Source organism: Acomys minous (genome assembly GCF_964271855.1).
Source record: "Acomys minous genome assembly, chromosome: 12".
NCBI classification, from domain to species: Eukaryota; Metazoa; Chordata; class Mammalia; order Rodentia; family Muridae; genus Acomys; species Acomys minous.
Genome location: NC_140493.1, coordinates 29,194,144 through 29,266,232, shown reverse-complemented (window position 1 = coordinate 29,266,232; position 72,089 = coordinate 29,194,144). Strand labels below are relative to the sequence as shown.

General features: G+C 35.5%; 1 long non-coding RNA gene across 1 annotated transcript; it reads left to right on the top strand.

Annotated features, from left to right (window-relative positions):
• The first annotated feature begins 43,086 nt into the window (after window positions 1-43,086).
• Window positions 43,087-45,928, top strand: LOC311578864. The gene is made up of 4 exons (XR_014772982.1): window positions 43,087-43,251; window positions 43,468-43,835; window positions 45,549-45,669; window positions 45,826-45,928. It is a non-coding gene; the product is annotated as an uncharacterized lncRNA (long non-coding RNA).
• The last annotated feature ends 26,161 nt before the right edge of the window (window positions 45,929-72,089 follow it).

Sequence of the window (72,089 nt, the reverse complement as noted above, 5' to 3'; positions counted from 1 at the left end):
CTCAAGTGACCTTTCAAAACCACAGAAAAGTGCCTGGTTCCCTATAGGCATGTGTATAGTCTCCAAGATCTAGCCACTTACCTGTCTATGTGCGGCACATGAGATCTGTGTCTCAGACTGAACTCTGGGCAACAAGACACCAACGTCTGGATCCCCCTGGGCGGGAACACTAGTGGGTCTGACCTCAGCTCACCCAGCTGGTCCATTGAACGTTCCCAGGTTTAACCTCAGGTCTCTCACCTGACCCACCACAAGAGCTCCCCGATCCCCACAGGTGAGGGGTCTCAACCTATAGCCACTCACCTACAAGGTGCTCTCAACATCCAGTGAAGGACACCAGAAAATCCCATCCAACACCAGAGACAGCCAGAGGGCTAAAGGGCAGTATACAAACACAAACAACAAAACCCATAATCATAGGGGACCCCAGAACACAGTTATCCCAATGCGATCAGCCCTTGAAACTCTAACATAACAGTTGATAACAGAAGAAAACAATAAAATCCATAAAGAAATAGAAGAAGATACAGCCAAACAGATTGAGGCCCTTAGAGAGTGCATGACAGAGGCCTAAAGAGAGGAAATGGACAAATCACTGGATGAAATTCAGGAAAATGAAAACAATCAGATGAAGGAAATCAATAAAATGCTTCAAGATCTGAAGAAGAAAATGGAAACAAAAATATAAGCACAAACTGAGGAAAGCCTAGAAAGAGTAATCTTACAGACGAAAACAGGAACCGCAGAGGTAAACATCATAAACAGAAAACAAAAGATAGAGGAAAGATCTCAGGTATAGAAAATACAATGAAACTATTTGAAGCAACCATCAAAGGAAATGTAAATCTAAAAACTTCCTGGCACAAAACATCCAAGAAATCAGAGACACCATGAAAAGACAAAACCTAAAAATAGCAGGAATCAACGGAAGGGAAGATGCTCAGCTCCAAGGCCCAGAAAATATTTTTTTCATTTTTATGTATATTTTATTTATCATAATTTATTTACATTACATCCTGATTGTTATCTCCTTACTCTTTTCTTTCCATTCCCACTCTCCCTCTCTCCTCTTGCCTATTCCCCTCACCTCTAATAAGGGGGCCTTCTATCCGATTGTCTGGCCACAGCCTATCAGGGCTTATCAGGATAGCATGCATCCCTTTACTCTGTGTGCCAGAAAGGGCAATTTGCCAAGGGGTAATGACCATATTTTCGGCACTAGAGTGCACATCAGAGGTTCAACAGAAGTCCTCTTTCCCCACGTGGAGAATCAGCTGTCCATTGGCTACATTTGAACAGGGTGTCTTAGATCTCTGGATGCATTGTCCTAGGTTGGCACATCAGGTTGTGCAGTCACCCCTGTGCCCACATCCACAGGCCTTCTTGTCTCCCACTGGAGCTCCTTCTCCCTCCTGGGCCTTCCGTTCCTCCAATCTTCCCTACAACTCTCAGCCCTCCTCCACTCAGGGTCCATCTTCAAGTGCCAGCATCTGTCCTGATTCTCCACTGGGTGAAGTCTCTCAGAGGAGATCTAATTTGGGCCAATATCCACTTATATGTGAATATAAGCAATGTGTGTCTTTGTGGGTGTGGATTACCTCACTCAGGATGATCAAATCTAGTTCTATTCATTTGTTTTTAATGGCTGAGTAGTATTCCATCCTGTAAATGTACCGCAATTTCTGTATCCATTTGTCTGTTGAGGGACATCGAGGTTGTATCCAGAGTCTGACTATTATGAATAAATCCATTTCTTCTTCATAGGGAGATACTGCACCCCACTTAGAGCCTTCCTTGTAACTTAGCCTCTCTGTGCCTATGGATTGTAGTATGATTATCCTTTACTTAACAGCTAATTTCCACGTATAAGTGAATACATAGCATATTTTGTCTTTCTGCATCTAGTTAACCTCACTCAGGATGATTTTTTTCTGTTTCCATCAATTCATCTGCAAATATCATGTTGTCATTTTTTTTCACAGCAGAGAAACACATATTCTTTATCTATTATTTTTCTGTTGAGAGACACCTAAGTGTCTTCAGCTTCTGGCTATTATGGATTAAGCCCCTATAGACACAGCTGAGCCAATGTCTTTGTGGTAGGATGGAGTTTCCTTTGGGTATATATTGAAAAGCTAGATTTTGAGGTGTATACATTCACAATTTCCTAAGGAACCACCATATTGACTTTCATAGTGGTTCCACAAGTTTACATTGCCACCATCAATGGAGAATTGTTCCCCTTGCTCCACGTCCTTCAAGCATGAGTTCTAGTCACACTTTTCTTCCACCAACTCCTAAAGTAATGTCAGCACAGCATTACTTATTTTTTCACTAATTATTTTCTAGATAAGTACCAAACAAGAAAGCATAGGCATGGATTCTTAGAAATGTAATTAATAGAACTTATTTCCACAGTCAAAATGTTGTCTAAACATTTATGAAAATAGAAAAAATACCAAAAAACATATATTTAAAAGTGGAAATTCACATAACTCTTATTTATATCAAATTCACCTAGTTGAAATCAGGTGAACTTATATAGAGATAGATACATTAATCTTCTGATTGAGACATATATAAAGAAACTCTATGTTTTCTGTAGATCAAAAATATTTTTTCATCCTATTCTTTCTAACATATCAATGTGAGAAATTTATTCCCATGATTATCTACTCCATAAGCAACCTTTTAAATATCACTATGAACAATATGGTGTGTTGAATTTCGTTCCAAACATATATGCCTACATTTAAAATATACATATTTTGTAAGAAAATTTCACAATTATGAAGTAATATTCTTGTATTACATGAATGTGTTGTTTTATAACACTTTGGTCTCTATTGTTGGACTGAAGTGTAAAAGTTAGAGATTTTAATCCCATGTATAAGGGTTTTTTATGTATATAATTAATTTATTTTCATGTGTGATTTATGTGTGTGTGTGTGTGTGTGTGTGTGTGTGTGTGTGTGTGTGTGTGAATTCATTTAAACCATGTTTTTCCAAGAACTGGAGAGGCCAGAAGAGCCATAGAATTCCCTACGACTGGAGTTCCAGGTGTTTGTTAGCCATCACACTGTTGATGAGAACCTGACCAATATCCTCTGCAAGAGCAGGAAGCTCTGTTAACCACTAATTCATTTCTCTACTACCATAAATGAAGTTTTTACCTTGTTTCACATTACCCCAATAATCTGAATAACATTTAAAAATACTCCTCTGCCATTTTCAGTTGAAAATTTTATCACTATCATGCAGGTAAGTCTCCTATCTCCATACACGTGTTATCTCCCTCTTATGTATTTCAGGATCGCCTATGCCGAAATTGGTCCCACCCACTGCAACTGGGTCCTCACAGACCAGGAAATACATCCAAGTGACGTTTGCTCACAGGCAGCTCCCTATGGACTGTTTCTAGCTGACTCCAACTAATATTACCAAACTTAAAAAAAAAAAGTAAGTATTCTTCCTGTTACCCCACTGATATTATTAAAGGAGAAGCATCTGTTTTCTATGTTACAATTAAGAAATGAAACACAGGTGTTTGGTTGGTGTAGCTGTCTAATACTGCCTTGGCCATGGTGTTTTGTGACGGCAACAGAGAAGTAACTAGCAGAAGGTCTGAAGAGTCATACAAACCGATGCTCTCCAAAACAGGAAGCAATGTATGTAGTTGTGTTGATTCCATCCGTTGAAAAATAAAAGAGCCTGGAGGTACCAAGTTTACTGGAAGCCAAGGCAGTTAGAAGTGGAAAAGAAATTGCACTCCCATGCAGACAGCTCACTGTAGCACAAGTCACAGTGTTCCCACCTTCTTCCTACTACATATATGATGTTTCCCACAATCACTTCTGTCTGTCTTTCTAAGTAACAGGCAGTCAACGTGCATTTTTTTTTTTTTTTGCCAATTAGTCCTCGTCACTTTGTACAAAGCACCCCTTGAACTCCCTTCACTCTTAAATTTATTCCATAACTACACCAAATTCATACTCTCAGTGTTCAGAATATAAAACATGCCATGGGTACTTTCCATTCAGGACATGTCTGCCCTTCTACTTTCATGGATATCTTTACAAATACTTCCTGAAATCTTTTGAGAGTTGGTACTTGTCATGTCTAGAATTTACTACCAGATCTCTGTTGCAACTAGCAAATTTACTTTCCAGATTTTATGCTTGCATTTTATTCGGTTTACAGAATGCTTGAAAATGCAGTGAAGGCTCACTATCTCATCATGGGTAAATTCTACACGCAAAGATACAATATAGACGTTTATGTTTAAGGACTGTATAGATTACCCACAAGTTCATCATACATAATGCTGGCTTCTCATCTGAAATTTAATCTGGAGATCTAATAGGTCCGTAAGATCAGAAACGCTGTTTAGCAGACTCGGTGAAGCCAGGCTAAGGATTGGCTGAGGGAACAGTATTATTACATGAATTTTGTACATTGAAATCCCACAATACCTTGGTGCAGGATGCATTTGAACTGTCCCTATAAGATGAAAGAAACAGTGAACAAGATGTGTTGATTTTTGTCTGTATTCATACATACATTACTAATTCAGGAGTAAACAGTACAGTTAGAGTCCTGATATTTATTTTGATCTCTTCCACATGTCTACTCAGCCCCAGCAAGAACACAGATGGTTACCCCAGAGGCCAGAAATTAGCATGGAGCTTTCAAAATTGTAGACAAGAGCAGGGTCTGTCTTTACTTTTCTGGTTTGAGGCTCATGAGATGATTAAGAAATTAACATAGCAGACTCTCATTTATGGCCTTCATCTTTTACTTAACTGTATTTAATTTTTATGTTTGTTCAGTCACACTACTATATTTTTAGTCACAAATCATAATGAAGTTATACAACTGAGATTTTCAGTTCAATGAACTTTGACAAACATTAGTATACTTCTAGTTGCAATTAAAACAAGTTATACAATATTCCTATTATTCTCAGAAATTTTGTGGGACCTCTTTCCATAGAGACAGCAGTTTTGTTTTGTTTTAATTTTTCATCATTAGAGATTGGATTTTATTAAATATTTCCAGTATACCATAGTAGCAACATTTTAGACTTTGTGATATATTTATGATTCACATTTTTACTTTTTATTTCAACAGCTTTAAACTGCTTTATTTTGTGTTATATTAAGATTAAATCGAGAAACAGAGGTCATATGGACTTACATTATCATTTGCTAGTCAATGACTTACATAACCTGGGGCTGTTTGTTAACTTTATACAAGTAGGATAATACAATACAAAATCTTTTGTTTCTGCTTTATTATCTTAGTATGTTGTTTTTCTAAGTTATGTATATTATTATTCCAAACAAGAGTTTATTTTTTTAATGTGTAACAGTGTGACTTTAAGGGTTTATATGAGAAATTTATATGGAAATATATTGAGAATTTATATAATAGGAGCCTAAATAGAATGTGAAAGACCATTCTGGACTTGATAGATATTTGGGGAGCTTTTTGTAGAAGTGTTTCTGGAATTCTTAACTTTCCATTATACATAATGGTTGCATCTCTATGTGTTCTACTAATAATCCGTTAACCTCAGTCTCTTGGCTAAGGCTTTCAGGTGAAGAACTCAGGTGAAACCATGTCCAAATCTGGTTTCCTCTTAATAATTACCCAAACCTACAGACAATCTTCTGTTAAAAAAAATCAGTTAAGTAGGTGAAAATGGACAACGAAGCATCATTAAGATTTACAGTTTCACTCTAATGCATTGTTGAAGTGTTTCTCTTCACTCATACATTTGCTACTTTATGATTTTATGACATCTGGTGCTCTTTGGCACCAGAGGCCCTAAGTAGAAGTATCAGGGTCATTGTTAACTGAATAGTTGCTGAGACACTGTAAAAAGAGCAGCATATTGTACAGGAAGTAAAAAAAAACAAAAAACAAAAACCTTGTGAACTGTGTCCAAATTTACTGCATGTAGTGTATGAAAAAGTGTGTGCATTAGCAGAGATCTTCCCAGGAATTATGATCTACTATCCAGAGGAGAGGCTGCAACTGATCTATTCTATATTTTAATCGTTTTCTTTCAGGTTCTGATTTATCTTAACTCACATTACCCAGTCTCCCTTGTATAAATACACACTTAGAAATGATCATAGACCCAGACACATGAGTGTGTTTGCCCACATATCCCCCATCACAATCTATATATTTAAGAAAACAACTTTGCCATCACATCTTGTACAATATTAATAAACTTTCTATCCCAAGAATTCATAACCAAGGTACAACATTCTTAGTCTAAAAGCTTCACTAATTATAAATATTATTTTTTCTGTTGGGTTCTGTCTCAATATTTTTAAGCTAGATTCTTCTTTTAAAATGTGTTAGTAACTAAATATTATCCCTCTGATCTATAATCTAAAAGCTACTAACACCTGAGTCTAATGCATTAGGCATATTGCAATCTATGTGTTATTTTTATCTACCAAAACTGCAGCAAACATGCTTGGGTCTACATGTTCATTATTACTTTCCAACACCAAATAATATATCACACAGAAAGTTGTCCAAGGGTCTAAGAACAAACTGTACTAATTAAGAACTGCTATAACTAATAGATACTCAGGTAAGTGCTTTCATGTTTATGTACTCCATTATAGAAAACTGTGCTGTTTCCCCCTTGCTTCATTAGGCCTCTGTTATAATACCTAACAATAAAACCCTAAACACTTGTTTTATAGTGAATTCTAACACCTACTGAGGCTTTTCATCTCAACTAATAATGGAATATCCACTACTATTCAACATTACAATCATCCCTATATAAGACTGGGCATAACACTAAACAATACAAACAGAAAGCACACCCATCAATGTACTAAGCAGTGTCTCTACTTCTTTTAACATATACCTTCTAAACATTAATAATATATAATTAAATTTTGGGGGGATATAATTCTAAAGAAAGTTTTGAAATGAGGTAAAGAAACTTTCTATAGATCAATTTTCTTTAAATATAGGTGGTATTAGTATTAAACCATTAATATAACCTCAGGGTAGGTTCTGCATCTCATTGAGTTTTGGATCAAGCATATGCTATAGGTATGTGGGTTGTGCTAACTCTCATTTCAAGGTAATGCATAAGGCTTCTAAGATAAGTGGTGATGACAGTGAACAAAATCTGGCTTAGTGTATATCCCCAGTCAAATAAGCCTTATGACACCCCAGTCACAAAATATGATGTCTCAAAGTATATTCATTCTTGATACTCAAAGTATCAATATATTCATGCAAGTAAAGATTATTTGGGCTTTAGGAAGGTAAAATTGCATGATATACTACAATTATCTCTTTTGAGTAAATTAGTATCCTCCTTTATGGATCAATCTTTTTCTTAAGGAAAAAAATATTACTGTTTAATGGAGAACCCTGATAGAAACTGAATGTCTAATGATGCATTTAGTGAGTTTTTTAAGTTTCTTTCTTGCTTCATGAAACCTGTAGTGAAATCATAAGCAATAGGAATCAACATCAACCTATCTTCTTGTGTCTGTTAATGTGTAAAATCAGGCTACAAAAAGTTGGGTTAGAATAAGCCACGAGAATAGTTGGCCCAATCCTTCATGACACATCATCTTGTTGCATCAGCATGTTGTCTTCCACAGACACGTTTAGACAATCACACAATCTTTAGAAAATCAATGGCAACTTTCCTAATGGATGTTAAGAAAAGGAAAAACACAAATGTTAAGTACACGTTTTGGCACCTGTTGGATGAGTACTTCTAGAGCATTTCATTTGCTCCCCACAGTGTCACTGAGTGACAAAGGTGAATTTCTCCAAATAAGAACATTAATTAATACATCTAAATAGCCATGTTTACTGGAAATACAGTGCATTAGTTACTTTTCCAGTCACTGTTTTTCTTCAGCTCATAGTGACAAGGACTGACAATCCGTCATGATGTAGATTACAAATAGAGTAACTTGTTCTATGCCAATGGTATATGTGGGTACAGATCCTTTTCACAGTAGAAACCATGGCACAGAAGATAACTTGAAGCAGAAATTAGCTCCCAAGTTCTACCATTACAGACGCATTTCCACCACCTTTAGTCATCAGACATAATTGGGATCAAAATTCAAACCGTGAGAATCTGAAAAGAAAATCCCAATTTAAACCATAGTAGATTGAAAGGGGTAGACAGAATAATCATCTCCAAAAAGATTCACATACAGTATTATGAAATATTGATTAGGTTATCTGGCAGAAGGAAATTTGCATATAAGATTCAGTTAAAGATCTTGAGATGTGAAACATGTCTTGATTCCTCAGAAAAGATCACTGCCAATATAAACATCCTTTCAAGGAAGGATCAGGGGTCACAGAAGAGAGACTTACCCCTAAAAGTTGGAAGTGTTGATGAAAGAAATGAGCATATACAGGGGGAGGTAATCCCCCTCAGGAACAGTCATAGGGGAGGGGAATAAGGGGAAAATGGGAGGGAGGGAAGAATGGGAGGATACAAGGGATGGGATAACCATTGATATGTAACAAAAATAAATAAATAAATAAAAGAAATTTCAGTTGGAAAAAAATCACCTAGCATTAGCTTTAACTCCACAAGATTCAGTTTGAACTATTAGAAGAGATATTTAAGACTCTGACTTCTAGAACTATAACAGAATAAAACTATGTTGTTTAAATTCATTTCATTCAGAGAAAATGGCATCCGCAATAAGAAAAATATGCTTGTTTTGAATGGTTTCCTAGTTACATGGAAAAACAATGTTCAGTTATTTGTACTGTTTGGTTTTAATTGTTATCAGGGTTTCTATTTTTTATACATTTGTATATTTGGAATTATTAATACAATTTTACCTTTACTTTTTTTGAAGCTACTGATATTAAATTATTGCACAAGTTCTTGACATTTATTCTTAGATATAATTACAAAAGTAGTTTTTTCCTTTTGAAAACCCTAAGCTTTCAAGTAAAACATAATAGAATCAATTTTGGAGCTAGTTTAGATGCGTTACCAGAGCACTACCTTTCTAAGCATCGTCCATCTGTTCATGGGCTAATTGAGTGATCTGTTTGCATTGCTGATACTCATTTCCTAGGTCCACTGAATGTTCGAGATAGCATATCTCTACTTCTGTGATTTTTTTTTTTTTGCCCTTTCTCTAAGTGATTTCACCACATACATTAAATGATCATTATGATGGTGAAAACTAAGAACGAGGCCCCACAAAACTCCTTCAGTTTCCATGACAGGACCTGCCACTGCTTTGGCATTTTGACCTGCAAACTCAAGTTGCCTTAGTCTCCAATGATATGACATTGACCTCTTAAGCAGAGTAACATCATGACCTAGCTCTGAGTTCTGTTTTGGTTTTTCCCTGTGGCTTATCCTGTACTGATATATTAAGTAAGGTTCTTTCTAATTATGAATGACTTAGTTACTGATCATTTGGCAAGCTGCATATTTGTTTAGTAGAGTTTGTGATATGCATCTGAGTAGCTGGACTATGGAGAGCTTTAAGAATTATGACTCTATTAAACTGGAAAATATGGAAAGAAAAGTAATGTGTAACTAATTTTTGTTATCTTTCTTTCTTTGTTATTTCTGGGTTTTTTTTTCACCCTTTGGTGGTAATCCCCATGGTATGTCTTTATTATATCAGTTCTCAGCCCCTTAAAAAGAATCCTAAGATCCTATTTTCACTATATATCAATACATTTATTCTAGAAATACACAAAACCAAGCCTGGTGGTTCAAGCTTGTAGTCAATCAACCTAGAATATTTTCAATTATTAAAAAAGTACACACTTTGTTAATTTTAAAATTCACTTAGTCCACTCTTGCTATTTTTCTCCATCAAATCCCTCCTCTGAGAGCTCAGGTAACCCCATAAAAGAGGAAGCAAAAAGATTATACAAGCCAGAATGTGCATTTTAATCCACAATAAAAATGGAATTTTAACTCAGCACATGGCTGCTTTGGCAAGGGATCATTTTCAAAGGTCTTCTAGGTATATGTGATCCTAATGGAATGCAGACACAGTCTAGATTTCGGTATGATCTGGCTAAAATGCAGATATGCCCATTGTACAAACCTTTAATCCCAAACAATGAAGGTAAGTTTTGTTTATAGAAGGAGACAGACATGCTTGAAAGCGAAATGTATGTAATTGAAGGGCAACAAAGTGATGAATCAGAGAAAGATCTGAAATAATGAGTCAGAGATAAGTGGAGCCCAATTCTCCCAAGAACAGGACAGGAAAAAGAGGCTACTTAAGAGCCTCTTTTGTTTTGTTCTTTTGTTTCTAAGAGTTTCCTTTTCTTTCTTTTTTTTTTAAAAATATATAGACATTTTTCTTATTTTTATTTTTTTATTGTTTTACATATACATTTATATTATCGAGAATTTCTTATCGAGACTGTGAGGTGGAGCAATTCCTTAAGAAGCAAGTTTGTATCAGTCAGCTCGGAGAGGAGTTAAGGCCCTAACAGTTTAATTCAATCAGCCAACAAGAGTTTAAAAACGGAAAGAAAGGCTTGGTAATGTCTCTCATCTAATCCCTTCATATACAAGAACCCCAAGATACACAAGAATGGACAGAGAACCTCAGGAGGATATGGCCCTCTACACCAACATGAGCCCAGCTCCTATGAATTCACAGAGACTAAAGCAGCATCCACGGGGACTACATAAGGTTGCACTGTTTCCTCTGTGCTTACATACAACTTCCATTTTAGTGTTTTATGGAATTCCTGAGTGTGTGAACAAGTGTGTCTTTGACTCTTGTGCTTTCTTTGAGGTCCATTTCCTTGTGTTGGTTTGTCTTATCCAACACTGATGTGATAGTTTCTTTTCTTTTTATATTTTATTTGTCATATTTAATAAATGAATGAATGAATCAATCAATCAAAGAAAGTATCAATGAAAACCTAGCCACTAGGTTAAAGTTTAATAACAAAACTGTCATCTATCCCTGGTAGAAGATGGAAAATTGGATCACGGCAGTGACACTGGGAATATCATCCACCGCAGGAAAGGATTCATGGTCAGGAGTAGTTGACCGATGTAAAATGGGCTCCACAGTTTTGTGTGTGCCTGTATGTGTGCTTTTGTTTGTTTACAGTGTTGTGGGAGTTTTTGTTTGTTTGTTTTGCCTTGTTTAGTTTTGTGTTTTTCTTTTAGGTGGTGTTTTATTTGGCTTTCTCTGGTTTGGGGATTTGTTGTTGTATGTAGTGTTTGGATTTTTTTTTTTTTGAGAAAGAATTTAAAGTTGACTAGGACATGGGTGAGAGGATATGAAAGAACTAGCAGAGCAGAAGAATAATATCAAAATATATTCAAATTTTAAAATAGTTTTAAATAGTACAAATATAACAAAAGAAAGAGAGAAAGAACAATAACAACAAAAATACCGTTGAGTGGAATTTACTGTTTATGATTCTGCAGTATATGCAGAGTAGGCCATTATATTATGCTGAATTATATATAAAAATCTCTTTTCAATAAGTGAAGTTGGTTGAATCTTATTGCCTATGATGTAATTCAAGAAAAAAGGTTGTTATTATAAACAGGAAAATATAAAAATGGAAACACAGAAAAATAATACACCACACAATGGTAAAGAAAACAGACTCTCAGATTTTAAAATAGTAAAGTTAATTGTTTTTAAGATCCTTTCAATAGTAAATATTGATTTTAGTTCCTTAAAATAAGAAAATACAAAAAAAAGTAATTAATTGCAAAATAAATATTGCCACTGGGAAAAAGTAAAATAAAAAAAATCCACACACACTACATGAAACTTAGTTTCACACCTACTACATTGCTCTGATATATTGATTATAAAACATACCTCCAATTCTACATCTCCTCAGCTATTTTGTTTATTATGTAAGTTTCAATATTTGTTTTTAAAGATGTACAAACTAGTACTTATAGTGTAAACTGGATTAACATTTTGCCAATATATATCCAGGTTATGAATGTCCTATATTTTCCTCCTGCTTTTCTACCATTTCTTTGTAAATAGGTCTGCATCATCATGCCAAAATATGTATGTATCAGACAACCGTGAATGCGCTGACTGCTGAGATCAATAGAATCATATTGTAAACCCAGGACATATAAGCGATATAGATATTTTGCTATATATATAACTTTGTCTATATATATATATATATATATATATGCTAATCAAAATTATCTGTATATTTCTCTCAGACTTACATTATACTGTTTTTTTAAATTTTTCGGTCTCATTTATTTATTTATTTATTTATTTATTTATTTATTTATTATTTGAGTTTACATCCTTATTGTAGCTCCATTTCTCCTCACCTCCAAGTTACATTCTCCTTCATTCTCCCCCACCCAGCCCTGACCCCTCAGAAAAGGGGAGCCCCCTCCTTCTCATTCACCCCAGATCATAAAGTCCCATCAGGCAGTCCACCTAGGAGGAAGTAGCTGAAAAGACGGCAAGACAGTTCATGTCAGAGAGAGCCCCACTCCTCTTTCTAAGGGACCCACCCATCTGCTGCATTTTTGTAGGGGACTAGTTCCTGCCGATACAGGGTCCTTGGTTGATGCTTCAGTCTCAGCAGGCTCCTCTGGGCCCTTGTTAAGTTGGGTCTGTTGGTCTTCTTTTGTAGCTCTTATCACCTCTGGGTTCTTTTCACCTTTCCCCCAATTTTCCACAAGGCTCCTTATTCATTGCCGATTCTTTGGCTGTGAGTCAGAATCTACTTTGAGGTGCTGCTGGGTGGAGCCTCTCAGAGGGCAACTCTGCTTGACACTTGCCTGAAAGCATAGCAGATTATCCTTAAGAGTATCAGGTTGTGGGTCTCTCCCATGGGGTGGATCTTGGCTTGGGTTGGTCATTGGTTGGATCATCCCTCACACTCTGCTACATCTGCTCTATCTATATCTCTACACATGTTTTACGCAGGATGAATTTTGAGTCTAAGTTTTTGTGGGTTCGTTGATGCCCCACCACTAGGAGACTAGTCTAGTTAGAGAGTGTCCTCTTTAGTCTCTACGACCGCTGCCTACTAAAAGTCTCTGCTGGAGGCCCTCTCACATTCCCCTGGGGAGCCTACCCTAACTTTGTTTTTAAAGAAGGTAGTCATTGGTCACAATCCAGACAAAGGGTATGGATAATATTTTATGAGAAATATATAAATCTGAATGGTGGAGATCAATATTATGTGCAGACAATAATAATCTATGAAAATAGATCTTTTTGTACATTATTTTATGTGGAACATCAATAATATTGTACGATATCAACATTTGTATTTTATAGAAGAATTTAGTAACATAATAGTTTGGCAAATCTACTTCATTGCGGAAACGATTGAGGATAAACACAATTTTTTTTTCTATTTAGAGATCAGTATTAACAAGGGAGAGGAGGTTCCTCTCAGTCACAGACCTAGGGGAGGGGAATAGGGTGAAAGCAGGAGGGAGGGAGTAACAGGAGAATACAAGTGAGGGGATGACAATTGAGATGTAATCTGAATAAATTAAAAAATAAAATAAAATAAAACAATTGTTCACCCCATACTCTCGACATAAATAGAAATAAAATAGATTTTAAAAACTGACATGAAAGTATCCACTAGAACCTGGTAGACTCTCCAATGGGGACACAACTAAAGGCAATGACTTCTCTTTCCTAGGAATGGTAAGGAACTAAGATAGCAATGATAATAATCTGTGTGTGTGTGTCTGTGTGTGTGTGTGTGTGTGTGTGTGTGTGTGTAAATATACATGATATTGTCAAAGAACAATTTTATTGATATAAATAAAATTCTAACATTAGAAAGTGTTAAGTAATTATTAAGAAAGAAGAATAATACTTTAAAGTCTTGGACTAAAGCTATGTCACCTGACTTCTTGTCCAATATGCTCTGTACTAGCTACCAAAACGCTAATTGAGGGCATTAGAAAGTAAAAGATATAAGCAATAGTATTGAAACCTAGGATGAAGCACACTATTACTTTGTAAACTGAAATTCTCTAACATATCAAACAGTTTTGAAACATATACCTGATAGATAAAATTATGCAGTAGTCAATAAACTAAATTTGAGCTTTTGTAATTTCAAAGATTATTGCCATTCAAAGGTATAAATATATATTTTTTGAAAACAACATTGTATTCATTCCTTTAAAAGATTTTTTATTATGTGTTCTGTAATGGTATTATAATTTTTATTTAAAATTACTTATATGAATAAAATATCTTAGTCTATTTCACAAGATGACATTCCATACAGTAAGAACTCTGATAATAGTAACTGATTCAGTTTTAAAATGAGATAAGAATGAAAATTGTTGTCTTATTTGGTTTTATAGTGATGTAACAAACAATAGCATCACCAAAGCAAACTTTTACTGGGGCTTAAGTTTCTAGAGTGTCCATGCTCATCATGACATATCAGGTAGGCAGACATTGGGCTGGAACAATGGTTAAGAGCATACACCCTTTCCCATTAGTTAGAATCAGAGAAACTGCATGAAATGGCGTGGTCATTTTTGTATGATTATATTATAATTACATAATTTATCCCTTGTGTTTTATTCCTCCAAGTCTTCATATATACCCATTCCTGCCATCCTTTAAATTCATAACCTCTTTTTTCATTAATTTTTACTGCATGTACATATATTTAAACACACACACACACACACACACACACACACACACACACCTAAATTTAATCTGTTCAATCTGTATGTAACTTGTATTTTTTTCTCCATGGCTGATAATTTGGCAATGGACAACCCATTTGTTTACTCTTCCCTGAGGAAGGCCACACTTGCTGGTCCCTGCTTCTTCATTTTCTTGTTCTTTGCATAATTTTTAGACCTTTCATGGGTTTTCCTGTTCATTTTGGCATGCCCATTGGCACGCTCCTTGTTCAGTGCACATTGTGTCATATTTGTGAGATTTTATGGGCATTAACTTCTTAAATTACTAGAAAACATTGTCTCACAAAAACTTCTTGATGGTATAGAATTTTGATGCTTCAAATCTGAACTCTAGTCAAACACCTCATCCAACAAGGCCATATCTCTTAATCACTTTTAGAGGAGCCTATCGAGTTATTTCTCATTGAAAGCACCACAGGTTTGTTGAAAAAAACCAAGTAGGTGTATTTTTTAGTACAGGGCTTATTTTGCTCTTTGTCAGTGGCAGTTGAAAATTTGTATAACAGTGTCAGGAGAAGAAGAAAGTATAAAATCTATAGAACTGAGCTCTAGTATTAGGAAGCTAATAACCTGTGTACTTGGTGTATAGCTTGGTATTGTCTCAAAAATTGTGATGAGTCTTCCAATTCTTCCTTTAGTTAAGAGTTTTACTGCCCTTGGCTATTTTTCCCTTTTCCAATTTGCTATGAAAAAAATTCTGACTTCCTTATTTCAACCTGAAGTTCTGAAAAACTTGACAGGTTTTGCTGACATTTGGGGATTCAGTCCTACTTCTTCATACCAAGTAAAATGTAAGAACTGTAAATCTATCCAAACTTAAACAGCAATGAGTTCACAAGCAATAAGCGATTCTGAGACAGAAAATTAAGTTATGAGCCTCATTAAACAATCTAAAAAGTTATAAATTAACATAAGTAAAAAGTAATGCCACTGGGCATTGTACGGCAGCAATATTTAAATCCTACAGTAAGTGACTGTTGCAATAGTTACACTGTTATTCTGTTGTGAACATATATTTTTAAAATATCAATAAGTAGAATGCAAGAGTAGTTATCTATTACTTTCTGTAATTTAACCAGATCTAAAGTGTTTATTCACTCACTAATTTTGTTAGACACATGAAAATTATGACTTGACTGCAGAAGAGCAAAGTAATTTAAGACGTGTAACTGAATGCTGCTTATTGATATTTTATTAGTAAATTGCACAGGCTGCAATGGAACAAAGAAGGCTTATAATATATGAGCATAGTATTACTCTATGCCTAAAGAACTTGTGAAGTGCAGCTTGCAACTTGAAGATTCCTTTTATATTTATTTACTGTTTCTTTAATTTTTGAGATTAAAATACAATTTTAATTTCTCCCTTCTTCCCTCCAGCACCTTCCATATAACCTCCTTGCTCTCTTTAAATCCATGACCTCTTTCTTTGATTGTTTTCAAATACATATATAGATATACATATATGTTATTAAATAAAACCTGCTAAGATTGTATGTTACTTGTATGTACATACAGTACATACAAGTACTGTTTTCAGGATTGACCCTTTGGTTGGGTAGCCAATTGGTGTGCTCCGCCCTGAGGAAGACTATTTCTCCAAATCCTAGAATTCCTTAGAGTATGGTGGATGGTTCATGGTCTTCACTTAGTCCACTTCTGCATGGTTTCTTCAGCTCATCTTTAAGCAGTCATGTTAATGACACTTTATGTGTCTAACTTCTGATATTAGTAAGAGACACAATCTAAAAACAAACCACCTGAACTTCTGACTATGACAAACTTTATTTGCAAAGAGTTTTAGAACCCATACCCAAAGAACAAGAAAGAGAGCCTTAGAGAAGTTTCAGTAATTAAATTCACCCAACTGGCATGAATGCCTTTAAGATTTATTCACCCAACTACTAGTTATTACAAATAGAGCTTCAGTGAACATAGTTGAGCAAGTGTCCTTGTTATATGGTGAAGCATCTTTTGGGTATATACCAAGAAGTCAGATCACTGGACCTTGAGGTAGAGCTATTCCCGATTTTCTGAGAAAGCAACAGATCGATATCCAAAGTAGTTGTGCATGCTTGCACTCCACCAGGGATAGGGGAGTGTTCTCCTTCCTCCAGATCCTCACCAGCATGTGCTGTCACTTGAGTTTTAGATCTTAGCCATTCTGATGGGAGTAAGGTGGAGTATCAGAGTCATTTCAATTTTCATTCCCCGATGACTATGAATCTTGAGAATTTCTTTCAGTGCTTCTTGGTCATTTGATATGTTGAGAACTCTCTATTTAACTCTGTGCCCCATTTTTAAATTGAGTTATTTTATTTGCTGACATTTAATGTTTTGAGTTCTTTATATGTTTTAGATATTTGACTTTTGCCAGATTTATGATCGGTGAAGTAGGTAGGCTACTGTTTCATTCTATTGACAGTGTCCTTGGTTTTACAAAAGCTTTTCAGTTTCAAGAAGTCTTGTTTATTAATTGTTGATCTTAGAGCATGAGCTGCTGGTGATCTGTTCAGGAAGTTAACTCCTGTGCCAATGAGTTCAAGGCTCTTCCACACTATCTTTTCTGATATATTTAGTGTATCTGGCTTTATATTGAGGTCTTACATCCATCTGCATTTGAGTTTTGTGCGTGGTGATAAAAATGGTACTATTTACATTTTTCTACATGTAGACATCCAGCTGGATCAACACCATTTGTTGAAGATGCTGTCTTTTTTTCCATCATATGGTCTAACCATTTTGTCAAAAATCAAGTGTCCATGAGTATATGACTTTCTTTCTGGGTCTTCAATTTTATTCCATTGATACACTAGTCTATTTCTATGTTAGCACTAAGGTAATGTGGTTTCTTCTCAGCATGCATGCCAGAAATACTTGCATTTTGTAGACTTTCTTGCTGGGTTCTCTCTCCTGACATCTCCTGGACATCTACCCATGACTGAATCCTGTACCTCCTCTTATAATCCCTCCTCCCATGGATGACAGGAAATCCAGCCCTATTCTCGCGCCTGCTCAGGATTTGGCTGTAAGCTGCTTTATTGGCATATCAGGAGACAATTGAGAAGCAGAGTTTTATACAATATTGAGAGAGGAGATTCTCAGAACAAGGCTTGCAACTGAAATCAGCATTTGAATTACACAATAACCTAATACCTACATCCACCATTATTAAGATTCCTCATTACGATAACCTTCATAGGTTACAGGAAGTTTCCACTGCTCTAGGTTTCCACGCTATCACCCAAAGGCTTCTCACTTACAGCTGTCTCACCCAGCACTCTCCACCCTCCACACCATCTCCTCCAAGAATTAGTCTGAGACTATGCAGAGCAATTCAGTAAGAAGCCAAGAAAAGCCCGTTTGAATCAGTCAGCTTGGAGAGGGGTTTAGGCCAGAGAAGATGAGTTGAATCAGCCAGCAAGAGTTTTTAAAAAAAGCTAGAAAGGCTTGGGAATATATTTTGCCTTATCCTCTCATATGAGAAAATGAAAAACAAGATTTACATTTGGCAAATTGTTCCAAATCAACAATCAGGCCAATTCCATGTGCACAATAAAGTGTAACGTGAGACTGTATAGAAACTCTTTTACAAAGTACAGGTGACCACAGCGTGGATTCTACAGCTAAAGGACCTAGAACCTAATGCGGTCTCAGGCCAATAACAAAGAGGTCATTAGGCCATGAAACACTTGTGACATCTCTCCTAAGGATGGGTAATGGTCTAGGGAGGGAAGTATCTGGGATAATAATTCTGGAGAATTAGAGTAAGGTCTTCCTCCAATACAGCAAAACTGACATCAGGTGATTAGCAACCTCTATTCTCAGCTATCTGGATAGAATGCAGGTATTGATTTTATATCCTCCACTGAAGAGACACTCCTGCATGATTAGCATTCCTGTTCCTCTTGGTGCCTCCTTGTGATTACCAAGACTTCTGTGCCCCTAATGCTTAAATAACATGTTTCCAAGAATTTCTGGTTCCTCACATGCCTATTAATAAGAATAAAAATTAAGCTGATCTCATACATGATATAATAACAACTGAATGTTGACTTTATCTCTATCGATATAATATCTTATCTTAATTTCTTGATTTAAATATAAAATAAAAACACTTACCTTAGGTATACTCATAACATCCTTTCAGAGCAAATTTTTATCAACTAGAACACTTCACTGAATCTACGGCTATGCATTACTAATGAGTGAATGTAGAGTAGCTTGGAATCATCCCTAATAAGTGAAAAAAGTTGATAGAATTGTGAGTACAAGTAATCAAATGAATACAAGGACACTACTATAACAGGAAGCCAGAGAATATTTTGCCACTTTGTAATTATGTTGTGAAAAGCTGTTACTGGAAGATAGGTTTAAATAGGCAGACCATTTTTTTTTTCATTAATGAAAAAGTCTAGAAAAAGTTCACTGAGGCTTTGTTTGTTCCTACCTCATTACAAATGGATTTAAATTAAGTTAGTTGAGGTATATGCAAAGTTAGTTTGGTAACTCTTAAGACAGATTAAAAATAAATGATGTGTATGAGGCTAAATAAATATGAAAACATGGTTGAAGATATTTATATTACAAACATGTTCATGTATGTGGCATATAAATTATAGGACAGAGAGGAGAGAAAGAGAGAGACAGAGAGACAGAGAGAGAGACAGAGAGAGGGACAGAGACAGAGAGAGACAGAAAGAGACAGAGAGAGAAAGAAAGAGAGCATTAGTTAGGGTTTTTATTAGGACTAATAAAATACCATGACCCCAAAGCAAGTTGAGGAGAAAGGAGTTTATTTTCTTACACTTTCTGATCATAGCTCATCACAAGCAAGAACACAAGCAGGGATGCAACCTGGAGGTAAGAGCTGATGTAGAGAGCATAGAGGGGTGCTGCTTGCTGGCTTGCTTCCCATGGTTTGTGCAGCCTGCTTTCTTTTTTCCTTATTTTAGTTTATTATAATTTCTCAGATTACCTCCATATTGGTATCCCCTAGCTTGGTTTTTCCCTTTCTCACCCTCTTCCCCTCTCTCTTCCATCCTATTCCCTAGCCTAGACAACTGACAGAGGAGAGCTCCTCACCTACCATACGACCACAGCCTATCAGGTCTCATCCAGATAGCCTGCCTCCCCTTTCTCTCTGGGCTACTGGCCTGCTCACCAAGGGGAAATAGTCAAAATCTGGAGCACCAGAGTTCATATCAGAGGCAACTTCTGCTTAGCCTGCGGAAATGAGCAGTCCATTGGCTAGATCTGAATAGGAGGTCTAAGTTTACTGCATGATGGTGCAAAAGTTTGTGCAGGTCGCCCTGTGTTCATATCCACCTGCCTTGATGTTCTCTTCGTGGGGCTCCTGAACTCTCTGGGTCCTTCCATCCCCTAATCTTTCATATTTATCACCCTGCACAAACTAAAGTCCAACTGGATTGAAGACCTCAACACAAAACCATACACTCTAAATCTGTTATAATAAAATGGAGAAGAGCCTTGCACTCATTGGCACAGGAGACAACTTCCTCAATAGAGCATCAATCACTCAGGCACTAAGATAAACACTTAATAAAGGAGACATCATGAAACTGAAAAGCTTTTGTAAAGCAAAGGACATTGTCAACAGAGCAAAATGACGGCCCATAGGCTGGGAGAAGATCTTCACCAATCCTACATCTGACAAACAAGGAGCTAATATCCAAAATATATAAAGCTATCTGCAAATTAATCACCACCAAACCAAATAATCCAAAATGGCGTATGGAGCTAAACAGAATTCTCAACAAGGAACATTGATGGCCAAGAAACACCTAAAGAAATGTTCAGTGTTCTTAGTTTTAAGGGGGATGCAAATCAAAAGAACTCTGAGATTCCATCTTACACATACCAGAATAGTTAAGATCAAAAATTCAACTGATAGCACATCCTGGCAAGGTTGTGGGGAAAGGGTCCATTGCAGGTGGACGTGCAAATTTGTACCACTTTAGAAATCATTCTGGTCTTTTCTCAGACTGCTTTCTCATAGAACCCAGGAGCACTAGTCCAGTGATAGCACCAACCACTATGAGCTGGTTCCTCCTCCATTGACCACTAGTTTTTTTAAAAAAAAAATGCCTTCTAGCAGGATGTCATGGGGCCATTTCCTTAACTTAGGCTGTTTCATCTCAGATGACTGTAACTTGTGTCAAGTTAACACACAAAATCAGCACAGTAGACTACTAAGGAATGCTAGGACTGGGAGGTATAGTTTTCCCAGAGAAGTACACACCCATTGGTTAGTGGTCATCTTGAAAACTAAATTTGAATGTGTTTAAGGAGGATTACCTGGCCGAGTTTGGAAGGTAGAAAGGGAAGAGAAGTTATGTAATTATATTAAAATCAGAAAAAAAATCAATAAAAATGACATGGAAAATAACCCACATTCAACCCAAGATTCAGAAATATTCAAAGAAATAAGTGTACTGTAGTTATATCATGTACACTTAAGTTTACAGTCTAAATATCACAAATGTTTTATATCCAAATTACATATGATATATAAACTTGCTTATTCTTTTGAAAATTTTCATATCATATTTCATAACAGAATTCCTCATAAACTTTCTGGCAAGTATCTGTCACTTAGGCTTAAGTTAAATTTTAAAAATTGTAATAAAATTGATTTTGGCCCTGAAAACTATATAGTTCCCTTCATCTTTCTCCCTCCCTCCCTCCCTCTCTCCCTCCCTCCCTCCCTCCCTCTCTCTCTCTCTCTCTCTCTTCTCTCTCTCTCTCTCTCTCTCTCTCTCTCTCTCTCTCTCTCTCTCTCTTTCTCTCTCTCTCTGTGTGAATGTGTGTGTGTTAAGGAAGGTATTAAATGAAAAGACCTCAAATCCTCATGGATTAATGAAATTAATATTTCAAAATAAATGGGGTACAAAAAACTATTGATGGAGCCACTGTAATATTGATTAAAAAAATTAATCCTACAACATTATTCACAGAAATAGAGGGCAGGGTGAAATCCTAGAATTCATAGATCCTAGATAAATAAAGCAAACCTAAGCAAAAGGAACAGTGATGGCAGGATTACCATACCAGATTTTGTTCTACGTTCCTAGAATAAATTAACCTTCCGTCTTCATTGCTGAATATACTGCATTAGGTGTCAATGGACTACAAGAGCCATCTCCTACCCTAATATATGAGCATTGTTTTTAACAACTGCCACAGAATAGAAATATATCCTTCTGAAGAAAGGAGGTATGTTATATGTCTCTAGACACTAGTGAAAATTGTAAAGCATGTGGAGCTCATAAAATTATAAAATGTACAAGAGTCTTCTATCTTCAAGTAAATAAAAGCAGTAAACAGCTTAATAAATGAGACTCTGGTAGAACTGCATGCAAGTTAGTTAAGGAGCTCCACAAGTGCAGCTTTGATGAGTTGCCATCCACAGAGGGTGGCTATTACAGCAACACACCAACCTTCCTGTCTCCCATGTTTTGTAACTTATTCAACATCGATTCACTAGTTTTCCAAGCTAGATTTAAGTGGTTTCATTTCTTTGTTCTATAGATAGTGCCCTATCTGAGATGTCTACACAGTTTTTCTATGTGTCTCGAAGAAAACTGATGCGACAAAATTATCTACCTATGTTTAGAAATATCATCATTAATAATTAAACTTTTCCTATCATTTCAAAATCAACTTCTCATTTTCTTCCTTTTAAATCATGTTGCCTATTTAGAACCTATTTCCATATGGACATGCTCCTCCCTTTAAATTTTTTCTTCACCATGGGTTCATTCCTTCTACGGTTTAAAAAGGATCACCAGGTTTGTGCTCTCAATAAGTGGCACTAAGAAGTCAGTAATAACCAACAGTTCTCTCATTGGACTTAATTCCACTCAAGAAGAGATAAATCATACCCAGCTGATAATCTACCCAGCTTCCCAGTGCCATCCAGTTAATAGATGTTACAAAAGAACAGCTACTGCCACTTTGCAAGACTAACTTAATTTCTTACTATATTCTAAACCTTATCATCACACTTACAAGTAAGTGATGCTGCCACTCTTCATCAAAGAAGGCTCTCTGTCCAGGAAATGAGTTTCATTCCAGAGGCCACAAGTGGACATAGAGCATCCCAATGGATACATCTATATTATAGCTCCGGCGTCTATGACTCAGGAAACACAGCAAAAGGGGAGATAAAAAGATTTTAATAGTCAGAAAATAACAAGTCTACCATGAAATAGACTCTTCTGGAAAAGGCTGCATGAATAGAACAGAAGAATAACAATACCAAAGGATGTGTTAACATATAAAGGAAAAGACTTCATGAAGTCATGCCTTTAAACAAAAAATTTTAGGCAACTGATGAGGGAAGAAGCTTGAAGAATGCTCAGCACTTGAACTATATACACACACAAACGATAAGAACAGACTTATCACATTGTTTTTATATATTGGTGCCCACACATTGGTACATGTACATATCTGTAAATATAATAATCAAATATGATATCAACTTGAGAGTAGAGTAGTACAGAAGGGGCTGGATGGAGGGTACCTGGGAAGACCTGGACAGAGGAAACGGTAGGAGAAATAATGTAGCTCTATTTTGATTTAAAACATTTAAAAAAAAACAAAAAACAAAATTAGTTTGTTGAGGACTTAAAAAATACAGATTACCTATGTTGTAGCTGTAATCCTCTGGGTAGACTTTTTCACTTTCATCCCTTCTCAAGTCTCCCTAACTGAGCTCTGAATTAATGGCTTCTCCCAGGAAGATCATCACTATGTGTTTTCTCATTAAAGTCATCAATAGCAAGCCAAAAGATATTAAGAAAATAAGTGTATTTGACCACATCCAACTTCTATCACTTTATACACCATGATCTCCCCGCTTGGTGAACAAATCTCAGTATCTATGGCAACAAGCTGATATGTCTTCTCAAAGCCCAAGTGATTTACCATAACTATTGGCTAGACTTTCTAATTAGGGCTTAGATTATGGAGGCAGCTTCATGAATCAAACGCAGTGCTGAACAATTGGCCTTTGCTCATGATTAAATAGTAAACAAGAAACCATGCACTCAGGAACAGAGTATTTGGAAAACAGTCAACATAAGTGCTAAGTTTGAGAAAACACCTTCTCTTATTTTTTTTTTCTCTAAGAGCTTGTTGGATTGGGAAATCTGGTAAGTTCCTGCTTTCAGGCCAAGTCACTCAAAGGACATCTATTTAGAGTCAAACCTTTAAAAAATAAGCTGATCATAACCTTGGCTTCTAAACCTCAACAGGAAATTGGATTCTCAGCTGTGTCACTGAACTTCGTTCCTGACAAGGACTTACAGCGTGTTCCTTCTTTGTGGTTCAGAAAAAGGACCATATATATGAAAAAGAAAATCAGAAATGTCAATCATCAAATGAAAGTCATAAACAAAAGTATAATAAATTAAATTGAAGAGACATTATCTTATTTTCTTAAATATTAATGTGCTTTACTCCTTTCTCAGCAAGATTATGCTGAAACTTTATGATATTTTCAATATTTACAAGTGTAATTGTAACTTTTTCTTAAGTGCCTTATAACATAATTTTTTATTTGTCTAATTATGTTTGATATCAATCCCAAATGGATGCTAATTTATATAAGCATTTCAATCACATATTCTTTTATTAATTCTTTTATTTTGATATCCTATGAGCATATACAGGGCGAGGTAATCCTCCTCAGTCACAGTCATAGGGGAGGGGAATAAGGGGAAAATGGGAGGGAGGGAAGAATGGGAGGATACAAGGGATGGGATAACCATCGAGATGTAACAAGAATAAATTAATTTAAAAAAAGGAAAAAAACTCATAATAGGGAAGTAGCCTCTAAGTCCCTCTGTTTATTTAATTCAATATTATTAACAGTACTGGAATAAATAAACATAGCTCTGTCTTCAAAGGAAAAAAAAAGTTGCAATGTCCAAACTCAAGTCTCCAGGTTTGTCCAGTTAGTTTTTTATTCTGTGAGTCATTTATCTGACTGAAGATATTAGATTTTCTTAAAAAATTTCTCTATTCTGCACCATTTTTATTTAATTAAAAAATTTAATCTCAGCAGCTATTATTTTACATTATTTAGCTTTCATATGAGTTATTTTCATGCTCCTTGGTACCTAAAACTAATGACAAGTCATTTCCCACTTTGAAAAATATAAAAACATATTCTGCATTTATTTTAAGAGTCAAAATAGGATTTGATTATTTTTTTCAATTCCTAATTGAGAAATTATTACATTTAAAAACTAGGAATTAAGCTGTTTAATATCTGAAATGTGTATCCATAAAATGTATTTTCTGTAAAACAAGGTGAAACTAAATGTTTAAAATATTTTTTAATTTCTTACAGATTCTTCATGAGTTTTACATCCTGCACCCCAATCCAACTCATCTCCCCAACCATTCATATACACTGTGTATCTTCTACCCTAAAATAAAATAAAATAAAATAAAATTAGATAAACAAAACAAAGCATTAAAAACTACCTCATTTTGGAAGCTATAGTGGGTCACACAGTATACCCTTTTGCCCACATATCTGTTCTTGCAGATGTTCATTTTTACATCGCACTGGACTCTTTCAAGAACTCTGGTTTCTGCTGCACCTTGAGTATTGGGTCCTTACCGGGATTCCTTCTGGTTATCACGTTGTTACCCTGGGTCACTCAGAGCCTTCAGCTTTTGAGCTGCAGGATCAGTCCTTTCACATGATCCAGCAATTCATCCATGAGGTAGATATTGGGGTGGCCCACGTCAAAATCCTGGATCTGGACCTAGGAAGTTGCTGAGCTTTCCAGTACTGCCACCGATAGCTCACTGAATGCTGCAGCTGTCAAGGGGCATGGTTGCCTCTTCAGCTTTCATGCCCTTGGAGCCGCTCACCCATTCCTTCCCCATCAGGGCCAGCTGGCTATTTGCTCGACCCGGTTCCATATTTGTCAATCTGTTTCCGTTCTCTTTCTTTCCCAATCCATCAGCTACACGCTTACACGTTGTAGTAGCTCTACTGGGTGTGGCCACATGGCTGGTGGGCCTCTGGGTGTCTTCAGCCTGCCCTCACGGCGGTAGCCAGCAGGAGACTAAAACTGTCTAAAACATAAAATTTTTTTATTGATGTTAATATGCTATTGTTTTATTTTGCGTATTGTCTTTTTATATTTGTTTGCTTTTTAGAATATCACACAATATTTTTTTATCATAGTCACCCTGTCCCCAAACTCCTCCCATGTCCTCCCCACTTACACACTCATTTTGTGTTTTTCTTCCTCTTAACAACAAATAAACATGAAAAAATTTTTTAACCAAACAAAAAGCAACAAGTTTTTGTTGGCTGACTACTGCTGAGCATGGATGACAGTGTTATTGACATGCCACATGTCCCCTCACTGAAGAAGACTGAATATCTACTGGGCTACAAGAAGTCCTTCCAACATAATTCAACCTCTTCCATGCTCAGACTTTGCCTGACCTGGGCTTCTACAAGCTTTATGAATGCTGTCTAAGTCTCTGTGAGTTCATCAGTGCGTATCCACAGTTATGTCTGAAAATTATATGTTCTTTATGTCACTTATTTACTACCGTAGTCTGATTTTTATAGTCTTTGTATCTCCTAAATAGAGCAGTAAGCCTTTATGGAAAGGGCGTGATATAAATATCCCACTGAGAGCAACCCTTCCTAAGTCTGTTATTCTCTACACATTGAATAATTGTGCCTTTCTGTGTTACAAACCATCTACAGCAAGAACAGGCTTGTCTGAAGAGGACTGAGTGAAGCATTGATCTATGTGTAAGGTAATATGACATTAAAAGTCATTTTGTTGATATGTTCACTTTTTATAAAAATAGCAATAGATTTTTTTCCCTAGAGATCATGTCCTATTCAGCCTTATATTTGAGCTTCAATGGCAATATCAGGTGGAGATTCTATCCCATTGTACAGGCCACAAATCTAATAAAAACAGTGATTGATTATTCCCATAATGTTCATGATGTGGTTACACCAGTGGGAGTAGCTTGTAGCCTAGTCATTACTCTACCTCCCAAGAATCATATTTGGGGAGACTGATAATTACTTTCCTACTCTGGTAGTACACATAGCTTTTCCAGCACCATGAAGGCTCACCATTAGAGTTGAAATTTCCAGCTGAGTATAAGTATAGCTTTTCCAAAATTCAATGACATAAATATGTGGCATCTCTTTAACAATAGAGTCTTACATTCAAGTTGTGGAAGGTAAACTACAGTATTAGCAGTGGCCTGTCATGTTTAAGAGGGTCTACTGGGACACTGTTGGCCAAACCTCAATAATATATAACCCGTTTTTATATTTGTTAGCTTCATTTAGTAGCACAGGATGTCCAGTTGGGGTATCATCTTATTGTTTCTTCCCTTGTAAATCCTTGTGTGTGTGTGTGTGTGTGTGTGTGTGTGTGTGTGTGTGTGTGTGTGTGTGTCAGATGCTCATTGAACCAAGAGTGCACAGAAATTTTAATCCTGCAACATGACTACTCTGGCAAGAGATCACATCCAAAAACCTAGGCCAGTGTGATCCAGCAGGAATAGAGACATACATGTAGTATGTAGCTTTAATCCCTCTGACTAGAAAATGCCCTTTTAGAACTGTATGACAGGCGAATCTGGGCCCTGGGGTCCTCCTCAAACTAAAGTACCAGCCAAGGAAAATATAGGCATTGAACTTCAAACCCCTACCCAGACTAGCCGATGGACAGGACATTCTCCACCGTTGCATGGAGAAGGAGATCTGACTTTCACACAAACTCTGGTGCCCCATCTCTGACCACGTTCTCTAGATGGAGAGGCATGGTGGCACTCAGAGGAAGGATAGCAAGTTACCAAGAAGAGACTCGATACCCTGAGAGCATATATGGGGGGATGTAATCCCCCTCAGTCACAGACATAGGGGAGGGGAGTAGGGGGGAAGCCGGAGGGAGGGAGGAATGGGAGGATACAAGGGATGGGCTAACAATTGAGATGTAATACGAACAAATTAATAAAAAAAAAAGAAAATGCACTTTTAATCACTCTGGTTAGAATATAGACATGACACACCTTTAATCCCTCTCCTATAATACAGAAATGCTTTTACTACACACATTTAATACCGAACAATGACACCAAATTGAGGAAAAGATAAAGTGACAAATGAAAGAGAGATTTGACAGAATGAGACAGAGAAAGGACATACCCAGCTCTCACAGGAATAGACAGCAAAGAGAAGCTACCTAAGAACAGCGCAGAGATGTGATTACACAGGACAGTGGAGGAGACCACAGCATGGGAGGACAGTAGAGCTCCTGCAGCCAACACATTTCTGTGCAGTTCAGCTGGGTTTGGCGCAGACAGTTTGGTACCATTCAGTTTGTGGAGCTCAGAGGAAGTTTTTCCAAGCAGCCCAATTTTGTGAGAAGCTGAAAGAAGCCTGTTTGAATCAGTCAGCTTGGAGGGGAACATTGAGCCACACCTGAGTTGAATCAGCCAGCCAGCATTCAGAAAAGAACGAGTAAGGTTGAGCATACTCAGTAGTAAGTCTCAGAGAATGAAAACGCTCTACACCTAGCAACAGAGGCTGGGAGATGAAGCCTTTACGGTTTGCTCTTATGGAAGATTAGAATATATGGAGGCTAGAGGCTCCCCAGCCTCTGCCTAGGGATAGTTAGACACAAACGCTCTGGGCTCCACCCAAACTATGTTACCTAATGTTTGTGTACTGCTCTCATCTCATGCCCTCATCAGAGGAGATAAAGACATTTACACAAGCAGAAACCAGTTACTACTTTTCTGCTGCAGGAAAGTCATAATAAACTTTGTTATTTGACTCCTAACAACACCCTGCTATTTGTGTACCAGTGCCATGCTCAGCTATCATAAGAAAAACTTCTTCCTTTAATAGATGGGGGCAAAGATGGAGACCCACAGCCGGTTAGTGTGGGAGAGAGTATGAGCCCTTAGAACTCTTGATCTTAAAAAGATGTCTACTTCAAACCCCACCCCATAAGGGATCAGGAAGCCCTTCAGAAGAGGAGGTACAAGATTGTAAGAACCAAAAAAAATTAAAAAGGTAAAATAAAAAACCATTGTAAGAACCACGGGGATAAAAGGAATGTAGAGCACTGAGGAAGCTAGGCCTCCTAAACTGAGCAGAATGTCTGCAGAAGGACCAGCAGACTAGCAGCAAGCATAGGACATGAATGGTTCTGTGCCAGTTGAGGTCCCAGTACTGAGAGGAGAAGTGGGCACAAGCTTCCTTCCATAACCCGGGAACTATCTCTAGTAATAAGCACTCACAAACAAACAAACAAACATGTTTCTTCCAACACAATCTCACTCTGGATGCAAACCACTCATTTTTAAATATTTTACATATACATTTATATTATTACACATATATACAATAAACTTCCTACAGCAAGAAAACCCACAAAACACTCAGGAAGTATACACCCACTCTTAAAGGCAGGCACCATGCCTTATATCTAGTGGTAGAGGTGCAACAGAAAACAAACTCAATGGCATCTTTGGAAGCTTTCCATCTAATACTATTTTATCAAGGATTTTTAAAATTTATTTGTGTTATTTATTTTGCATTAAAATTCTTTGCCTATATAGTATAATGTCTGTTTTTGAAATTCCTATGTGTGTGAACTTATGTATATCTTTGTCAACATGTCTTTCTTGTGCTTTCTCTTCTGGTTGTTAATTTTTGTCTTATTTTAGTTTGTTTTTTATATTTTTAAAAAATTAATATTCTTTAGAACCGAACCAGTATATAATGAGAGATTACAAACATGTGCATTAGTAGGGGAGAGAAGGTATGAGGATCTCAGAGGAGTCTGGGGTTGTTGAAACTGTAATTCGTAATCAGAGGGGTCTATGACACAAGGAGACCATGGCCCACAGAATCAACTAACCAGAGCTCATCAGGGCTCACAGAGACTTAAGTGGGAGTCACAGAGCCTGTATGCATTTGTGCTAGGTATGTCCTCTATAAATACATTATGTTTGTGTGCCTTTGTGTTCTGGTGGGGCTCTTAACTGTGGGAGTATTTCTGACTCTTTTTTTTTTCCCACTCTTGGGACTTTTTCCCTCTTACTGAGTTGCCTCCTCCAGCTTAGATATAAATGTTTGTGCATAGTCTTATTGCATCTTGTTATGCCTTGTTCAGTTGATATCCCTGGGAGTTCTGCTCTTTATTAAAAGGAAATGAAGATGGAATGGATCTTAGGAAGTTGGGAGGTGTAAATGGGCAAGGATGGTGAGGGAAAAAACACTGAGGTTGAATATATTGTATGAGAGAATTGAAAAAAAAAAAAAGAAAGAATCCACTGAGAGGAAAAAGTCCTGTAAACTATACACCTAATATTCTGTCTGTCTCACACTCCTTCTGCCATTATCTTCAATAAATATTTTGCTGTCATAAAACCAAAACAGAGTAAATATTATTTTCAATAAAAACTGAACAAAATATTATGTTAAATGTATACATACATTTATACATTCATGTATACATACATGAAATTTTATTATTCCACTTCCAATATTCTGTTGATATTTTGACAAATAAATGAAACTGCAGTATGTAAAATTCCTTGTATTGTGGCTTGGCCCAGTGTCTTGAAGTAATTTCTGAAAGACATGGAAAGTTAGAATACATATCACAGGAGAGGATGGACTTAAGAAGTTATATATTAATGGTACCCATAATATGTGTGGGTATTTTCCTTTTCAGTAAATAAATAAATAAGAGACAACAAAGGAAAGTTTATAATCTATAGAAGAGGCGACCTTTCCAAGTCAGTTACCTGTGACTTTTCTGCAAATAAAAAATTCTTCATCGTAGTAATGCAATGTCAGAGTGATGCTGACAGTTAAAAAAGCTGTCACTGGAGAGATGGTTCAGAAGTTACTTATGGTTTCAGTTTCTGTTTGAGGATTAGAACTCAAATACTCAGCACTCATATAAAAAAAAACCAGCCTGGGCAACTGTACTTGTATCATAAGTACTGTGATTGGTGGAGGCAGGAGGATTGCCGGGGTATGCTGGCTTCCAGCCTAGCTACATGTTCAGGGAGATACCTGTCACCAGGGAAGAAGGCAGACAATAATACAGCAGGACACACAGTTCCCTCCTCTCATCTCCCCATTTTCTTGCATATGTGTAGTCCACAGTGAGTAAATACAGAACATCAACTCTCACAATCGTGAATAAATCATGTCACAATTCTCTTTAAAGCCACCAATTTTGAGACACTTGCTACTGGTGTCAGAGCTAACTTGGAAATTTTTGTAGAAATTAGTTAAAATATAACCATTTTGGTGATCATACATCTTTGTCTTCTACTGGCATAAATTTTTCTGCTCAGGATTTCTTTTCACTCAAAAATATTTTTACAAGGCTTTGGGCATATGCATAATAAAATAGGTATATGAGTAAAATAAATAAATAAATGGATAAAATAAAAATAAACCATAATAAAATGTATTTTAACTAGTCCTTTGGTTCATATGTATTATCATTATAAAAGAGGAATGCAAATTTGCCTGCTAATAAGTACTTGTTTATTTTTACATAAAAATATGTCTTAGCTACATATTTGTTACTGTTGAACATAGCATAATTTCATAGTTTGTTGGTCGGTTAGTATTATTTACAATGATAAATACTTGTAGCAATCTCTTAATTCTTAATTATGAAAGTATTTTCCTTTCTTCAATATTATCACCATAAAACCATTCCTTTATAATTTTTGGCTATCTCTCTGTCTCCCTCTCTCTCTGTCTCTGTTTTTCTGTCTGTCTGTCTGTCTGTCTGTCTGTCTGTCTGTCTGTCTCTCTCTCTCTCTCTCTCTCTCTCTCAAACACTCAACACACACAATCATGTAAAAAGGTACATTAATGGATCATCAAGATATTCACATGACTAGAAAGATAGTTCCTCTGGCAAAGGTGACTTGTGCCAAACCTCAGGGCTTGAATTCAATCCTGTGTTTCACATGATAGAAGAAGAGAAATGACTCTGAAACTTAGTTCCTGACTTCCAAATGTGCACTCTGGTCATCCTCCCAAGTGTGCACAGAGAGAGAGAGAGAGAGAGAGAGAGAGAGAGAGAGAGAGAGAGAGAGAGAGAGAGAGAAACACATACACACAAACACATACACATACATGAAATATAAATTAAAATTATAAACAGTATGATTTGTAACCCCAAATTTTATGTAAGTTTCAATGACAAATCATTTTTATTACTGACCTGTACTTTTTTTTAACTCTGCCCTAAAATGCAGATATCCATTACACTAAAAGTGTATAGTAAATACCATACCAAAAAGGTAAGCGTTATCCAACAAAAAGTTGGTTTATAATACCAAACACACCTGTATGTGATCTCTGTAATCAACTTGTGTAAATTTCTTCTCATTTTCAGGGTATAAATGGGCAGCAAATATTTTTCCTAAATCCAGCCATTATCTGATTTATTATGACTGTTTAAGTCACAAAATATTACTGAATTATGAATTGCCTAATCACTCCAAAAGAGTTTAATACATTGGGCCAAATTTACATATTAAGATTTATATTCTAATTATGTGGGGTTTTCTGAACCAGATTTTTTATAATTTTGTATTCTTATTTCTGTAGATCAAATTTATTCTTATCATATCATGGTTTTGTTTTACAATGTGTTTCTTTAGTATTACTGGTTTTAAAATGTATTTTTAATCTATCCTATCCAACACACAATTTATTTAGTTGAATTATAATCTGTAGTTTCATGAAGATGTGCCATTTCCTTTTTGAATCCTCTGTGTTTTTCTTTCATTTTGAAATTATTTGGGTTCAGAACACTGATAAAATTCAATTACTTAGGATCTTTATTTTCGAAACTGAAGAAAAGGTTAGATTTAAACACAGGTAGCTGAGTAGGTACATAGGATATTTAATTTATGGTCCATGAAATCCATAGCCTTTGGTGGCCTTTCTAGGTCTCTGCATTCAGTAATACCACCATCCCTGGAGTTTTGTAACAACCTTCAACCTCGCTGACTTGTTTGTATGCAGTACAGCTGCTGTGAGTTATATAGCTGTATTAGATGTGTCAGACAGGATGCAGCGCTATCACTGTAGATGTCACAAAAAATAGGTAGAATTAAATTTTGATGGAAAAGACGCTGATGCACCTAATAACTTGCTAATTATGTTTTCCTTAGGTATGTCCCACAATAGGTTTATAAACATTTATTTGATAATATTAAAATGGTTTTATATTGACATATATACATAGTTTCTTTTCTCACTCAAATGTAACAAGTATTTTGGAGCTATTGACATCATGTTAAGTAACTGAAGTTTAAATGCACACATCATAGAGTAAAAAAAAATATTTTAAGAGGTATATAACACCAAAACACTAAATTTACATAATTCATAGAACCTCTTGAATGTTATTCTATCTATGGAGGTTTGGGGGTTAAAATGTACCTCACAAAAGATATCTCATCTTCCCTTCTCTGAAATATTGCTATACTTCTCAGCCTACCACAGAGTTTCAGTCCAAACAAGAGGTGGTGTTTGCTTCTTTCATGGGCTTTAAACACCTAAGCTTGTTATCATTTATTTTTCTTCACTCCTTTCCAGATTTTTTAATAGTCTTCACATACTCCTCCCATTGCTAAACATCTCAGCCTTCAACTGGAGATTTCCCAAAGACCCTTTAAGCATTATAGTAAATCATCAGGATTTCAGACCCTTGCTCTTTGTCTTGAATTACTTGGCTATTCCTTTGTTGTTCCAGAGTTGTTTTTTTCCCCTAGTTATTTGCTTCCTGAACTTAGTATCCTTAGAGTCCTCATATTGGATATGTTTTTTCATCACCTTCTTCTATCTTTGCTACTGATTCATGCTGTCCAGGAAGAGGAATCAATGAGTAATCAAGACAGAACAAATTAAAAGCCACTTTGTTGAAAGTTCTGTGTATTTAAGCTTCCTCCTAATAACCTTCTGGCTGGTGTGATTTGTTTTGTTTTGTTTTGTTTTGTTTTGTTTCTTCCTATTTGGCAGCTGGTAGTTTTGGTTCTGGTAAATGCAGACAAATATTTAGGTTTCAATAATAATAAATAATATACAGAATTGGGTCATTCACAGTTATGAATCTGCCTCATGCATTCTAGCCAGAATCTAATATATTTCTATGTACTTCATTCTTTAGTAGAGGATTGTCATGATTCTATGACTTTTTTTATTTATTTTCTTTTATTAATTTATTCTTGTTACATCTCAGTGGTTATCCCACCCCTTGTATCCTCCCATTCTTCCCTCCCTCCCATTTTCCTCTTATTCCCCTTCCCTATGACTGTTCCTGAGGGGGATTTCCTCCCCCTGTATATGCTCATGGGGTATGTCAGCAAAACCTACAACATATTTGAGGATTTAGATGATTTGGGAGTCTCCCAAGGATGAGGCCATGGATTTATCAGCATTCTTGAAGGATTCAAGCTTCTACAGATAAGAAAGAGCGATCAAAAGATTGAGGAAAGGAGTAGACTAAGAATATACATGATGCAATGGCCAAACACAATATAAAAGTAGACCTTTGATCCACAATGTCTACAGCAAGAGGCTTGAAACATAAAGGGCCAACGTGGTCTCAACATTCCCACTTCTTTCTCTTGTTACCAAAACCAAAACCAGAAAAAGATAAATATGTTCTTCAGCTAATCTTAGTAGCCTACATAGATTGGGCTTTCCATTTTTTTTTCTATGACAACGATCTACAGTTAAACCATACAAAAATATTTTTAAATGATATTTATTGGTTTATATTTATTGTATGTAAAAACGGATGTAATTATTTTATATCAACTCTATCATGTACTCTACCCTTTCCTCTGTTATCATTCTCCTCCATTTTTCTTCACTCTCGTACCCAAGAAATTCCCTTTTTTTGTATCTAGAACAAAATCAAATTCCAAAACTGAGAGAGAAACTATATTTGTTCTTTATAGTTCTGGTTGTTTTCAATTAACGCTATCTCTACTGACACCCGTTTTTCTACATATAGCTGGTTTCTACTTTGTTTGTGGCTGTTCTCCACTGTGCACATATGCTATATTTTCCTCTTCATTTGCCTGTTGGCAGATGCTTTTAATTGTGGTGCAGTGAACAAGGATTGTCCTGTATACTTGAAGGATAATGACATAAATACCGTTGGTTACATTCCTGGCATGGACTAGCAGGTTCATAGAGTAGGTCTATTTGTGTGTGTGTGTTTGTGTGTGTTTGTGTGTGTGTGTGTGTGTGTGTGTGTGTGTGTGTGTGTGTGTGTGCTCTGAGTGGTTAAACCGGCTTCCATTCTCAGCAGCAGTGCATTAAGTTTCCATTTCCCAGCCTCTTTATAAACATTTGCTGTTTGTTTTCTCAATGATAGCCAATCCAACCAGAGAAAAATGGACTCTTAGTGCAGTTTTAATTTGCATTTCTCCGAAGGCATATTTTGGAAATGTTTACTCAGACATTAGTCCTTCAACATGGAAAACTGTTCACCCATTTCATCAGCCCAGTTGTTGGCTGGATTTCTTAGTTTGGGGTATTCAGTTTTACGCAGTCCTTACGTAGTTTATATATTAATTATTTGCTAGATATATAGTTAGGAAAGACTTTCTCTGCCATTCTGCAGGTGCTTTGCTTGATAATTTTTCTTTAGCTGTGCAGAAAGCTTTTAATTGTATGTACTCATATTTGTCAATTCCTCGGACTATTTCCTGGATGATTGTAGTCCGTTACAGAAAGGTCTTGCACTGATCTTTACTTGAAGTATTATCACAAAATTTTCCTGCAACAGTTTTAGAGTTTGAAGTCTTATATTAGAGCCTTACATCAATTTTGAATTAATTGTGTTCAAGCTAAAAGATATCTATCTTGCTTCATTCTTCTGCATGTGGAGAACCAGCGTTCCAAAACTGTTCATTGAAGAGGCTGTCATTTTTCCAACGTATGGTCTGGGCACCTTTGCAAAAACTAAGTGGATACAGCTGTTATGGTTTATGTCTGGGTCCTCTATTCTATCTGATTGATCTTTTAGATTTGTGATAGTGCTGGAACCATTCCACTGGTACTGTTATTTTTTGGCAGCGTAAATTAAAATCTAGTATTCTGATACTAGGGATTGTTCTTACACAGGAGCAGTTTGACCTACCTTGTTCTTAATTTATGCTTACATATGAATTTAACACTACTGTTCTAATTCTGAGAAAATGAATTCTGTTGTATCGTATTAATAGTTAAGGTTCTCAACTAAGAATATTCGAAAATCTCTGTGCCCCTTGTGAAATTGGCTGACAATTAACATCTTATTGTCTGAAGGTCTAAGCATACTGTTATTAGTTGTATTGTGAACTCTATCTATATTCCTCTAGGATGCAACTAGCTATAATGTAGTAGAAATCTGTTTTAACTCTGGATAAGGTCTTAGAGAATAATAGGTTCATTTTATTTGAAGTAACATTATATTCTAATATTCTACTTCATACTATATGTATAATCTGAAATAAAATCAAAACACAATCAATGTATAAATTATACAAAAGTTATATTTAGTTTGCTTTGTACTAGTATTGAATATTTTCTTTGTGTTAATGCATATGTATGTATGTTTGCAATTTTCTTTTTGTTTTGATGTTTACTCACTAATATGAAAACAAATATTTATGTGGTGGATAGATACTAAGAAATAAACAAAATATGGACTACTCTTCCCTTCAGACCAACACAAAACATGATTAGCTGTGGCTCTTATATCTTGGAAATGAAAAATGCATGTTACCTACATTTGCATTGAGGAAAATGGAAGGCCACTGCAAATTCAGAACAGGCAGGCATATAGAAAGAGTCTTCCTCAAAATGTATGCATATATAAACATATATATATAATATATATATGAGTGTGTTATACATACAAAGATACATAGACACACATATACATACATACATACACACACACATCTACACACACAATCCAAACAAGCCACAGACACAAAAGTTTCTCTGAACATATGCCAACATCTCTGACACAAACTAGCAGGATTAAGTGACATTAACATATGCATGCATGACATTCATTTAGAATTTAACATAAACTATAGCATCAATTTGATTCTTCTGAAGGTAAAAATGAATTTCCTGCCTTGGAAATACTGTTTCACTCTCCTACCCTCATTTAAGATTTACAAGTTTCAAACACCAGGTCACTCCTGTCCATTCTGACATTTTGTTGTTGATATGGAAAGAGCTAATGATAAAGAAAGCCTTGAAATATAAAAATAGCACCTTGGGTCAGAGTACACTGAGTTCTAACTTCTAAAACAGAATCAGAGTGCCTTCTAAGTCCAGAGAGTTTACTTAGAATAATGGAAAAATTGATAAATATGATCTGAAATGTATAAGCCAATAAAAATAATAGCTATATGTGAGTACAATGTTTATAAAAATCTACTTAGAATTTTTAAAAAAGATGAACTCTATATAATATCCTTTAGAACTAGATTCTGAGATTTATGTAACATTTTCTCAGAAATAACTTCTATATGTTACAAAGCCTTCTCTAAAAAGAAAAAAATTAATAGAATTTTCCACATCCTTGAACAACACTTCACCCCATGAAAACCAAGGATGTATGTGCTTAGTGAACTTGATCCACAGATCTTGTCATTTGTACTTGAGGTATATGTTAAACTTTAGAATAAGTTACAAGGACACAAAGTTGTGAAAATCTTTTTCTCAGCAATAAATATAGAATTCAGTTCAGTCTAAAGTTACATTTCTTGCTGTACTTGTTTCTATAATTAGCAAAACATTCAAATACTATATTATCTATATTAGACATTTAAGAATTAAAAGTACTAGTAACTTTTAAAAATCACTAATTATCTTCAATTTTGATATGATAACCATTAATTCAATAGTGACATTGAAAAGTGATATTGTTCAAGTCATTGTTGTATATATTGTCATGCTTTATATTATCAGTTATAGCAGAGGCATGCACATTTATGAGTAAGGACCAACTGCAAGCTCATCATAATTACTTCAAATTCTATACAAAAAAAGGAAGTGAGAATATTCTAGTTCTGGGAACACGGACATTAACTCATCACCAAAAGTAGTTTTTTAATTAAATCAATGGAACAGGGGTCAAAAACTGTGTAATAAAGACAATATTAATTCTGGTTTCTCAGACTGATGTTAACTTTAATATTAGTCAGATAGTTGATTTTACAGTTTTCAGATTTATTGTGCTCATATTGTGTTCTGTAATTACAATGTAAACCTGAATTCAAAATTAAATCCTTTCAGCATCCAGATCAAGAATTCTGCACAGAAACTACTAAATCCTATGTTTTAATTAGAACACAAATGGTAAAGGGTTTCTTTGTAAAGATACTGTTCCAATGTGTTAGAATTCAGAGTATTATACTAAAAATAAAATTTTCATGTTAAGAGTAACAGTGGTTAAGGCACCTGCTTCCAAGCATGATGATCTGAGTCTGCTCTTCAGAACCCATATCAGGGAACATGTAACCATCCTCCTACAAGTTCTCCTCTGATCTCTGTATGAGTTCTGTTCATCCCTCATAGATAAAAAACAAAGAAACAATCATTCAAACAAGCAAATAGTAAATAAATAAATGTAACAAAATGTATTTTTAAACCTCTGAAGGTAAAATACATTATCACAAGGGTCTTCATAACGTGAGTATGTTGATCCCTGAATGGGGTCAGCCACAACAGACGATGTATGGAAATCCTAAGATGTAGTTACCAGTCATCAGAGCTCTCTCTGCCTGAACTTTACTGTGCTTCTATTGTGACTACCTCTACCCCAGATTCCCAGCTCTATATTCTCACAGGTTAGTGACGTTTCAACTCTCACTCTTCCCTTTCTCAATTCCACGTAGAATGTAGATGACTTCACATTTTGTGATTTTTTTTTTGTTTTCCCACTGTGATTGTGGAGTTCATGAAACCATTAGACTGATTAGAGTACCGCTTTCATTCCTGTTTCCACCTTCTGTAATTTTCATCAGGCAAATCTAAGGCATTTTTCCTAATAATTTATAAAAACTTTATCTCCTCTTCATGTTACCATTACTAATAAGATTTGAAAACGTTTTACAACAATAAATTACCATGTCCTAGAACTGAAGGCAGTGTTTTCTATGAAGGTGAACTATTTCTTCCTATGTGGATGAATGAAGCCTAGAAGACACAGAAAGCTCAGTAAAGTTACAAGACTCAAGGGAGGATTGAGGATACAGAAGCAGTGAGCAAGCACTCGGGAAAGAGCACTTTTATGAAGCTCCAGTCAGTTGTGTAGAGAATTCATGATGCGGCTTGCTAAATGCATCACCTATGCTAGGAAATGTTTTCAAGGCTCCAGTTTTGAGTCACCCATTTAAATGTAAGCAACTCCTCACTTCTGCACCTGTAACTAACCCTAATAGACTCATTTGTTCTCTAAGATAGACTTTTGTAGATATGTTTCTTTGGTCTATCATTGGTGCTTTGGTCTATCATCTTTACTGAACTGCTATTTGTTATCTCCCTAGGGAGAGGTCATACATTAGGTTTCTGATAAAAAGAAGGGTATTTCTACAATGCAAGTTTATTCCCATTTGATGACTACATTGACAAACCACAAGAAAACAAGGTAGAGGCATTGCTTGAAAATGAGATCTGGGAATGGAACGGGAATGACATATTCCCTGATGAGAGCAGAAAATTCTTCATAAATCGAAAGAACCAAGTTACCCTGAACCCATCAGACAGCAAGGCGCCATGTAAACCTAATTTTCAGACAAGATAATCTCATATTTTCCATTCACAGAGTAGACTACAAGTGAAGAAGTGAAAAATCCAAAGATCCTCTTAAAAATTTCTTAAAAGTTAAATGCATATATCACATCAGATTGGATTAGGCAAGGTATCTAGTTATGAGATGACTTTGTACCACGCAGCAGATTCTTACAAGATATGTGGACACTTTTGAGATAATGAGAATACGATAAAATTAGATTCCTTTTAATGAGAGCTTTATTCAAATTTAGTAAGCAAATAAGAAAGAGAGTTTCAGAGTGGGATTTTCTTACACACACACACACACAAACACAGACACACAAAATCAAGAGCTGGCATATAAAAGAAAATAATTTTGTCACAACTAATGAAGTGGGAAATTATAATTTGGCCTTTTGAATGAAGGAGGAAAATAGAAATGAAACACTGGAAATTGTATAATTGTTGATGCTTCCCATTCAATAATTTTGACTTTGGCTGGTATGTTTTGCAGCTACAAATAGTACATGTAGTCATAATTTAAAAAACTACCATTAGGGTAGATTACAATTGTTGTGACAAATGAGGAATAGTCAAAGGACCTCATCATTTAGATGATGTGATTAGATCTAATGGATGTTAACGCAGATTTTCACTGTAAAATATTAAAATATTATATAAACTCCCCATGATGATGGTTTGTGCTATTTTAAAAACCTCTTATTTCAAAACAATAAATATCTGAGTACAAATCCTCAGTATCACCTCCACACAGAGTTAATGCTCTCTCTTAATAAAATATTGAGAAATCATAATCATAAGCACACTGGAGCCAAAATTTGGCAAGAAAAATACAAATATGAGGAAATACCCTACACAAAAGTCACAGAGTTAAATAATTATGAATTCGTCATTTTGGTACCTTGCCATTAATGCACCTTCTTTCCTTAGTCATTGCACCAATTCTCTCATTTCCTTTACCACAGATGATATTGTCACAAAAATTTTAAGAATGTTAATGTTAAAAGTAAAAAAAAAAAAGCTTCTTATGAGGATATATCATAAATGACTAAATGAAGTTGAAGCTGATCTGACAATGTGCTTTTCGATTTCCTTTCCCATTGGTAAGAAATAACCACAATAGTTGTTAACGCCTGTACAGTAGATGCAGAAGTTAAATCTATTATAATGAAGCTAAAATGTAAAAAAATAAATTTCTCTAATGGAATTAATAATGACTAATATTTTACTTACATGTTTTCATAAAGATATCCAAAAGTTTTAACTAAGAAAAGTACAGTGACATATATATATATATATATATATATATATATATATATATATATATATCATATTTTCTGGCTTATAAGATAACCTCCAACTCTAACTTTAACTTTACCAATTAAGATATAGATTTTGCAGCCCTAGTCTGCTGCACATGGTGTGTGTTGAAATAAGGGTAGACTTATATGGTGAGTATATTCCAAACTGGAAAAGTCTAAGGTAAAGTTAAAGTTGGGGGTCATCCTATACGGTGTGTGTGTGTGTGGACATACAAAGTCAAAACCAGTCAAACAATGGAATATAGAAATCAGAAGTGAGGTTATTTAGGTATATAAGTGCTAATAATAGCACTCCAAATGGCTGATTTTCCTTGAATAATAGTTCCAGCCCAACTTGTTTTAATCCGTTCATAAACAAAGAGCTTTGGCAAAGCTCTTGCAGGTATGAGTGAGAGCTCACAAGGGATGGGTTCAGATGTACTGAGTAGTAAGGTCAGTGCTTTCTCATGAGAGTTTTGTGCTTTGGAGTACAGCTGTAACAAGAGGACAAGATCCCACAGGCACTCAATAAGAGGGGATAAACATGTTGGATCTATATTTATTGGCCTCAGGTTCATCGCTAAAACAGCCAGCTGTCTAGTTTAAAGTTTCATGTCAATTGGGAAAAACTGTGGATTAATCAAAGAAGTCAAGTGTCACTTTCAAACAAAACAGAAATTCAAAGTTCATTTTGCACCAAATGATACATTTGGTGGTACAAACTTGTTGGTGAGAAATAAAAAGAGAGCAAAGGCAGAATAAATGGAAGAAAAGAGCAGAGCTCGTTAGACCTATAAATAAGTAGACATGACAAAGTGGCAAGACCTACAAAATGTGTCACTCCATTTGGTTTAGGAACGTGGGAGTTCTCTTAGCTTAAATCCTTAATTCCTCCTATATTCTAAGACTAGCATAAAGATGCAATATTATAAATCGTTAGTTTTTCCTTGCTAACATTAAGTTATGAATATTAATTATTAAAATATTACCCTTAAAGATATAGTGTTCTAGATTTACAGAAAAATATAAGCTAAAAATGAAAACATCTTGATATCATCAGAATTACTATTTTGTACATTTATTAAAATTCTCAAACCAAAGATGAAGTGATATAAGTCGGTTTCAAAAACACAAATAGATGTTTTCTCTTATAGTTGTTTTTTAGATTTTATATAGATTTTTTTAAAGTGTGTGCGGGTTTGTGTATGTGTGTTTGTTTGTGTGTATGTGCGTGTGTCTGTGCACATGTGTATACATGCACATGTTCACCATGAAAATAGAAGCAAAACTACACAGGGATAGTATCAAAACTAAGGGGGCACTAAATGGAGAGGGAAGCGCTGAAGGTTATTTTTATAAAACTTCGTTATTTCTCTTAGTTTATTTCTTAACTGAGACTCTTTTACACTTGTTTACAATAAGCTTCACAACACAAATTTGAGCAGTTTAAGTCTGTTCTTAACCCTCTACATTATCCTGACTCCATCTTTGCCAAAATCCCTAAGTTCCTTGTTTTTTAGTTCTCTCTTTGTTCCAGCTGAACCTTCATCTCTCCTGCCCCTGCTGCTAATTCCCTGGCTGAAATCCCTACTTCCTCTATTAACTCCTCCTCCTTTGGCTGTCTGGAAGTCCAGCCCTATTGTCTCCCATGCTTAGTGATTGGCTATAAATTGCTTTTTGGCTTATGAAGAAACAATTGAGAAACGGAGTTTATAAAACATCTTAATTTCCCCATAGTTATTTGATACCTCTGTTCTGTTTTGAGCTGTTTGTCAAGTTATATGAACTAAAGTCATAATTATTGCTACTACTATTTTGCGTGAGTACTCAGTTGTGCTGAAACCATTTACCGGAAACTTCATTTCCATCAAATTGACTTCATTAATTTGTCAAATACCAGTTTATTAACTGAGTAGGTGGGTTTAGTTCTGTATATTCTGGGGTTAATATATGTATGAACTATGTAGCAAAAATCAGGCTATCATGATCGTTGAAAACTTATACTAAGTATAGTAAGTTATACTAAGTGGTAATCCTCATAATTTATTATTCATCAAAACTCTGTGACCATTTTATACAGCATAAACAGTAAAACTATCAAACAGTACGTTACATTTCAGGCTCAGCCGTTAAGAACGCTCTATGCTCAGGACCCACATTGGCGGCTCACAACTTTCTGTAACCCCAGCTCAAAAGAATCTGACTTCTGCTTCTGGCCTCCGAGGGCTCTGCACTCCAGTGCGGCGCTAACACACATGCAGGCAAAACACTGATGCACATACAGTTTTAAAAATAAGTTTTAAATTCTTTTAGATACTGATTTTCAATGTACGTTAAATACTTTAATATAGTCTTCACTGCAGCTTCCCTTTCATAAGAGCAAGCTAACAATTGAAATGGAAGATTATTTGTTGATGAGTGCTTTTTAAAAGCATACAGTCGTGACAAAATACGGCAGAATCGAGAAAGTGATAAAACAGACTTTGAAATTTTATTGCTTTGAATCTGTATAACTATGTTGGGTTTGTTTTGTTTGTTTTTCAGCCGCCATGTGTGCTAGTTAATCTTCTGTTACAGTAATAAAACACCCTGAAACAGAAGCAACGTAGCGAAGAGCATGTTTCTAGTTGATAGTAACAGAGTCCACCATGATATGGAAGATATGGCCACAGGCTTGTAACATTTCCTTCTGAAGGCAGAAGTGAACACAGGAAATCAGATAACCTAGCCCAAGCGATGTGTTTTCACCAGCAAGACTCCATCTCGTAAAGGTTCCATAACCTGCCCAAACAGCGCCACAAGCTAGAAATCAACTGTTCAAGTATATGAGCCAATGGGACCATTTCTCATTTGAATCACCTTACCATACTGGAAGTCTCCTGAATGAACTGTCAGAGAAAATCAGCATAAATGTGAGTTCTCTTTTGAAATGTTTCACCAAGTGAACTTTTAACTTGAAGTTTTGTATATTTCTTAAGATAACCTTTTATCCTCAAATATGAATATGTTAATAATTATTTTATCAAATTGGGATAAAGTTTATCAGAGGTGGTTTTATGCATGGAAAATGCTTATCAGATAATATCTTAGTTTTTCATTCAGATTATTTTCATTTGTTTTAGTTATTAATGTGGCAAATATATGATGGCATTTCAGAAGCATAAATATTTGTTTACACACACACATAAGAATATAAAAGTATATTTGACTTTAGTAGCATACAACATAGGTGTACATATTTATTCCTGGGAAAACACATGTATGCCAAAACAATTTATTATATTAAAAAGATAAAAATGAATTTCAGTGCACATAATTCAGCATGCATGAGAAAGATACCAGAGTATAAAATGTGTTGTATTTGATATAGCCTAATTTAGTAAGTAAAAATGACATGAAACTTTCTTATGTTTCCCTAGTTTTCATCTTTCCCAAAATTTTTAAAATGCCACCCCAAGAACTCCTTTATTAATTCCCAACTAGAATTACATGCTAATGTTCTTAACCTCTGCCAACAACTCACTATAACTGTATTCAATAACCCTTGGTATGTGCTGTAGTTAATTGTCATCTTTAAATACAAAATAAAACCAGTCTTCCAGAGATAGCAATAGTTTTGAGAAGTTGTAAAAAAATTATTTTATTGTAATATCTGTTCTACATGAAAAGGTGTTCACATAGGACTAATTTGATAGTTTTTTGAAGTACTTTTGTATGGTGAAAATCCTGAGTCATCCGCAGATTAATGATGTATACAATGTCATAAAACAAATTGTGCCTGGAATTTCATACACAATAAAAAGTAAGGAGAATTCACATTATATTTGTTCTGCTGTATGTTAAATGTAGTAAGATAAATGTGAACTATAATATGTGTGAAATTTTTCTAAAAACTGTACATAGGACGTGTATGTCTCATCTGGCTTACAAACAATAATATTATTATTTGGCTGTTCATTACCCTGAAACAGTTGAATCAAGTAATTTAGAAATTGACAAAACTTCCCACAGGCATTTTAAAACTGTATTTGAAACACTTATTTTTATAAAGATGAAAGAAATTACGGTAGCACGTGTCCCATAGCTGCAACTAATTCTAAACATCATTAACAGTTCGCATAAATAACAATGCAAATACAGTCTCTCAGAGGACATCTATGTTGGACTAATAGCCACTTACAAGTGAATATATACCATGATTGTCTTTCTGGGTTACCTCATTCAGGATGATCGCTTCTAGTTCCCCCAATTTGTCTGCAAATTTCATAATTTCCTTGTTTTTAATAACTGAGTGGTATTCCATTATATAAATGCACCACAGTTTCTTAATCTACCCTTTGGTAGAAAGGACTTATAAGTTTTTTTTCCAGATTCTGGATATTACATATAACTTGCTATGAACATAGTTGATGAAATGTCCTTATTGTATGGTGGAGCATCTTTTCCAGTATATGCTGGGTCCTGAGGTAGAGCTATTCTCATTTTTCTGAAATAGTACGAGATTGATTTCCAAAGTGGTTCTAGAAGTTTGCCTTCCCACCAGCAATGGAGGAGTGTTCCCCTTTCTCTACATCCTCACCAGCATGTGCTGTCACTTAAATTTTTGATCTTAACCATTCTGACAGGTATAAGATGGAATCTCAGAGTCATTTTGATTTGCATTGTCCTGATAACTAAGGACTTTGAGCATTTCTTGAGGGGTTTCTCGGCCATTCCATGAGCTTCTGTTGAAAATTCTCTCTTTAGGTCAGTACCCCATTATTTCTTTTGGTGGTATTTAATTTCTTGAGTCTTTTATATATTTTGGATATTGTACCTTCGTCAGATGTAGGGTTGGTGTATATATTCTCCCAGTCTGTACGCTTTCTTTTTGTTCTGTTGACAGTGTCCTTTGCCTTACAGACCCTTTTTAGTTTCCTAAGTTTTTTGCTGGGACCCAGGCCCGTGACCCTTGGGGGTGAGGACAAGCTGGTTCAGAGTCAACAACACAGACTCTGGGAGTCAGGCAAGTGGAAAAAGCAGTCTCATTTATTGTGGAAATAGGGCATGCCTTTATAACCCCCTTCCAGTATCCCATTGGCTCCCAAACTGCAAACTGCTGCTGTGGCCCCTCCTTATTGCTTCCCATCATGAAGTCACCAGTTTCTGGGCAGTCAGACTCTGGGCATGTCCAGGCAGGTCCAGGCAGGTCTCTGTCTGTCTCTACATGGAGACCCCTTCTGTGCATGCTTGTTACCAGGCAGGCCCTGTTTCTGCTCTAGGCAAGTCTCCTCCTACATAAGTCCCATTTATTAATTGTTGATCTGAGAGCCTGAGCTGTTGGTGGTCTGTGAGGACGGTTGTCTCCTTTACCGATGAGAAGAAGATTAAGAATGGAGTCCCCAAAGACAAGCAATAAAAACACTGCTTCCAAAAGTTACCATTCTGGATTTTCTATAAAAGTGTTTCCACTTTTTGTTTCTAAAAAGGCATTGAGCTTAGGTCAGAGACTCCAGCAGAATTTGAATATTTAGTCCTTCCTTGTTTGGTTCATGTGTTATTCAGTTAAGTGCATGATTTTATTGGTTTCAGCATATAGATTCTATCTTCTGCTCATTGTCCCTGGGATAACATCAGACAATATGGTGGAAATACATAATGGCAATACCTTGACACCTTGTATTAAGAAGAAGAAAAAGAGGAGAAGGAAGAAGAAGAAGAAGAAGAAGAAGAAGAAGAAGAAGAAGAAGAAGAAGAAGAAGACAGAAGGACCAGAGTTCTAGCATCTACATAAAAAATATTCCACCAATGACCTAAGTTCATTCTCTCGTAATTTCACCTAATAAAACTACCACTAAAGAACACTGTAAAATCTGTATAAACTGTTCTTTTTCATATTTACAATTAAAAATAAATTCAAACCTATTAAAAGTATTAAATAAAATAAGTACCTGCCATTCTCAGTCACTCTTCTCAAATGTATAAACAGTTTGTAAATGTGACACAGCCTTGCATTTTAAAGAGGCTCACAAATGATGCCAGCATCAATGTGAGTATTAAAAAAATACAGAAGTGACTACAACACTGGCCTACTTTGTCAAAGATTTTCTTGGAACCCCACTGTTTAGTTTAGAAAGCTGTGTTTTGTAATGTGATACTACCTTTTGCAAGGATAAATCCAATATTATTATTTGGATTTGGAATATTTTAAATACAAAAGTAAATAAGGTGTTTTTTTCCAAATTGTTCTCTCTATATTTTCATTACAAAATACAATATTTTTGAGTAGTAATATTGTTCTGTATAAATATGTTTAAATTTAATCAATAACTATTATACTTTTTATTACTATTATTTACTTTACAATAAAAGCTAATTTTTATCATTTCAGTATATAAAATGTTGGGGTAATAATTGCATTTATCAACTTTATACTTAAATTAGACACTTTGCTTTTTAATACTTTGATTTTATTTACCAACTAATGGATAAAAAGAATGATTACACTTTAATTAATATAATTTTTGTTTTATTGGATAAATATAGTAAGGCACATTTATTGTAATGATTATTTTAATAATTATTTGAAAGTACTCTGAAAACTACTGATACACTCAAAAATATAAAAAGTACACAGAAAAAAACAGGGCACTTTTAGTGTTTGCAATATTCTTCTGTGAATTGCTGCTATCATGATGCATTGCAATTGATGACATTGTTGCTGAAAACAAAAGCAAGAAGTTATTAAAATTATCCACCTTTCCTGATGCCCTGGAAATGCTTGTACCAGCACCCATCTGAGAAATCTTTGGCAGTTTCTTTCAGCATAAATTACACTGTCTTTGAAAGGAATCCACTTTGTTGGATCTTAAAATCACCATCTCTGTGACCTGTGACTATTCTCATGGGTGTGTAGCAGTCCCTTATTCTTAAAATTTGTATTTAATGAAGAGGAAACCATAACACTCAAATATGAAGGCTGCAAAAGGAGCGCAATTTTGGAAAGCAAAATGCTAAGTTTGAAATTAAATTATTCTCGTTTGAACCAGTTAAATGAGCCATCTCTAAATGGTTTTTAGAAGATATGTGAGAAGAGAAATAGCCGATAACAGAAAAAAATACTTAAAGCAATAAGTGAAGATTAATTTTCCGCATGTTGTTCGATTGGCATAGTGGAGAAAAGGCTAATACTGCTGCCTCTTAGCAATAAAGTAGTACCCTAGCTCTTCATTTTTACAGTTGTCGCATTAATATTTAAATTAAATGCATAATGAAACTTGATGAAGCATGATGAAGTTGCACGGCATGGTGTTTTTAATGCGCAATGTAAAGGACAAAGGAGTAAATGCCAATGGGAAATGATCTAATAAAGACATTACCCCATTTTGGAACATTCCAGCCATTTCTGGACATATGTACAACCAGGTTCATTTATGCTTTCATCAGTGTTAGTATTGCTTCTTGTTTATAAGGGACCACTGCAACAGTTTAACTATTTGAGGATCACAATGCCAGATTTTTCATAAGAAACAAGAGCAAAAGTTTCTGAATAAGGGTAATCTCAGGTTCATTCTTGACATACATTTCTGACTTATTATCTAAAAGGTACTTAGCGAGGTTATTACACAATCTGCAGAATTATTGTGTGATAATGATTTCTGAGTTTGGCCATAAAATAGTTGATAATTTAAGCACCTTCCTTCATTATTGTCCCTAAATGTCAATGTCTTTTTTCCTGCAGTCTTCTAGGCCTTCAGATAGCTTCATTAAGCCTCACTATGTGTTTTCATGTGGAGAAAGCCTCAGATTCAAAGTAAAATTTTGCAGTTTGAGGTAAAGATCTCAAATAATTACCAAACCAATGAATTGACAGTTTTGCTCATAGAACAAATTCCAGTTCTTCTAGTCCTCACCAGACTCAGAAGGGAAATTGCCCTTCTCCTGATGTGGAAAGCTGTGCTTATATTCAAAATGAGTTAATATTGTGGGCAGCATCGTCTGTGGCTTGACACAATTTCCTGGCATTTCGGGTAGAATTGAGGTTTACTGAAATCCAGGTAGTAAATTAGGGCTATGAGAGAGAGTATCAATGATCTTATGCTCTTTCTAGTGGCATATACAGGAAACACAGGCCATGAAGGTGGGGACATCCTCTCCTCTTTAAAATGAATTTTTTTACATATGAGCTACTGTCTGTCCACATGCCTGTACACTGTGTCTGGTATTTAAGCTGATCTTTGAATCCACTTTCTTTAGTTTATGCTTGCTTGATATTTTTCTTTTACTTTTATTTTGTTTTGTCTTGCTTGACTTTAGTTTACTTTTGCTTGAGACACGATTTCATTAAAATTCTCAGGGTCTCCTTCATATCTAGATTCCATTGCCTTTTCCCTCCAAGACTGGAAGTATAGATCATTATCCCCTGCCTCCGAAGTCCCACCATGCCTGGTTTACTTTATATGATTCTGTGCCCTAAGACTTCCTCCAAATTATAATTTTTTTCTTCAATAATGTGTTGGTGTATCACAAAATACAACATAACTTTGTTGATATCAACAAAAAACACCTTTAAATTTTACGTGGCATTATCTTGATTTCTTGCTAACTTTAGAGAGAATTTTCTTCTTAACTTTTCCAAGTGGTGTATGAGGAATATGTTTCTCTTTATTTTATTTATTTACCCACAGTTTATACTTTCTTACACAGAGAATCTCTACAACACCTGTCTCAGTGTTCTACATTTAAGATTTAAGCTGCCTAAAACGCTTTTAAAACTGTAATTTCCAGTGATCAATTTCTTATATGAAGGGAGCTGAATTAGTTACTTTTGTATTTTCATGACCAAAAGTAAATTAGAGAGAAAAAGGCTTATTTCTTCTTACAACTTGCAGGTCACACTTAATTGTCAAGGGAAATCAGGTCATGAAGAGAAGAGAGGAACCTAGAGGCAGGAACTGAGTGGGGTTTATTGACTTACACCTCAAGGCTTGCTGAGCCTGCTTTCTTATACACCTCAGAACAACCTGCTCAGGGCGGCACCATCCACAATGGTTTGAGGTCTTCTACTTCAATTATTAATTCTGAAATGGAACACAGTCTTTCCCACAGGCCAGGGTGGTTAAGGCATTTTTTTCAATTGGGTTATGTCTTCCCAAATGGTTCTAGCTTGTGTTAATTGATATAAAACTAAAACTAGTTCTTTCAAAAGGCAATCAACCTTAGTTTACTGTCAATTTGCTGTGCCATTATTTTTTTTAATTATTTGGAGACAGACTATAGTTTTAATATATAGAAAATCATATTTTCTACAATTGTTCCCAAGCTGCTACATTTCATCTTTTTTAAATAATTCCTTTGCTATGATTCCAGCAAGATATTGAGAAGGACTAGTGAAGGAAAGAAGCCTGTTCCTTGCCTGTAGTTTCAGGATGAAATTATGTACCCTATCAACAAGAAAGACAGGTCCTTAGGCAAAGGAACTAAAAGGCAGAGAGACAGCATACAAGTCAATAAAATAAAAAATGCAAATGGGGACATAACAACAGACACAGAGGAGGTCTTATTCCAAAAGGCTGTACTCACAAAATTGGAAAATCTAAATTAAATGAACAATTTTCAAGGTAGATTACACTTACCAAAGATAAATCCAGAACACATGAACAAGTTAAATAGACCTATAAACCCTAAGGAAATAGAAGCAGTCATTAAAAGTCTCCCATCCAAAAAATCAGAGCCAAGGTTTCACCACAGAATTTGATCAGACTTTCAAAAACAAGCTAATACCAATACTCCTCAACCTATTCCACAAAATAGAAACAGAAGGAATACTGTCAAACTCATTCTATAAGGCCACCATCCACCTGACTCCTACACTACACAAAGACCCAACAACAAAAGAATTTCAGACCAACTTTTCTTATGAACATTCCTGCAAAAAAATGCTCAACAAAATATATGCAAACTAAATCCAAGAACACATCAAAAATTTCATCCACCATTATCCAATAGAATTTATCCCATGCATGCAATGGTGGTTCAATACATGAAAACACATCAATGTAATCCACTATATAAACAAACTGAAAGAAAAAACATGACTATTTCACTAAATGCCCAAAAATCAGTCAACAAAATTCAACACTTTCTTGTTAAAAAGTCTTTGAAAAATCACATGCCTAAACAAAATAAAGGCAACATACAGCAAGGCCGTAGCCACCATGAAATAAAATAAAGAGAAACTTAAAACAGTCCAACTGAAATCATGGTCAAGGCTGCCCATTCTCACTGCATCTTGTCAATATAGTACTTGAAGTCCTAGCCAGAGCAATAAGAAAACAAAAGGAAAAATAAATAATAAATAAATAAAAGAAATAAAAAGAAAAAAGAAAACTAAAGAGTTTAAGAGGATGTAGATTGGAAAGGAAGAATTCAAAGTATCACTATTTGCAGGTGATATTATAGGATACATGAGTGACCCCAATTTCCACCAGAATAGTCCTACAGCTGATAAACAACTTCAGCAATGTGGATGGATAAAAAATTAATTTTTAGAAAATTAGTAGCCATCATGTATGAAGGAAGTTAGGGAAACTATACATTCACAATAGCCACAAATAATATAAACTATGTTGTGTAGCTCTAACCAAGCCAAGTCAAAGACCTGTATTGCAAGAACTTGAATTATCTGAGGGAAAAAATTGAAGAATAAATCAGAAGATGGAAAGCTATCCAATGCTCATGGATCAGTAGAATTAAGACACTATAATGGAATGGCCATTTTACTAAAATCAATCTGCATTTTCAATGCAATTCCCATCAAAATACAAGCACAATTCTTAGAAACCTTGAAAGAACTATTCTAAACTTCATATAGCAAAATATAAAACCCAGAATGGCTAAATCAATTAAATAAATACAGAAACTTCTGGAGGTATCTCCAACCCAGACTTCAAGCTATACTACAGAACAAAGGTAATAAAAATTTCACGGTACTGGCATAGAACTAGATGAGTAGATCCATGGAATTGAATCAAAGACCCAGAAATAAACTCACACACCTATAGACACTTGATTTTTGATAAAGGAGCCACAATAATACAACAAAATAAAAGAAAGCATCTTCAACAAATGGTGCTGGTCTAACTGGATGTCTACATGTAGAAAATGCAAACAGATCCATATTTATTACATTGCACAAAACTATTGTCCAAGTGGATGGAAGACCTCGACATAAAACCCAGAACACTGAATCTATTAGAAAAGAATGTGGGGCAGTACCTTGAATTCTTTGACACCAGAGACAACTTCCTGAACAGAACACCAACAGCTCAGGCTCTAATTAATATTTAATCAATATCAACAATTAATAAATGGGACATCATGAAACTGAAAAGCTTATGTAACAGAAGTTCTGTCACCAGAACAAAATGGCAACCTACAGATGGGGAAAATATCTTCACCAATTCTGCATCAGACCTAGGGCTAGTATCCAAAATATGCAAAAAAAAATTTCAAGAAATTAAACACAGACAATGCAAGTAATCCAATTAAACAATGGGGCACAGAGCTAAACACAGAATTCTCAACAGAGAAATCTGAAATGGCTGAGATGCAGTGTATAAATGTCTCAGTGATACCCTTAGTCGTGAGGAAAATGCAAGTCAAGTAACTCTGAGATTCTGTTTTACACCCATCAAAATGGCTAAAATCAAAATCTTATGTGGCAGCATTGGCTGGCAACGACGTGGAAAAGGAAAAACACTTCTCCGTTGCTTCTGCAAGTGCAAAATAATACAACCACCTTGGCACACATTCTGGTGTTTTCTTAGAAAATTGAGAGAGCTCTGTATCAAGGTCCATCTGTGCCACTCTTGGCCATATACCCAAAAGATACTCTAACATAAAACAAGGACACTTGCTCAACTACATTCATAGCAGTTTTACTGGTATTAACCAGAATCAGGAAAAAAATCTAAATATCCCCCAACAGATGAACGGATAAAGAATCAGTGGTACATTTACACCAGGAAATATTTCTCATCTGTTAAAAACAAGGAAATAATGAAATTTGCAGGCAAATGTATGGAACTAAAAAGATGGTCCTGAGTGACCCAGAAAGACACACATGGTATTTACTCACTGATAAGCAGTTTTTAGCTGTATAGTTCAGCATAAACATCCTACCTTTCAGAGACTCAAAGAAGATAAGTAACATTGAGGACCCAAGGAAGTATTCTTAAATCTTACTGAAAAGGGGAAATAGAATGAAAAGCAGAAGAGCTTGAAAAGAGGGAACAAGAAAGCAGAGGGAGGACAGAGAGAAATGAAGTTGGAGGTCAGACTTAAGGAGATGGAGGGAAAGAGGTGGAGGACCTGCAGAGAGGAGAATCTGTGAGCAGGGCATCTCTGTGATAAGGTGGGAGCCTAAGGCATGGTAGGCATCTTCGAGGATATGGGGGTGACTCTACTTGAGACTCCTAGTAGCAGGGGTCATGGAGAATGAAGAGGATACCCTTTAAATATACAGGACTCCTAGCAGAGAGAAGGGAACACCAACGCATAAACAAGAACTTTAACTCAAAATTTACCCTGCCTGCAAGACATGCAGGGATAAAGAGGGTGCAGAGATTGAGGGAATGACCAACCAATACTTGGACCAACCTAAAACCCACCCCATGGGAGAGAGGAAATCTCTGACACTATTAGCAATACTCTGCTATGTTTGCAGACAAGAGCCTAGCATAACTGCTTCTTGCAAAGCTCCACCCATAGAGATTCAACACATATGCTGAGACTCAAAACCAAATATTGCGTGAAGTGTAAGGAGTCTTGTATAAAACTGGGATGAGGGATAGAAGGACTTGGTGGTGACACGAAGTCCACAAGGAAAACAACAGATCCTAGTAACCAGAGCCTAGAGGGGCTTGCGAATACTGAAGTACCAACCAGGGACTATACACAGTGTTTGGACAGGTTAAAAGGCTATTTGAGAAATCTCTATTCCCATGTGCCTTTTGGTAATTTACCTTAGAAGAGGTCTACTGCACTTAATTTATTAATTTTATGACACGGAATTTAAGCATTCCTTTATTTCCTTTTTAATGTTGGTGAGCACAATGATGTTGATTACATTTTTATTTTTAATGTGTTTCCATTCATTAAGCTAGCTAGAGTTCATCAGTTTTATTGATCATGTCAAGATTAACCTCATACAAATGCTGTAGTTTAAAATAGTATGCTTTCTGCTTTATACCTTATTTATTTTTAATGTTTTGTTGTGTTTTTGAATTAATTTAATTACATTTAATTGTATCACATAGCTACTTAATTATATTTTACTTAAGATTTAAATAATCTTTCTTGTTTTCCTTAATCTCATAGCTTATCATATTTCATGATGATTTTTAAAATATTCCTAAATACAACTGGTTAATCGTTTTAGACAGGAAAGTACATGCAAATATTAACAATTATTTGAAGATAAATAAAGTTCTCTTAGGCTTTTCTTTTTTATTTTCTTTGAAAGCTGTGTACTTGAATCTTGTACTTTGGTTGACTGAAGGAGCTTATTTAAATTATTTTAATATTTAATTATTAACTGACTTTTCTTTCATTCTCTTTCTTTTCACCACTTAGGTTTCATTTGTTAGTATTATCTTTCAATCTTGTTTCTCATTTTATGTTTGAATTTTGTTGAAAACAAATACTGAAACAATATTTCATCTAGCCAAAGATAATTTAGCTGTGTCCTATTAAGAACCACAAAAAGCAATTGTGATAGGTTTGTTACAAAATTATATTTCTCTTTTGTAGATATTTGTGCTAGACAGAACACATGTACTATAAACAAAATGACTAATCCTTCCTATTTTGTTTACTTATTATATTTAATTATTCATTATTTTAATTTGTGTATGAAATTGCCACGATATCCACAAACCTACCAGCATGAACTATTCATATGCGTAGAGATCAAAGACCAAGTGAAGGAGTCAGTTTTCTTCCACCATGTAGGGCCAAGGAGTAAATTCATGTTATCAGGCTTGGATTTTAGCACATGTATCCACGGAGACAGATCATGGGTCCCTTGTCCACTATTTAACTTTTACAGCTTTTGTAGTTTTCTTTCCTTTGGTTGGCGTTCATCAAAAGATTTGTGATTGGTCATATGTATTCATAACAGTGTGTGTATAAATATATATACACACTACCAAATAATATATATATATATATATATATATATATATATATATTATTGGTAGTGTTAGAACTTTATTAAAATAACGTTTGAAATCAAAGAGACTGAACTCTTATAGGACCTCACAGACAAGTTAATAATCCCTTGAGATCATTTGACAATATCAACTTTACCTACTATATAATTGGGAACCGAGTCTGTCTAACTTGCCTTTATAAAAACACTGCAATGCTTTGCATTCCCTATGCAATCAGCATATACATACATATATATGACTATATGTAGTATATTATATAAGACTACACCATATATAATATATAATGTGTATGTGCTTACATATACACACATATACATGTATGTTTAAGTATATCAGCTGATGGCATATTGGAATAATGAAAGCAGGTGACAGTTTATATTACTTTACAATATTTCCTAAATATGTCATATGTAATGTTACTATGGTGAAAAGTGAGAGTATTTGGTACATTATGATTTGTAAGACTGCAAGTATTCTTGAAATGTATTTTTCACAAAAGAGAATATAATTTTTAATAAAGAGAAGCAATTTGGTATTTTATATTTGACTTTTGCTATCCAAGAGTGAGGGAAATCTTTAAAATAACCTCGCAGCATAAACTTAAACATGTTTGGTGGAAATCACTACGATGCTTATAATTTATTTATGAGTAAGAGTGAACAAACAGGATGAAGGTTCAATCAACACATTTTCATTGAAATTGTGAGATATCAGCCGGGTGTGGTGGCGCACGCCTATAATCCCAGCACTCAGGAGGCACAGGCAGGTGGATCGCTGTGAGTTCGAGGCCAGCCTGGTCTACAAAGAGGGTCCAGGACAGCCGAAGCTACACAGAGAAATCTTGTCTTGAAAAAAAAAAAGAAATTGTGAGAAATCGAATATATCAGCCTTTTTTCTTGCCTTTTAAAGTGTTATGGAGGAATAGTAGATAGAAAACACAATACTTAAAGTTTAGTATAAATGTTTCTCATAATGAAGTTATACAAAGGAAATTAAAGGATTTCAAATTTTGGATCAAATAGCAGAGTGAGCTAACCATTTTCTTCAGGTGGCAAGCCTAAACAATTTTATACACAGAAGCTACATGACATAAACATAAATCTTGGGTGAAAACAATCTTTAACCCAGAGTATCTCTGGAGACAAGTGTTAGACTGTACAAAACAACAGTCTCCCTCTCTCTCTCTCTCTCTCTCTCTCTCTCTCTCTCTCTCTCTCTAGAAATTTCTAAGATGTGATACTCGAAAACGTATCTAACTCTAGCTTTAATTTAAGATGTGTTTGGTGCATTTTAAACTGGTTCATATTTATAAGATCTACACATGTGAGTAGTAATGTAACTGAAGTACAGGGAAATCAGCACACCAGTGTTAACTGTCCAAAGTTGGTTAAAGCAAACTTTGTTGTAAAAGTAGCTTTTATCCTCCTGTTCAGTTGTTGTCTGGGAGGCTACCACCTTCTTCTCTTGGCCTAGGTCTAGCCCTGGAAGCTTCTAGCCTCTGTATAATGTAACCTAGCTCTAGAATGTTTTCAGCCTGTGAGAATTACTACTTAATGAATTCATCCTTACTTGAACTTTCTGTGCTCTGGGCTGGCTGGTTCAACTCAGCTGTTCAGGCTCAAACTTCTCTCCCATCTGACTTATTTACTGTGTCTTCTCTTGGCCCAGAATTGCTCGGCTTGGCCTCAAATTTACTCTGAAGTCTTCTCTAATCTTCTGGCTTCTTCTCATTTTCTGGCTCATTCGGTCTGTATCTGAGTTCTCTCTCTCTCTCTCTCTCTCTCTCTCTCTCTCTCTCTCTCTCTCTCTCTCTCTCTCTCTGCAATCCATCTCTCTATTACTGTCCTGGTAAAACTACCTCTTAAGTAACTTCCCTTTCCTCTTTCTTTTCTTGAGAGTTGAGCATATCCTATTCTGTGAAATCTCTGATTTGTCAGGTTTTTTGCCACTCAATTAAACATTATTTTCAAACCTGGGTGCTTTCTTTTACAAACTAACTTTACCTTCTTTGGTATTAAAGGCATTTATCATCATGCCTGGATCTAAGCTTTTCTTTACCTGATACATGCTCTATACCAGGCTGGCCTGGAGCTCAGATCTCTTTATCTGTGTCTCCTGGATTAAAGGCATGTTTGTATTCCAGCCAATCACACAGACCTAGAAGATCTTTGGATGTGATCTCTTGACATCTTGATCACGTAGACCTAGAAGGTCTTTGGATGTGATCTCATGTTCTAAACTAACATTCCTTGACACTTTGTGACAGCTTGAGCTCTTCCTCCATAAAAAAAAAATAACTGAGTTTGCTTTGTTTTTGTAATAATTTCCCTGCATCTTCTTACTCGAGGGTTGTTTATTAATGCTTTAAAATCAATAATACTCTTATTTTACTAAGATACAATATTTCAAGACCAAAACAATTGGATACAATCAAAATGACTAAATATCTTTTAGAAGTAATTTTGTATAATGATTAATAAAATTATAAAATATGGACTATCTAATAGATTTGAGCATACTTTCAAATATTTTGATATTGATTATATTGTATAATGTAAACATTTTATTGGTTGACTGTTTTGATGGATCTATCTTTATCTTTTAAAAAACTTTATTAATTTATTCTTGTTACATCTCAATGGTTATCCCATCCCTTGTATCCTCCCATTCTTCCCATTACTCCCCTCCCCTATGACTGTTCCTGAGGGGGATTTCCTCCCCCTGTATATGCTCATAGGGTATCAAGTCTCTTCTTGGTAACCTGCTGTTTTTCAGAGGAGTGCCACCAGGTCTCCCTCTCCAGGGGACATGGTCAAATATGAGGCACCAGAGTACATGTGAAAGTCATACCCCACTCTCCACTCAACTGTGGAGAATGTTCTGCCCATTGGCTAGATCTGGGTAGGGGTTTAAGGTTTACCGCCTGTATTGTCCTTGGCTGGTGCCTTAGTTTGACCGGGACTTCTGGGCCCAAATCTGCCTAATATAATGTTCTACCTCGGTTTCTAGGACCCTCTGGATCCTTCTACTTTACTATTCTCCAAGCATGGGAGAATCTATCTTTATCTTATGTTAACTTTTTAAAAAGATCATCGTGAAATTTATTTTCTATTTATTCATGATGAAGTAACTTACTTCTTCATTTTTCTTTCTAAAAGAGTGCTTTAAAAGACACACAGTTGATAATGGAGATATTCATCGATAGTCAAGAGCGCTTATTTCTCAGGTTTATTTCAAATGTCAGGCACCTACCAAACACCTATGACCTGCACAGGTATTAGGCGAAACACTGATACCCATTACATTAAGACAACCCAATATAAAAATAATTTTTAAAAACCCAAGCATATATTATTGGATTTGAAATGCAAATTCCTGAGAAAATAATTATAAATGAAAATTTACAGCAGCGCACATGTATGCAAATTTTCATTTATATAAACAATAATGTTTATTAGAATGCTAATATAATATATGCAATTATATATTTAAATGTATACATATGTATCAGTTTGTTTAGGACCATATGCACTGTCTATACATATATGTTTATATATATATTCATTTGTTATGTTTGTTGTGAACAAGAAGATCAATCTGTATTTCACAAGCTCAAATAGTCTTAGTTTAGACTAATGAAAAGTGACATTTTATCAGCTTTAAATTAATCAATGATAAGAAGTGTGCTACATAAAATAATAGAATTTTATGAAACCTAGAATAGACAAGAAAAAGATGACTTTGTCAGGAAACATCAGCTTAATAGTCTGAAAAGAGATGACACTTCTAACAAAAATAAGAGTAACCAAAATTTTTACTCTATCTGCCTGCTTGTATCCCAGAAGAATGGGTGTATTTCTGAGTGTCAAATAAATACATAGCCTTCTAAAATATTAGCATTTAACTTTAATTATTTTTATAGAAAGCATGTGATAATTATTAAGCAGCAATTTATGTTAAGCATATGAATTCAAAAACTAATGTCAAAACAACTGAAACCAATTTTAATAGAACCTTTTAAATTTTCCAAGTGATAAATATGAGATCATAAATTTTCGTGATAGTTATTTAAATTCCAATTAAGTTTTGAACACTACTTATAAATAAAAAGACTTCATCTTTCAGGTGACACTTAAGTATTTTTACTTGTGTATAGATTTTAGAAATGCAGTTGGATGTTAATAAAAACAATATGGTTACATATAAGGAACAAATGATTTCAAAATTTTGATTAATTTGTGTTTGAAACAATGGTCTAGAGTAAATCTGTATTGTAATGTGATGTGAGAAATGGATGTTAATATTTCCTCCAAGTCTCTTCTCCTTTGTTTTCATGATACAGACATAGTATTGGTATTAACAAATATTACAAAGTCTGCATTATATTATTTGTCATTGAGTGGCTTTGCTCAAATCAGAGATTCTGAATTCTTGATTGATTTTAAATGTAATGTTGTGGTTTTTAACATTTATCACAATGTGATGAAAATCTAAAATAGTACCCCTCATAACTGTTTCCTCACAGGCTTATCATCTGATTATTGACACAATTATTTTGATATTTTGCATTACTAATGACACTTTGATACTGAGGATAATAATATGAAAACACAATAAGAAACTAAAGAATTTTTTATTTAAATAATTTATTCAGGTTACATCTCAATTGTTATTCCTCTCACTTGTTTCTTTCTGTTTCCCCCTGCTTCCCTCTTTGACCCTATTCCCCTCCCCTAGGCCTGTGACAGAGGGGATTTCCTCACCAACCATACACTTGCATTGACACAGAGAAGTCCTGAAATGGACTCAGGTTCTGAGTTCTCATACCACTGTCCTTCTGAAAACTCCATGTTATTCTTCCAGTTCTAGTGTTCAAAGTTAAAGTAGGTGCTCTTCTTTTAGGAGAGTTAGGGGTTTTCTTACATGTATTCCATCTATATAATTACATTGTATTATACATGTAGGACTGGGTACTTTCTGCATCATTGATTAAAGAGGGTAAATATGATACAGTATCATATTATTGTTAACTGGTGATAAGTTCACACCTGTACATGTATCTTGAAACATATATATATATGAATACATTGATAATAGGTGGCCTAAGGAGTTTTGATTACATTGTGATTGTCTCCATCACTATTTTTATAAAATGGTCTTGCTGGCTAGGGTCAGAAAAAAATAACCAACAACACATTTTGCAGATAGATCACAGATGATAAATTTGTCCACTAGCAAACTGTTGACGTAGGAGGTCAAGAGGCAGCAATGAGAAGACAATCAACTGAAAAGAAATATTGGATAACTAATTGAAACTTCCTTCATGAAACTTAAACCACTTGGGGGGAAAAAAAGGGAAATATTACAGATCGATAAAACAACCATCTTTCTTGTTGGTGGTGGTGGTGCTTGAGATCACAAGAGGGCAACATACTAATAAGAGCACCCGGTAGCCTGGGAAGAAAGCCGGGCAGCGAACCACTATCCAATCTTACTGTGTCCATCCATTCTTTAAATGGGTTACTAAGGAACAAATGGAATAGGAAGACATGCTGCAAAGTGTGGTTGTCTTCTCCATCCTCACGAAAATTGTGATAGATTATTCAAATCTTACTATGCAACAGATCACCAGAATTTACTTTTCAGTATGTTCTGTCTTTCTTGAGTGAAATCAAGTTTCAGAATGCAAGGTTCCTAAAAGCAGGGCAAGGTCTTGCCAAATGCTGGCATTACTAGATAAATTTTAGAAAAATAGCTCATTTATTGTTCCACTGTATAGCATTTGTTTTCTTCATATATATGTGTGTATGTGTGTGTATACATACATAGATATACATATATTTTTATGCAATAGCTAAATATTGTATATATGAGTATACATAATACATTTAGTTTAAAAATCCTTCTCCAAATGATTATCCACGTAACACAATGATTTTAAATATGCTGATAATTACACATATAAAAGTGCAGTGCTGTTGCTGCTGGTGTACCTTGCTCTGCAGCTGTCACTGCTGTCGCTGCTGCTGCCACCACTGCCAAGAATGGTCTGCTCTCCTGGGGGTCTGTGCTTTTTTCCGTGTCCGGGGGTGCACAAGGTTGTCCCTAGTTTGTTCCTTGCGCACTATGTTTTTTCCACTGTAGTGGGGTGGGGAGCCTGGTGTTCCTGCTTAAGAAATAAGTCCAATTTTCTGACTTGATTTCTCTGGCTTCTAAACAAGGTCCACACCGCTTGCCACCATCTTGGAATCGCGAAAGTGTAAAATTTAATATGAAGCCACATTTCCAAGAGTTTATGGTACACAAATTGCATCTAAGTCATTTTTTAAAATAATAAATATAATACGAATATGAAAAGTAAGAAATGTGTCATGTTTGGGAGTGTTTTTTTATTGGGTTTTTATTTTTTTTGTTTGTTTGGTTGGTTGGTTTTGTTTCTCAACTTGACAAAACCTGGAGTCATCAGAGAAGCGGGAGCCTCCAGTGAGAAAATACCTCCATGACATTGGGACGTACAGAATGAAGCTTATAGAGAATTCTCTTTCTTTCCTTCTCTCTCTCTCTCTCTCTCTCTCTCTCTCTCTCTCTCTCTCTCTCTTTCTTTTACAGTGTGATGTTCTTTTTTAAATTTTTTAAGTTTTTTTACTTATACACTTATATTTTTACCCATATATAATATAAACTACATACAGCAGGAAGAACCACAAAACAATCAGGGATTGTATTAATGTATCATTCATACTGTTTTGGCCAGAGCATTTTCTTGATTAGTGGCTGATGTGGGAGGGTGGTACCAACCAGGGCTGGTGATCCTTGGTTCTATTTTTAAAAAGCAGGCTACTCCCGCCCGCTCAAACTAAGGCACCAGCCAAGGACAATACAGGCAGTAAACCTTAAACCCTTACCCAGATCTAGCCAATGGTCAGAACATTCTCCACAGTAGAGTGGAGAGTGGGATATGACTTTCTCACATACTCTGGTGCTCACCTTTGACCATGTCTCCTGGAGGAGGAGACCTGGTGGCACTCAGAGGAAGGACAGCAGGTTACCAAGAAGAGACTTGATACCCTATGAGTATATACAGGGGGAGGTAATCCCCCTCAGGAACAGTCATAGGGGAGGGGAGTAATGGGAAAATGGGAGGGAGGGAAGAACAGGAGGACACAAGGGATGGGATAACCATTGCGATGTAACAAGAATAAATTAATAATTTTTTTTAAAAGCAGGCTAAGCAAGCTATGCGGAACAAGCAAGTAAACAGCACCCATTCCTGCCCTCTGTATTAGCTCCTGCATTCAGGTCCTTGCTGTTTGAGCTCCTGTTCTAACTTCCTTCATCAGTGCACTACAGATGTGAAAGGGTAAGAAAAATTAGTAACAACAACAACAACAACAACAACAACAACAACAACAACAATCCTAGATAAGACAGTGGGAAACTAGGAGCTAACGATTTAAGTGTGTATAGGTGTCAGAAGATGAGCAAAAGGAGTGATAGGAGGACAATTAATCTAATATAAGGATCTTTGAAGAATTACTAGACCCTACTAATTTGAAAGCAAATTAAAGCATAATTGGACATTTTCAAACAAACAAACAAAATAAACAATGAAAACAACATTTCCCGCCTCCCTCAAAAAATATGTTTGAACAGACTTTTCCTTCACTGGTGAACAATGCTGCTCCCAGAAGATACAACTATAAAATGAAAACTCTCAGTGTCAAGAATAGGTTACTTCCTTGAACAATGTAAGTTATTATTCAGGGAAGCACCAGAGATAACCAAAACAAGACAAGCTGTTTTCAGTGTTTCTGGTTTCACAGCAGAGCTAGATAGCAAGACCTTATTGCAGCCGACATCACACTCTTTGCTTAGAGGGCATAAAGAAAAATTTAAAAAATAAAAAATAAAAAGCACTACAATCTTAAAAAGATTATGAAGACCCCTGCAGACTAGTTTTCATGTTTCTGAAAATACTATCCAGGCTGCTGGAGGAAAAAAAAAGACCTCAGTGGCCTAACCTACACTAGACGCTGCATGTGCACTAGCAACCCTGCCAGGTTCAGTGTGTACACTTGTGCAATGGTCTCAAGATTATAGATAGGAGTAACCAATCCCAGCCTTGTTTAGATCCCAGGACTTCTCCATAGGAGGAAATTCAAGCTGTTAAAATAGTTAAAATCTATGATGAGAGAAGCTATTGCCCGTAGGGGAGAGCCTTCTGATGTTATGCTAAATAGTCATATTACCAAAAGCCTTTCTAAACATTTCCATTGATTCCCTAATATTTGTGCTATCAGTCTTGACCAGAGACATTTCTTATTATAGAGTGCAGAAGTTAATTCTGAGACTCACTGCTCTTTGAAATGTTGTACATAAGCGCATGCGAGGTCTCAGATACATATTTAACATCTCCACTACCACTTTCTCCAGGCTCAGAGAACATCTGAGGGAAAGGCTTTGAGAGTTGGATGATGGGCAGGTGTGCTATGGCGTTAGGCATCTGCTCATGGTGTGGCTGTTACACAGGGGAGCTCACAGCAACTGAGATGAGCAGCGCCAGACCTTGACAAGGTCACGAGTGTTAAAATTCTAAGCACGGATTGGAAAAGGCTTCCTGATGCACCGTCACTTCCTGAGGAGCTAACAGCAACTGATATTCTGTTGGAAAATGGAAGTCTTTTCGTTTTGAAAGAACAGAATGTTCTCTGATAGATTTCTCATGATTTAGTGGGTGCTCCCGCACAGTGCATATTGGTGACACTAATTGGACTCAATGGGTTAAAATAATAATTTTAAACAGACATGGTAGGAGGGAATTGGAAAATATGTTGAGGGATAAAAGAGTAACTAGAAAGGGGATGGTAGAGATATTATATACATGCATGACATTAAAGAAATACTATTTAAGTTTAAAATATGGTATATTCTGGCTTGCTTTTAGTTGTTATAACGAAGACCATAACAGAAGCAACCTTTGGAGGAAAGAGTTTATTTCAGCATACAAGTTACAGTGCATCATCAAGGGAGGCCAGGATAGGATTGCAAGGAACATTGGGGAGAGCTGCTTACATGTTTGCTACACTGAAAACTGAGATACTTTTCCCATATGTTTAGGAGTGCCTGATCATAGCTAGTACTGACCATAGTAGGCTTTGCCCTACTGCATCAATTGAAAATAAATAAAATAACCCCCAAAAATGCTTATAGACAATATGATGCAGCCAAGTTCTCAGCTGAGATGTCCTTTTTCCACAGAGGCCAACATTTGTGTCAAGTTTACCCAAAGTAATCAGCACAGTGTATATTTGAGTGTCCCCCATGGCTCTAGGCTATATACAAAGACCCGAGGTAATGCAGCTTCCTTTAAATCCCATAGGGAGAAGCGCATCATAGAATAAAATATTCAGCCAGGTCTGTAGAAATGGACCAAAATGATTATTAAATGCATTTATGTTTCAAAGCAACAACAAGGAGAGCAAATAAAACTTTCCCTACACATTGCAGTGTGATAATTCTTCCTTTAAAATATTGTTTTATCCTCTGTTCTCCTATGCAGAAAGTCCACATAGGTTAAAATTCTACTATACCTCTGAAGATGTTTAACAATAATTATCTAATACAAATTTAAGAGAGCACAAACTGGAAAATTAATCTATAATTAAGAATACAAATATGAAATAATTTAAAATTTTACAAATATCTTTACGCATGGTATACATGCATGTGATTTATTATATATTTTGTGCCTCAAGTTTCTACAGGTGTTAACAATCATTTAATCATGTGCCAAACTCAATCTTGCTTTAGTTTTTTTTGCCTAGAAACTCTTATCTTTTTATTTTTTGTTCTTTCTTCTACAAATACATCTTACAAGGGATTCTTATGAATCCAGCAATGTGAAATCATTTGTATCCTGGGTAACAAATATTGCACTGAATCCCTTGTCTTTTCTTTCTGTGTGTTTCTCTGCACAACGCACAATGTCTCTGAATTTTATTAAACTTCCCAATCTGGCAGTACGTCAGATGTAGTATGCATACTAAAATCTACAAAGATTTGATTATGCATGAACTGGAATATTTGTTTTATCTTTAATTTTGAATATTGATTAGGCTGGTGTTTCTCTTTAGAAAATGGTGAGTAAAAATCCCGAGTCACCGTGGGTGTCATCACTGATTCTGTGATATTCCACTGTAAAATGAATTGTTCGCAATATAAAGTCCAATATGGGAGACACTATGAAGGGATTTATTTCTTGTCTTTTTTGCACTGAGATTATAATACTGTGACTTTAACAAGAAAATGTATGTAACAGTTTTTAATCAATAACTCTACTCATCAGTTTGTACTAGAAGTTTTAGACTTTTCATAAATGTCTCTGTGCATTGCTGAATAATAAAATAATTTAATTTCCAAGAATATCCTAAAGTTGAGGTTCTAAAGCTTATACCATTCCATTTGTTTTTGATACAGGGTTTCTCTGGGAAGTCTTGGCTGTCCTGGACTCCCTTTGTAGACAAGGCTGGCCTTGAACTCACTAGTGCTGGGATCACAGGTCTGCGCCACCAGGACCCAATATTGTATTTTATTATATTAACGTAAAGTAGGATCCTGGTACATTAAAAAAAAAAAGATAGAAATAAAAAGCAAAGAGGGAGGGAGACGGAAAGAAGCAAGGGCAGGGAGGTGAGGGTAAAGATAGGATGAATCAAAACCAAGGTTGGAGAAGAATGTTAGAGAGAGAGAGTTGAGTTTGGTGAAGATCACTTGAACATGGTGGAGTTGGGTTGAGTTCCTGCAGTTTCATTCAGTCCCATTCACGCATTAAGTGTGGTTCTTTTTTGTTTTGTTTTGTTTCTTAATTTTTTATTAATTTATTCTTATTACATCTCAATGGTTATCCCATCCCTTGTATCCTCCCATTCTTCCCTCCCTCCCATTTTCCCCTTATTCCCCTCCCCTATGACTGTTCCTGAGGGGGATTTCCTCCCCCTGTATATGTTCATAGAGTATCAAGTCTCTTCTTGGTAGCCTGCTATCCTTCCTCTGAGTACCACCAGGCCTCCCCCTCCTGGGCCTAGGCCTGGAAATAATTCAATAGAAATGCCCTGGTCTGAGCCCAAGCCGTGTATTCATACAGCTTGGGTATGGCTCTCATCTCATCACCTCTTCTGAGGAAATAAAAACTACATTTACACTAGGAAAGGAAAGTCATCTGTCACCCTAGAAACTCTAATGAGCAGCAGCACTGTGCTTGCTGGATGAGGTGCTTATTGGATAAAATTTGTTTAACACATGGTTTTTGGTATCGAAATGATTGCCAGGGATCCCCAGTCATGGGCACAGGAAAGATGATCTAGACATACATAGAAAATTTTTTTCTAAGACTGCAGTTCTCATATCTGAAGTTACAGTAAAGAAGCCATGACATCCTAGTTTGTCTTATTCGGAAACACGAACTGTAAACAGTCTGGAATACCTAAAAAACAAACAAACAAACAAACAAATAACAGCAGAATTTGGTTTTAATCATTGGAGGAAAGGTTTGTTTCCTGAAGTCTAAAGAAAACCACTTCTGAAAATGAGAGGTGATGGGGTGATACTCCTGACCACTATAAGAAGCTGGAACAGATAATGGTTGACCCCTTTAATTCATCATTGCTTTTCACTGTTAACATTTCAAGGCTGAGAAATCCTCCTCAGTAACAGCTTCAGAAACCTTTTCATATATTTTCACCTCATTAATAAATACCATTCATACCTACTCATTGCCATTCAGAATCTAAAGCAAGACCAGAAATTAATTGCCTACCGAACCATCACAGAAAATAACTATAAGCCTGAAATAAATTATGATGAATTCACCTACTCTTCATTCTTTTTACCTCACTGTAGTACTTTCTGTTTGTCAGTACCTTGCTGCTCTTCTGATTTTATAAGGGTAAGGCCTTGGTTTGTTTTTTGTTTTTTCTTTTTTCTTTTTAAACCCTGAGTACTCAGCATGATTCTGAGGCCTCAAGCTCTTATCAGGAAAGTAAAACTGTCAGTTCTAAAACACTGCTGGGAAGGAGACTAGGGCTAGAGGAATGCAAACCCAGCAGTTCACAGGGAGCTGAGCAGGAACTGAGAGGAAACTCCTTAATGAGGGATTAAACGTATAAAAATAATGCTTTCAGCCTTTAACATTTATTTATACTCAAAAGTATAGGATTAAAAGTAATCATGTTAGCACAGTTTGACAAGGTTTTCAGGGGTTTTCTGCATTAGCTCAGCTAGAAAGTATTTCTTTTTGCTCACTTTTCCTTAATCACACCAGAACTAGGTAAGGAAATTTTCAGAAAATTTAGCATGCCAAGGCACATATGTAGATAAGGAAATGTTATAAAAACATGATAAAATTTTAACTGTTGAGTCATTTTTTTTAAAAAATTGAATGTTCAGTTTGTTTTGGTACATAATAAGTACATGGGGGATCTATTTTATAATACATAATAATTATTGATTATTTTAAAATTTTTATCCCACCTGTCTTTTTCATACCAAAGTAAAAAAAAATTACATAAAATTTGGAAAAATTAGCCATATAGACATGTTTTCTTCAGTACTGAGTTCTGCAGCAGGGCTTTAAACAGACTAGGTAAGTTACCCAACAAAGAGCAACATCACAACTCAGCTTTCTGTTCCAAATGTCTATGACTGTTTAAAATAGTTTCTCTGATAAGGTTGTCAGATGGTAGTTTGGAGAAAAAAAATATCAAAACATAAGATTGAGCCCTGTAACCCTGTGCGGCTTTTATACTGATACAACTTCTGAATAATTTAGGGAAAAGAAGATTTTCAAAGTATAGAACAGAACAAGGCCATGAGAGAAAAGAAGAAAGTGTCATCCTTTGTAAATTCACATCTGTGTCATAATATCCCTAAAAAATACATTGACTTTGTGTTTCTCTGCTCTGGACACTGGAATCTAAAATTCACGTTCATTCCTCTGACTCCAGCATATGATGTCATCAGGATTAACAAGTGGCCTGAACAAGTGTGCAGTCAATTGGCCCCCTTTTGGAGGCATCTTATTCTATTCCAAGAATTGTAATAAAAACTTGACAAATCCTACTTACATTCCTGATTTGATGATGCACTGTGATACATATTGTTAATAGTAGGGTGTACATAAAAGCCTATTTTGTGTGAAATCTTTCCAATCTGTGGCATCTAGGTCTCAACTCTGGGCTAAAATATTTGTATACATACAGTATCCTCTTTTAAGGACTCTGCAAACCTTTGCAGTTGCTTGGTAATAGATCAAAACATTTTCTTATATTGTAACATTTTGCAAATTGGGCTTTGATAAGAAGTGATAGTTCCTAATCTTTGGTGTTTGTTCAATTAATTTATTCCATATATATGAAATTCCATATATATGACATCTTTTTTTCCCATAGCGGGGCTGCCTTGTCTGGCCTCAGTGGAAGAGGAAGTGCTCAGTCATACTGTGACTTTATGTACCAGGATGCTCTGGTACCCATGGGGGGGCCTCCTCTTCTCTTAGAAGAAAGGAAAGAGTGAATAGAGGGATCCATGTGGGTGGGAATTAGGAAAGGAGTGGGCTGAGATCAGGCTATAAAGTGATGAAATAAATACACCAATGAAGAAGAAGTAGTAGAACAAGAGCTAATTCAAGCGGAAATTAAAACCGAAGTATAACGCAGCACATATGAACCCATCAGGACTCCACAGCAAGACAATTCTACAATCTACACTTCGGGAAGGCATGATACCGTCTACATCATACAGTGTACATCCATGACAACCACCTCATCGAGTACAAAAGAACAGATTAAAGCATGGGTGGGAGGACGGATAAAAAGAGAAAACTGAAAATCAGTCCAGCAAAGTGCTGACTATAAACCAATAGATGTATCACATCTGGAATCTTGAGTTTGTTGCATCATTACAGGCAAAAAATACCCTGATGCACAGATATAGATATAGATATAGATATAGATATAGATATAGATATAGATATAGATATGAAACTGCTTCCAAAACACCTGTCAGTGGACTAGCAAAATAATTATTTATGATATTTACTATGTGAAAGCAAGTGAGGCAAAGCAAGATACCATTATTTTAAGAAATGGTTGGAAATAATATTTAAAATTTATGGGAATTTAAATTTATTGACATTTTTAAACTTCCACAAAGTATCTTAATTCTCATTTAGTTTATTCACTGCCCCTATTCTCATATAATAGATCCTTGTTTGCTAGCCTGTAGTGCCCTTGAGAGATGACAGACACCGTAGAAAATTCAGAGTAGTAGAAGGAAATTAGGTCACTAATGCACTCTTTCTTAAATGAGTTGGGACCCCAATAATTCCTTCTATCCCTTTTGACCCTTGATTCAATAAACTAATTTCTACCACATACGCCAGTCAAACTGTTTCATTTCACTACGGATCTTAGTCAGCTGACTAAGGAAACCATCCACATCAAACCACAAATATATAAACCGTTAGTTCATTTAAGTTGATTAGTTTCAACATTTTCTAATAGTGACAGAAAGAGGATAACATGTCTACTCACCATACAGGACAAAGGTCCCATGGCAAATGACCATGGACTATCATTGAATTTGATATAGCGTACATATTTCAACAGAAAAAGAAGCAGGAAAAAAATTTTTAACATCATCAGCACATTCTAAATTGTAGACAATGGCTGGGGGCTATGAGTCTGTTCTCTAAGCGTCATATGTGATTAACTACGTAAAATGAGAAAGTGTTCCACAAAACTGTATCATTCTCAACAACATATCTCTATGAATGACTGCAATCAATAGCAAATTAAAAAGACTTATTATGAATATGTAGACCACATGATAACCTAAGGTGGTAAACATTTTGACTAGAAATTATGGTAGAATTATAAGTGTAGTTAACAGGGAAATAGAAAGTTACACCTAAAAGAAACATTTAGCACTGTACTTAGAAAGTTAAAATAATTTCAAAAATTACCTAACGTATTTTGAGGTTATAATGATCTCATCTCTCCTCCTTCACCTTCTTCCCTTCAGTCTCTCCCTGACACCTCCATATTATACTTAAAATGTATGGCCTTTTATAAATGGTTTTAGTTACATGAGTATAGGTATAAACATATTATATCTAAGTATAGTCTGATCAGTCTATTTAAGATATATATTTTTCACGGACGACCATTTGGTATTGTGTGTTCTGTTGTCAGGAAGATGAACTTCATGCTTGTTTTAATAAGTAGGATTAATTTCAATTCAAAGCTTGTAAATATGATACTAAAACTGTTAAATAATAAAAACATGATTTCAACTCACACTTGTTAAAAATTTGTAGCACTACCTCCCTGCTTGTTGACCATATGTATAATTATAAAAAGCTTAACAATCAAAACTTTATATATTATTATTAATTTTACCTCTTTATTTGTTTATATAATAATCAAAATTATGCTTTAAAATTTGGATAAGAAAGAAAAATAGAAATGATCAAAATATGTAAAGTAAATATAACCTCTTCTTGGACATTTATCTACTATGGCTATTACCGTTGAAACATTTGATAATAGCACTTAATACAATATTTAATTTAAGAAGAAATTTGTCTAGTAAAGCAGAAGTACTAATGTTTCTTAATATTCCAGTTCATGAAGAGGAGCACCAAATGGATACATTTACTACTCATCAGACTTTGATGTGAATATTAGGTCTTCTCAAACACTTCACCCTCCTTACTCTACCTGAGAAAATTTCTAATGAATTTGCATATTCTTTTATAAAGCATCTCAAAGTTGATACTTCAAACCAAGAAATCTGAAATTGGACACATTTGACATAATGACGTACTTTTGTTAGCTTAAGATGAGTATTAAATATGCTAGGAAAAATTGATTGCCTTGAAGTGATGTAAAAGCAATTTTTACACTTTAAATCTTAAAAAAAAAATAACATATTTCCCACTGAGAAACACTCCAGTATATTGTCTGATATGGAAACACACATAATTAGAGAAAATAGGAGATCTTTCCATCATCTGATATCTTCTTGAATTTCTTCCTTCAGAGACTTAAAGTTTCCTCACACAAATCTTTTACTTGCTTGGTTAGAGCTACACTAAGATACTTTATCTATCTATCTATCTATCTATCTATCTATCTATCTATCTATCTATTTTTGTGACTATTGTGAAGGGTGTTGTTCCCTAATTTCTTTTTCAGCCTGTTTGTCATTTCAATAAAAAAGGGTTACTGATTTTTTTAGTTGATTTTGTATCCAGCCGCTTTGCTGAAGGTGTTTATCAGCCATAGGAATTCCTTGGTAGAATTTTTGGCATCACTTATGTATACGTTTCATATCATCTGTGAATTGTGATACTTTGACTTCTTCCTTTCCAGTTTGTATTCCTTTAATCTTCTTTACTGGACTCTGGCCCCCAAACATTGATCACTTCCCACTTGTGGGACAGCCTTAATAGGCCACAGAGAAAGAGGATACAGGCAGCCCAGATGAGACTTGATAGGATGAGGTCAGCTGATAGGGGAGGAGGGCTCCCTCTTTCTGAGGACTAAAGGAGGAGGAAGGAAGGATAAGGAAGTGAGGGGGCTACAATAAGGATGTAAAGTGAACAAATTTAAAATAGTCCTACTTGTAGGTTTCTAGGACCCTCTGGATCCTTCTACTTTGCTATTCTCCCATGCTTCTCTCATCTAGAGTCCCAATAGGATGTCCTCCCTCTGTCCCAGTTTCCTGGTAAGTGAAGGCTTTCACTCACTCATTATGATCATTTCTAGCTCAATCCATTTGTCCACAAATTTTGGGAATTCCTTGTTTTTAATAGCTGAGTAGTATTCCATAGTGTATATGTACCACAGTTCCTTTATCCATTCTTCTACCGAGGGGTATGACTTTCACACGAAC